The sequence below is a fragment of the Perognathus longimembris genome, chromosome 15, assembly GCF_023159225.1.
Source record: "Perognathus longimembris pacificus isolate PPM17 chromosome 15, ASM2315922v1, whole genome shotgun sequence".
NCBI classification, from domain to species: domain Eukaryota; kingdom Metazoa; phylum Chordata; class Mammalia; order Rodentia; family Heteromyidae; genus Perognathus; species Perognathus longimembris.
The window spans coordinates 30,066,375-30,138,052 of NC_063175.1; the positions used below are offsets into that span (position 1 = coordinate 30,066,375).

Below are 71,678 nucleotides of genomic sequence, written 5' to 3' on the forward strand. Positions count from 1 at the left end.
AACTTGTAACCACTTCTCCTCCCATATTCACAGATCAGAAAATGGCCATTAGGGCTGGGGATATGGCCTAGTGGCGAGAGAGCTTGCCTCATATACATGAGGCCCTGGGTTCGATTCCCCAGCACCACATATACAGAAAACGGCCAGAAGTGGCGCTGTGGCTCAAGTGGCAGAGTGCTAGCCTTGAGCAAAAAGGAAGCCAGGGACAGTGCTCAGGCCCTGAGTCCAAGGCCCAGGACTGGCCAAAAAAAAAAAAATGGCCATTATTTTTTTTGTTTAAGATAGTTGTTATTTCATAAGGACTAAGTTAAAGTACATTCTACAGATGTATGAAAATGTCATGGTGAGACCCATTAAAAATGGCCCAAAAATAATTATTGGGTTATTCATTAAGTTGCTGAGGGTAAAATTACTAACAAGTAAAGATTATTTCCAAGTGTCATTGATTTAAATGTCCTCACTCTGGAAGAGAAAAATAACATCTTTTAAGTTGTCAAAGACAAATAAATGGGAAAATATTTGTAACAAATGAGTTTATAACCGCAACAAAAACCTCACAGAGGGGCTGGGGATATAGCCTAGTGGCAAGAGTGCCTGCCTCGGATACACGAAGCCCTAGGTTCGATTCCCCTAGCACCACATATACAGAAAACGGCCAGAAGCGGCGCTGTGGCTTAAGTGGCAGAGTGCTAGCCTTGAGCGGGAAGAAGCCAGGGACAGTGCTCAGGCCCTGAGTCCAAGGCCCAGGGCTGGCCAAAAAAAAACCTCACAGAAAGAAAAACAAAATACACCTTAATTTTTTTAATGGTGAAAGCTACTTCTCTGAAAAATAATAAGTAGTCAAATCTAAATCTTAAGCTAAGCTAAAATATCAAGTTTCATTTGCGAAAACTGCCTAATGTAGAGAAACCTAAAAGCAGCTAAATTACAGTGGAAAACGGAGAAGCCTGGGATATCAGCGGGAGCCAGGAGCCCGATCGTCCTTGAACTCAGGAACCCGCGGAGGTCCCGTCACGCCTTGAAGGGAGGGTAGTAGGGCGACCTGGCCCAAATCAAGAAGGCGGAGAATAGGAACCAGAGCGTGATTGGGTGTCTGTGGACCGGGGGCGGAGTAAGAGTAGAACTCACGGGTCTGATTGGCTGTCTCAGAATAAGGGGCGGGGAGGAAGGGGTTTCCCTAGGCTCGGGAGAGGAAGACGGCGGGGCTGCGCTTCCGGTCTTTGTGGTTTGCCGCTCGGGGTCGGCAGCCGGCGCCCAGGCACCTCGTGGGCTTCGCGGTGAGGGACGCGGGCCTGGACGAAAAGGGTGGGGACGGCAGGGTGGGTGCCCAACCCGGCGCGGGGCGGAGGAGCACTGTTCCTGGGTCTGCCCATCGGAGGTCGCGGCCCGTTAGGACGGAATCTCGGAGCGTCCTGTCCATCCCAGACTCTCTCCTGTGGGAGCGCGGTCCTCCCCGCCCAGACCCTCCCCAGGCTACTGCGCCCGAACGGGTGTGTGGGAAGCCAGAGCTTCGTGGCCAGAGTATGCTAATGAGAATGCTAATTAGCATGCTAATTAACCCCTAAAGCTCTCGGTGGTGCTCGAAGCCAGTTCTCCTGTTTGTCTTGCTGATTACACTGAAGGGGGTACTTGGTCCTGTGGATAGTCTCCCATCCAGAAATTCAGATCGTGTTTGGACTGTATCACAGAATTGGATACAGATCAAGTGCCATGTTGCGTTTTAAAAATATTTTCTTCCCAGAATACTCTCAAGCTTTTTGAGAACTGAAGTTGACCCTTTTGCATCTTTTGGTTTTACAATATCTAGCCTGGTTTAGAAAACATAGTAGGAGTTTTACAATTATTTCTTGCTTTATGCCTCAAATAGGTTCATTCATGAGCAAAAACCGTTTTTTAACCTAATGCACATCCAGGACAACTAAGTTCCTGTTTGTTGAAGAAATGTTCAGTCAGTAAATGTGAACAAATGGCTTATGTCCCATATTACTTCATATCAACTCATTTAATTTTAGAGGGGGGGGGTAGTAATTTGGACCTGAACTTGGGTTCTTCAGCTCTTGCTTGGCTTTTTCACCCAAGGTTGGCACTCTACCTCTTAAGCCACATCTCACTTCCAGCTTTTTGCTGTTTAAGTGGAGAAAGGAATCTCATGGACTTTTGTTGGCTTCAAACTATGACCCCCCCAAGTTCTAGCATACTGAGCAGCTAGGAGTGAGATGCCAATACCCAGCTAATTTGAGTTTTTAAAAATGTTTTACTACTGCCCTAAATGAAAATCAGTACCTGCTTTCAATAGAAAATAACTAAAATTAAAACTTTTAAAGTTTGATGTTATTGAATTTTAGCTAGATAGCATTATTACCCCTGGAAGCCTGGATCAGAGGCCTCTATTTTAAAGTTCTGCAAGTTTTACATACATGTTAAAGACAAATTTTTCTCCTTGATGTGAACAGAATTAAAAGATAATTCAAGCCGGGTGCCAGTGACTCACACCTGTAATCCTAGCTACTCAGGAGGCTAAGATCTGAGGATCTCGGTGCAAAGCCAGCTCAAGAAAGAAAGTCTTTGAGACTCTTTTATTTCCAATAAGCAACTCAGAAAAAGCCAAAAGTGGAGCTGTGGCTTAAGTGGTAGAGCACTAGCCTGGAACAAAAACTTAGGTTAAGCACTCTGAATTGAAGCCCCAGGACTGGCATCCAAAAAAGAAAAGAAAGATAATTCAGAAAGGTCTAGGTGATTCATGTTCATAATTTCTAACAGTGGTAGGGATTACCTAGTGGGAAACAAATAAGATAAATGTTTTTTAGTTTGTCACTAGATTATTATTTAGTAATAGTCTCAAACTTGCTTCTTGGGGTGTTACTAGACTGGTTTTTTATAGGACTTTTAGAGAGTTTTTTCCTGCCAAAAGTTAACAGAGCATTTATATTCTGTAGGAAAGAAGAGATTACTCAACTCTCCAGCACAGGACCACTTGTACTGAGCTTTTTGTAAAGCTGCTTCAGCTCAGAATGGCTATGGAATCCAGAGCAATTTCAACTCAGGATCATGAGAAACAAGGATTACTACTGGTGAAAAGAGAAGAGGGCTTTTCCTGGAGTCATACATTTAAACAGAATGGAAACACCCAATCTTGCCAAGAATTGTTTCGCCAGCAGTTCAGGCAGTTTTGCTACCAGGAGACACCTGGGCCTCGGGAGGCTCTGGGCCGACTCCAGGAACTTTGCTATCAGTGGCTAATGCCAGAGTTACACACCAAGGAGCAGATCCTAGACCTGCTGGTGCTAGAGCAGCTCCTGAACATTCTGCCCGAGGAGCTGCAGGTGTGGGTACAGCAACATAGTCCAAGAAGCGCTGAGGAAGCTGTGACCCTGTTGGAGGAGTTGGAGAAAGAGTTTGATGATCCAGGGCAACAGGTGGGAACGTGATATGTTAGAGGAAAAGGAATTTATAATCTAGAGTGAGTGCATAGTATTCTAACAGTAGATTGCATAGCAATATGTCTGTAATGAACCATATTCCCAATGTACTGATAGAGATATATCTATTTCTGCTCTTAAAAATTGTTTTCTTGTCCCTATCCTTTATCTGTGAAGATGGCCAAAGCTAATCCTATTCTTTTCTTTTTTCTTTTTTAAAATTATCTTTAAGTAATTGTACAAAGGAGTTTCAATTCAAGATAGCAGTTTATGAAGGATAATGCATCTTAATAATCATCTTTTTCTAATTTCAGGTCCCAACTAGTCCACAAGGACCTATAGTGCCATTCCTCAGTGCATCCAAGGAGTCAGCAAACATCCAGTTCCAGCCTCTGAAGACACAGTTCAAGTCCTGGAAACCTTGCCAATCCTTTAAAAGCGGTGAGGAATAGAAACTCCTGTCACTTAGGCTTCTGGTTTTGAGGATGCAGAATTAATAGCATTTGCAAGCTTGCCACATGTGAGCATCATTTCTATTCATCAGAACCAGAGTTACTTGTTTCAGGAGCTTTGTGTTCAGACCTCTAATGGATTGCAGCATGTTATTCTTGTAACTGTTTCCCTCTCCTTCATTCACTTATTTAATCATCTTTCCCCAATTTATTGAGTACTAAAATGTCTAATGCTGTGGTAAGCAGTGGGACTCCATCTTCAAGCAATTGTCAGTTCTAGGTGAATTAATTAAAGTAGGCACTAATTACTGTGAGGGCACATAGAACAGCACCTAACCCAATCAGAAAGACAAAAGGAGCACTTCCTGGAGGAAGAGACACTTAAGACTTGGACGATGAATAGGAAGAAGCCAGAAAAATGGGTGGAAGGAATGGCCAAGCAAAGAAAGGCCACCAAGTTCTAAAGGTGAGAGAATACACCCATTCTGGAAATTGTAGGAAGTTTGACGAGATAATTCATAGAAAAACGGGTAGTAAGAGAGAAACTATAGTTACAAGAATGCAGTTACTCAGTGCAGAGGGGTGCAGCTAAAGGGTTTTGGACAAGGGAGTGACATGATTGAATTTGTGGTTTAGAACTTGGCTGCAGAGTGAAAAATGGATTTGAGGAAGGCAAGACACTGAGACACTTGTTACTTAGGTGACCACAGTGAATAACTCAGCATGTGTTTTGGGGGAGGGAGTAAGGCCAAAGCTCAATCCCTCCTCAATGGTAAAAGTACATTCCAATATCTAATCATTGTTAAAAAGCAGAGCATGAGGAAGGAGTGATATACTGTTAACATGTTAATTATAGTGGTACTGTTTGTGTAAAAGGGAAAACAAGGAAAAACAAATGCATCAGATGACATGTGAGAATGTTTTAGTTTGGGGTATTTTGGTGCTTGTAAAATATTCACAGTAAAATACCCCATGAGCAGTTGGATATGAGAGGCTGGAGTTTTAATATAATCAGGATAAAATGAAGGCTCTGAGAGGCATGAGCTTAAGTATTGGTCATAATTGAAACCTAGGAGATAGAAAGTTTGTAAAGTGAGGACATATGAGAGCCCAGAACAGAACCAGGGGAACACTGGTGTTCCAGATGTGAGGAGGAACCCAGTCCATGAAGGATCAGCCATAGAAATCAGGAGACCATATGAATATAAAGACAAGTCTGTATTTCGGGCTTATTGCTTCAAAAAGCCACATAAGTAAGATCTGGAAAGTATCCATTTGATTACAGAGTGGTGATGTTACTGTCTTGATGAGATTAGAGCCAGTAGAAGTGGTATGGTTGAGGTAGAGGGTAAGGTAGAAACCAGACTGCAGAATGGGAAGGCACGCAGATAACCCTTTCTGATATACTGTGAGAAAGCATATGTGGGCATGGAACTTTTGTGTTTTTTTGTTTTTTTTAAGTGAGAGAAAATTGAGTTTATTTAAGTGGTAAAAAGCAATAACCTAGAAAGAGGTTGAAAATAGTAGCAGGTACTTGATGAAGTCTTTAAAGAAGGCAATAAGGATGAAATTCAGAGTTTAGATGTAGGCTTATTTAGCATCTATTTTGACCAGTTGAAGAAAGGATAGATACACTGACATCTTTGTAGGTAAATCTCTCTATTTTCTATCATGTTGAAAGTGAATACTGAGCCAATCACAATGGTGTAGACCTGTAATTCCAGTTACTTGGGCAACTGAGGTAGGAGGATCTCTTAAGCCCAGGAGTGCCAAACAAGTCTGGGTAACATACTGAGACCTTGTTTTACGAGGCAAGCACTCCCATATTCCCATCCCTGAGACCTTGTTTTAAAAAGAGGAGTGGGGGGTGAATATTAAAAGAGACTGGAGAAAGAGAAAATCTGATTTTTTTTTTGCTACTTATTTCAGATTGCGAGAACAATGAAACAGCAAATAATAGCATTTCAGAAGAAAAGTCACAGAAACTCTGTCAGGAAGCTTCTTTTGGAGAAGTGGATGGGCAGGAAAGCAATTTAGAGTGGCAGCAAGGAAGGGCTACAAGGGAGAAGTTAAGAAGATCCCCTCCCCATGGGGGCAGCTTCAGTCAAGTTATCTTCACACACAAATCTTTAGGAAAGAAAGACCATGATGATGAGCTTCAAAGATGCTTGATTCTAAGTACCAAGGTTCCTGCAGAAGAAAGGCCTTATAGATGTAATATCTGTGGACACAGCTTCAGGCAGCATTCCTCTCTCACTCAGCATCAGAGAATCCATACTGGAGAAAAGCCCTATAAGTGTAACCAATGTGGAAAGGCCTTTAGTTTGAGGTCCTATCTCATTATTCACCAGCGAATTCATAGTGGTGAGAAAGCATATGAATGCAGTGAATGTGGGAAAGCCTTCAATCAGAGCTCAGCTCTCATTAGACATCGGAAAATTCATACTGGTGAAAAAGCTTGTAAGTGTAATGAGTGTGGCAAAGCATTCAGTCAAAGTTCATATCTCATTATACATCAAAGAATACACACTGGTGAGAAACCCTATGAGTGTAAAGAGTGTGGGAAAACCTTTAGCCAGAGCTCAAAGCTTATTAGACACCAGCGAATTCATACAGGAGAGAGACCCTATGAATGTAATGAATGTGGGAAAGCCTTCAGGCAGAGCTCAGAGCTGATTACCCATCAGAGAATACACAGTGGAGAGAAACCCTACGAATGTAATGAATGTGGGAAAGCCTTCAGTCTGAGCTCAAACCTCATCAGGCATCAAAGAATTCACAGTGGAGAGGAGCCTTACCAGTGTAATGAATGTGGCAAAACCTTCAAAAGGAGCTCAGCCCTAGTTCAGCATCAGAGAATCCATTCTGGGGAGGAAGCTTATATATGTAATGAATGTGGGAAGACTTTCAGGCACAGATCTGTTCTCCTGCGCCATCAGAGAGTCCATACTGTAAATAATTTGTGAATGTGATGTTTGTTTAAATACTTCAATTTTTCTCTGTTAAAGTAGTGACTTTGAAGCAAGAGTTCAAGGTTGTAAACTACTGTCTTGAGTCTAACTTTCTTTGTGCAGCACTTCCTAGTGCTACTGCAAATCATCCCTTGAAGACTTTCCTTGACTTATCAGGATAACATGGAAGGCTCTACTCCCAGCTTTCCTCCTAACTGTTGGAATACTCAGGAAATGGGGAAAAAAAAGGCTTGGAACATCAAAACCTCATTTTCTTTGAGAATGTTAGGAAAGCACATGAGGCTCTAGGTTCTGTTACTGCATCTGATAACCCAGTGTGCCAGGTTTGGGAGATAGTGTGGACAGCAGAAGGGACTTTTTTTTTTTTTTTCCAGTCCTAGTGCTTGAACTCGGGGCCTGAGCACTGTCCCTGGCTTCTTTTTGCTCAAGGCTAGCACTCTACCTCTAGAGCCACAGAGCCACATCTGGCCTTTTCTGTTTATGTGGTGCTGAGGAATTGAACCCAGGGCTTCATGCATGCTAGGCAAGCACTCTACCACTAAGCCACATTCCCAGCCCAGGAGGGACATTTTTTTCAGGAACTCAAAAAAAACGGACAGGCAACAAGAAAGATGGGGAAACAGTTTCATCAAGTTTGTTGAGCACTAGGCAAGCAAGGAATGTGGCACAAGAAGAAAGAATACAAGTTAATTTGTCCAATACTTTTTTTTTTTTCTTGGCCAGTTCTGGGGTTTGAACTAAGCCCCTGGATGCTGCCCCTGAGCTCTTTTACTTAAGGTTAGTGCTCTACCATTTGAGCCACAGGTTCACTTTCAGCCTTTTAGTAGTTAATTGGATTGAGTCTCCTAGACTTTCCTGTCCAGGCTGGCTTTGAACCATGACCCTCACATCTCTCGGCTTTCTGAGTGGCTAGGATTGCAGGCATGAGCCACTGGTGCCCGGCTTCAATGATTCTTTTTATTAATACCTGCTTTGCACCAAAGACTAGGGAAACAAGACATGATTCCACAGTCAAGAAATGAACCTAGGGGCTGGGGATGTGGCCTAGTGGCAAGAGCACTTGCCTCGTATACTTGAAGCCCTGGGTTCAATTCCCCAGCACCACATATACAGAAAATGGCCAGAAGTGGTGCTGTGACTCAAGTGGCAGAGTGCTAGCCTTGAGCAAGAAGAAGCCAGGGACAGTGCTCAGGCCCTGAGTCCAAGGCCCAGGACTTGCAAAAAAAAAAAAGAAATGAACCTAATATTGTCAGTGCTATGTGACTTAGGGCATTCCTTCAGCACTTTCCCTATTTCCTTATCCAATAAGTTAGATAAGGAAATTACTCAAAGGGGATAGGCCAGAAGACAGTGTTTCCACTGAAGGAATAACATAAACCCCAGGAAAAAAGTTCTGGCCTTTCTAGTTGTTTTTAAAATGGAAGTCAGTCTAAAACATGGATATATTTTCCTGAGACAGCCAATTTATGGGTATGTGCTAACCATTAAAAATGGCAGGATATAGCTTGGCACCCATGACTCACACCTGTAATCCTAGCTACTCAGGAGGCTGAGATCTGAGGATCGTCATTCAAAGAAAGTCCTTGAGACTCATCTCCAATTAACCACCAGAAAACTGGAAGCGGCTTAAAGTGGTAGAGTGCTGTCTTTGAGTGAAAAAGTTCAGGGACAGTGTGTAGGCCCTGAGTTCAAGCCCCAAGACTGACCAAAAAACAGAATGGTAGGAAACCTAAATGTGCAGAGTGTAGTGAGAATATGAAAGAAAGAAAGGTATTATTTGGAAAATATGACAAAAGTTAACAAAATATGTCATGGGAGCTACTCATTTTCCTTCTTTCCCACAGAGAAGTACCCAAACTGCAATGAGTAAGGTGTTGAATGTAGGAATTGATATGTTGCAAAAGGAAAATACTATATAGAGAGGTCTTAGATCAGTAAGAAGTACTTGCTAGGGCTAGGAATATGGCCTAGTGGCCAGAGTAAAGCCCTGGGTTCAATTCCTCAGAACCACATATATAGGAAACCGCCAGAAGTGGCACTGTGGCTCAAGTGGCAGAGTCTAGCCTTGAGCAAAAAGAAGCCAGGGACAGTGCTCAGGCCCTGAGTCCAAGACCCAGGACTGGAAAAAGAAAAAAAAGAAGTACTTGCTAAGGGCTTTGTATATATGCATTAGTTACTTCACTACAGTCCATATTTTCTGGATGAGGAAATAAGGTTAATGGTCATAGCTAAAAGGTACTGAGTTCAGAGTTTGAATTCATAACCCTACTCTGGAGCGACTTTATACTGTCTCCCTGTGAATAGCTCCCAATTTTTTAAAAAAATCTTGTATTTGGGCTTGGAATATATTTTTCAATTCTCAGTATTGAAATTTTTATTTTTTTAATTTAATTTATTTATTAATTGAACACAAATTTTTTGGACAGGGTGTTGAAAATTTTATTTTTGACCCAGGAAAAATCTGTGAGTTTTCAAGACCCATATATCTTGGCTAAACAACAGGATCACCTAACCTGAGAAGTGGCATTTCACTGAGACCCAGACGGTTTGGTTTCACTATGAAAGGGTGTACTGCTGCCAAACACTTCTTACTTTGTTTCCTTTGGACCTATGTTGCTAAGTCTCTTGATTCAAAAGTATTGAAAAGTTAAGAGTGTAAAAGAAAACTAAATCATAATCACAGAAGAGCAAGTGCCAATGGACAATACATGTAATATAGATCTTCAACCCCACAAGTTAAAATGTATATTAAAGCAAGAGTTGAGATGGTTTGTGTTTTCTTACAAAACTAATAATCAGGAAAATTGGGACTGTTATACTGCTTGTCAAATGTGGATAAGTGAAATCTCTGGCAATCAATACCAGAAGCCTTAAGCTTTGACTTTGACATTCTACCTTGAAGTATACTTTGAAAACCATTGTGAAAGTACAGTCTCAACGCTGTTAAAACATGTTGATCAATGTTAAATGAAGCATCTATGATGTGTTACTAAATAAATAAAAATGTTACAAGATAAGATGTACATATGATCCCATTTAATGTATGCATTAAAATAATGGAAAAATACAATCTCATGGTGCTACACTGTTTAGGTGAGGCTATAGATAATTTTCTTTTGTGTATTTTCCAAACATTTCTACAAATCTAATACTTTTTGACTATGATCCTCAGATGTCAGTCTCCTGAGTAGCTAGAATTAAAGATGGAGCCTCTGGTGCCTGGGGATGTAGCTCAGTGAATAATGGCATGTGTGAGGATCTTGTTTAATTTCCTGCACTGGAAAATAAAGCCCAGGATAGTTGAGGAAGTAAAAGTACTTGCTTTCCCGAACATCTCTGTCCTTTCTAAGTCTTTATAGCAAACTTAACCCTGAGCCTCAATTTCACCATTGATAAAATGGTTATGGCAGACTTACCCACCTCATGCAGTACTTAATCTTCTATAATTCAAAGTGGTAGAGTGCTAACCTTGAGTAAAAAGTGCTCCCCACAAACAACAACAAATCCACTAAGATGTATTTATAAAATGCTTTGTTGAGTGACAACTCCTTTGTACAGCTAGAGATTATACATTTTGACCTTGAGATATAAAACATTTACTGATAAGTCTTTGCAAGTAATATCTTCTTCAGTTTGCTTTAGAAATTTAGAAAAAATAGCTTTTAGATTATACATTTTTTGTTTGTTTGTTTGTTTTTTTGGCCAGTCCTGGGGCTTGGACTCAGGGTCTGAGCACTGTCCCTGGCTTCTTTTTGCTCAAGGCTAGCACTCTGCCGCTTGAGCCACAGCGCCACTTCTGGCCATTTTCTGTATATGTGGTGCTGGGGAATTGAACCCAGGGCCTCATGTATACGAGGCAAGCGCTCTTGCCACTAGGCCATATCCCCGGCCCTAGATTATACATTTTTAAAAAGGAAAATAAATTCTCTACAAATTGTAAATCCCTGGGCAAATAAGTCATTTGTCTGAAGATTTATGGTTGAGAAAAGCCATCGCCTTTAAGTTGTCAAAACCATAATCTTGAGTTGCTTTTCCATAAATTTAGCCAAAGCAAGGCACCTCACAACTCAGGTTAAAGGCTCTCATTCAGTCATTTCAGAATTGTGCAAGTATGAAATGAAAGCATCAATACAAGGTGGCTATCCAAGGAGTTTTTTTCTCTTTCGCCAAGAAAGGGTTAAAAAAGCAACATGTCAGCCTGATGCTGCTGGCTTACACTTCACTCTTGTAATGTAGCTGCTCAGAAGACTGAGATCTGAGGATTGTGGTTTGAAGCCAGCCGGATAGGAAAGTACATGAGACTCTTTATCTCCACTCAACCAATAGAAAACCAGAAACAAATGGAGCTGTGACTCAAAGTGGTAGTGCTCTAGACTTGAGAGAAAAATCTCAGGGACAGAACAGCACTCAGGCCTGAGTTCAAGCCCCATGACCCACACACAAAAAAAGTGTCCATATGAAATATAGTACTAGAATGTTCATATCGGCTTTATTTGTAATAGTTAAAAAAAAACCTCCACAATCCAAACTAGTGTTATATAAAATGAGAGGAAAGGAGTTAGTACTCCCTTGCCAAGGCTCTGGGCCTGACCACATGCTAGGATTAAGGCAATGCCAACTTTCTTAGCTATCTACAAGTGTGAAAATGGAACAGTGAAGGTTGTTGAGACTGGTCTGGAAAGGGGATGGAGAGATGAAGGCACATGATGGAGGGAGGGAGTCTAATCAAAGTACATTTTATGAATAAATGTATAGACATATTAAAATGAACCCCCCTTTTACAACTAATTGATGCTAGCAAAAAAAAAGTGAAGCAAAAAATAACCCAAATGCCCATCAACTGCTGAATGGATAAACACATTGTGATCAGTACACACAACGGGTTATTATTCAGAAACCAAAAGGAATGAGCTATTGATACAGCAATAATGATAAATCTCAAGATGTCTCAATGAAAGAAGGCTGGACAAAATCTGTTTAATTCCACCTAAATAATTAACAAATACAAATGGTCTGTCCTAACCAAAAGCAGATCACTAGCAGTGGGAAAGGGGAACTGTATAAAGAAAGAGTTGAGAGATGTGCTCACTATTTTGTGGTGATGGTTTCACGACTATGTATGAGAACATCAAATTATAACTTTGAAACATTTGCTGTTATGTCAGGTATACCTTAAATATTTTTAAGTCGGTCCTGGGGCTTGAACTCAGAGCCTGGGCAATGCCCCTGAGCTTTTTGCTCAAGGCTACTGCTCTGCCACTTTGAACCATGGCTCCACTTAGGGTTTCCTGATGATGAATTGGAGATGAGAATCTCACAGGCTTTCTTAACCAGGCTGGCTTCAAAGTGCCATCCTCAGATCTCAGCCTCGTGAGTAGGTGGCTGGCACCCAGCTAACTTTTTTTTAAAACAGTATCTGCATTCCCTGCTTGGAGAGACTGAACCCAAACAAGTTCCCACCTCTTTGTCACCTGACAGGTGTCTCAGAGTCTTAATATATTCACACTTCCCTAATGTACTGCATATGGTAAAATGCACTGGGATCAGAAGCCCTCTTTTCTTCTACCTCAACCCTCACTTGATCCATGCATCATCATTTTCTCAACCTGTGCCTTTCTAGAAAGAGTCCTCTGGCCTCATATGTTAATTGCAAATTGCTTTGGCGTCCCAGCGATTAATTACGGAGCACCACTCCTGGGGGGGGGGAGGGGGAGACGGGAGGGGCTTTCAAAGTGCGGTTCCCGTGCAAGACCTCCTTGACCAAAAATAAAATAAAAAATCTGAAACTTGGGGCTGGGAATATGGCCTAGTGGCAAGAGTGCTTGCCTCCTACACATGAAGCCCTGGGTTCGATTCCCCAGCACACCACATATATAGAAAACGGCTAGAAGTGGCGCTGTGGCTCAAGTGGCAGAGTGCTACTAGCCTTGAGCAAAAAGAAGCCAGGAACAGTGCTCAGGCCCTGAGTCCAAGGCCCATGACTGGCAAATAAAAATCTGGAACTCCTATTTGGTCGGAGTGCCCCGGACCCCAACCTTGACCTCCCCACGGCCAGCGGACGGGAGCGCGACGCGGCAGCCCACAGGCCCTCTCTGGCAGCCGGCAGCAGCTGGGTTAACTATCCCGGCCCACCTGCCAGCCGCCTATCACGAGCCGCCCCCCGCGCATGCGTAGTGAACGCCCCGAGCTGCCCGGCGGCGGCTGGTCGGCCCTTGGCCTGGTGTGCTGATGGCACCCGATCCCCGCTGCCTAGGCCCCGGGTTCCACTGGGTGAGCGCCGGACACGTTTGAGGTACAGGTGGGACCGCCGGACGTGGACGAGTCCGCGCCAGTCGGGCTGCTGACCGTGAACTTGCGTCCCGGATGTGAGAGTGAGCCGCGAAGGAAGGCAGTGCGTGAGGACGCGTCTGCACCGCGGACGGAGCCTCCGGTGTGCTCCCTCCCCGTGCCGTGCCCTTCAGCCGCACCCCTGCTCGCCGTCCCGACCCCCCAACTTCGCTGGAACGACTCTGCTCTAGGAATGGGGAAGTGAGTTCAAGAGGGTGGATGAGGAAGTGTAGTAACTTGGAGAGCACAGCACTTGGAAATGAACAATTTCCATTCCGTTTGGTTTTCCCCCTTGCCTTCCTGTGCAGGTGGAGGCCGTCTCGGCTCTGCACAGGGATTCCCTTCTGAGTCCAGAGGTGGCCAGTTGCCTCCAGGCCCTCGAGTGCACGGAAGAATATTCCAGAGGAAATGGTCATTCTCCAGTGGCGCTCTGACGTGTCCACTTGCAGCCCATGGAGATCCAGTTCGATGATGAGTCTCAGGAACAACACCTTCTTCCAGGTGAGAAGCTGTGTGTTGGGTCCTGCTTCCGGGTCTCAGGGTGAGAATGTCTTTTAATGTTGTGTCTTCAAATGATATCAGTCTTCTTCATTGCTTATCCACTTGCTCTGCTAGGTAACAGCATTTGTGTAGTGCTTCAGACATGGTTGTATGTCTTCATTTTGAATTCTAGCAACCACATTTTTATTCAGTTCCTCCCTTCCCTCCCCCTCCCCCCCCTCCCCGTCTGTCTTTGATGATACTGGGGATTGACCTCAGGACCTCACACTTGCTAGCTGACACTTCCAGCCCTGTTTTATTTGTTTATTCTAGTTATTTTGGAGATGAAGTCAACCCAGGTTGCTTTTGAATCTTGATCCTCTGGACCTCAGCCTGCTGACCAAAGCAAGTCACATGTGGAAGAGAATGACACAAAAGTACTGATATTGAGAGGTTTCATTGAGGTTCATTTCTACTATAAGAAATACTAGAGGCTTGTGCACAAGGGCACATAGGTTCACTTGTACCTAAACTCATACACTTGGAAGGCAGAGATGGGGAGGATTGTGGTTTGAGGAAAACTTTGGCAAAAAGTTTGCAATACCCTGACCCTATCTCAACTAATAAGCCAGGCACAGTGTAATCTCACCTGTGTAGGAGATGTAGATAGGCAGATCCTGATCTGAGGCCAGCTCCAGGCAAAAAGCTTGAGTCTTGGAAAAATCCCTAAGGGCTGGGGTTTGCTCAAAAGGTGCCATGCCAAACCAGCATTCAGATTAATACACTCTCAATACATCAGGAAAATAAACATCCTTTGCTAGTTGATCTAGATCTACTTCATCTTCCACCAAAACCCTAGAATTTAATTACCACAGGTGTACTTCATACTAATTAATTTAATTAATGTGGTCTAATTATAATATAGTATAATTAATGAGGTATAATTACTGCAGTAAAACTATGTTATATGGTATAGTAAGGTATGATAACTTACTGACTATATTAACTATCACCTTTAATTGTGCATTTTAATAAGGTTTTTTTTTTTTTTTGGCCAGTCCTGGGCCTTGGACTCAGGGCCTGAACCCCTTCCCTGGCTTCTTCTTGCTCAAGGCTAGCATTTGGCCACCTGAGCCACAGCGCCCCTTTTGGCCATTTTCCATATATGTGGTGCTGGGGAATCGAACCTAGAGCTTCATGTGTAGGAGGCAAGCACTCTTGCCTCCTTGCCTCAGTAGGCCATATTCCCAGCCCCCATTTTAATAAGTTTTAACATTTAAGTATCATGCTCACCACCCTCGCAATCAACATCCTCCCCTCCCCCATCCATATTTTGTTTTTGTATTTTCTTCTGGCAGTCCTTGATGACTGAACTAAGGGCCTTAACCTTGTTAAGCAAGTACTTTACCACTTGAGGCTCACCCACAGTCTTCATGTTGCTTTATCAGTAATTTCTTTGTTAATTGTTGACTAATATTTCATTGTTTGGATATATAACAACTTGCTTATTGGTTCACCTAGTGATGGACATCCAGATTGTTTTTGTTTGGGGCTGTTTTTGTTTGGTTGGTTTTGTTTTGCATTTTCTATTTGCAGTGTATGGGAGTTCCAGTTACCTCACATTCTTTTTATTTTCTCTTGGTGGTGGAGTTTGAACTCACAGCCTGGGCATTGTCCCTGAGCTTTCTTGCTCAAGGCTAACACTCTACCACTTTGAGCCTGAGCATCACTTCTAGTTTTCTGGTGGTTAATTGGAGATAGGAGTCTCATTGACTTTCCTGCCCAGGCTGGCTGTGAACCATGGTCCTCAGCTCTCAGCCTCTTGAGTAGCTAAGATTACAGGTGTGAGCCACCAGTGCCCAGCTTAGGGCTGTTTTATTAATAGAGATACTCTGAAATTTTGTTTATGTATCTTTTTCTGAACCTAAGTTTTCATTTCTCTTAGATTAAAAACCTAAAAGTCTTGGGTTATATGGCAAGATTATGTGTAACTTTATAAACAACTACCAGAATTTTCTAAAATTACTATTCTGCATTTTCCATCTGCAATGTATGGGAGTTCTAGTTACTCCACATTCTTTTTTTTTTTTTCTTTTCCTCACTTGTGGGGCTTGAACTCAGGGCCTGGGCACTGTCAGAACTCTCTTACTTAAGGCTAGTCCTCTACCACTTTGAGCCATAGCTCCACTTCTGGTTTTCTGGTAGTTAATTGGAGGTAAGAGTCACAAGCCAGCCCGTGGCTCACATCTGTGGCTACTCAGATGGCCCGTGGCTACTCAGGAGTCTGTGATCTGAGGATCACAGTTCAAAGCCTGCCCAGGCAGCAAAGTCAGTGAGACTCTTATCTCCAATGAATCACTAGAAAACCGGAAGTGGCGCTGTGGCTTAAGTGGTAGAGTGCTAGCCTTGAGCTGAATAGCTCAGGGACAGCACCCAGGCTCAGAGTTCAAGCCCCATGACTGACAACAAAAAATAACCGTCTCGGGGCTGGGAATATGGCCTAGTGGCAAGACTACTTGACACGTACACATGAAGCCCTGGGTTCCCCAGCACCACATATATAGAAAACGGCCAAAAGTGGTGCTGTGGCTCAAGTGGCAGAGTGCTAGCCTTGAGCAAAAAGAAGCCAGGGACAGTGCTCAGACCCAGGAATGGCAAAAAAAAATTAAAAAAAATAAAAAACAGTCTCAAGGACTTTCTGCTCAAGCTGGCCTCCTGAGTAGCTAGAACTAGAGACATGAGCCACTGGTGCCTGGCTTCTCCACATCCTTGTTTACATTTAACTATTAGCTATGTTGATTGTATTCCCCATGGGGTTTTTTGTCTTTGTTTTTTTTGAAGGGGTTGCTATTCCTAGGGCTTGAACTCTGGGCCTGGGCATTGTCCCTAAACTCCTGTTGCTCAAGACTAGCATTCTACCACTTGAGCCACAGTGCCACTTCTGGTTTTTGAGTGGTTAATTGGAGATAAGAGTCTCATGGAGACTTTTTGAAAATATCCAGACTGGCTTCAAATCACGATCCCCAGATCTCAGCCTCCTAAGTAGCTAGGATTATAGGCGTGCACTACCAGCACTCACTTAATACTTTTTTATTGAATAAAAGCTGACCTTCCACCATTCAATTATCTTAGGAACTTTGTTGAAGATCAGCTGTACACTTATTTTTATCTATTCCTGCAGACTGTTCTATTTCATTCATGGTTATTTCTGTCCTTATGACATTACCATACTGACTTGATTACTATAACTTTAACTTCTCTAATTTTGTTCTTTTTCAAAAGTATTTAAACTTTTTCCATGACTTAAAAATTTTAAATATATTTATCATTGTTATTATACTTTCATGAGTCAGGTAAAGATATATTTCTTTTTGGACAATGTCACCTCCTCCCTCATCCATAACTTTTGTAATAAATTTAGTTTGTCAATTTCTACCAAAAGGAAAAAAGCCTGATGGACTTTGATTTATGCTGCCCTCAACCAATAGATCAGTTTGTAAAGTATTACTATCTTAAGAATATTAAATTTTGGCCTGGTGTTGGTGGCTCATTCCTAGCTACTCAGAAGGCTGAGATCTAAAGATGAGCGTTCAAAGCCAACTGGGGCAATAAAGACTGTGAGACTCTTAACTCCCACAAATCACCAGAAATCAGAAGTGGCACTGTGGCTCAAAGTGGTAGAGTGGCTAGCCTTGAGCAAAAATGCTCAGGAATGATCAGGGCCTGAGTTCAAGCCTTGTGACCAAAAACAACACAACAAAATCTTGCTATCCACAGATACTGGTATATTTTCCAATTCATTATGTCTTTTTTAGTTTCAGCAGTATCTTATAATTTTCATTTTACAGATATCACATATATCTGTATTGAATTTGAAACATTTCATATCTGGGTACAATTTTAAAATGCTTAAAAATTTTTATTATGACTTCATTATATCTATATAGAAATACAGTTAGCTTTGGTATATTGCTCTAATAAACTTATTCGCAAGTTTCAGCAGCTTTTATAAGATAGATTCTGGATTTTCTGTGTACGTGATTGGTAGTCTCTCAGTAAAGACATTTGTCTTTTGGGGGTTTTTTGTTGGTTTTTTTTTGGTACTGGGGATCGAACCCAGGACATTGCACTTGCTAGGCAAGCTACATCCCAGCCCTCACTAAAGACATTTGAATTTTGTTTTTCCTATTTGCATGTCATAATTACTTTTTGTATCTTATTTCATTGGCTATCAGTGTTGAATGGAAGTGGTACAATGTGATACAATGTTGAACAGAAGTGATGAGAGTGACCATTTTGTCCCTTGTTCCTAAAAAAAAAAAAAAAGTATTTAACCTCAAGCTATTTTACCTGTAGGTTTTTCTTTGCTTTTTACTGGAGTGGACAGTTTACATATAACATAATTGATATGTTTGGATGAGTCTGTACCAGCTTCTTTGTTTATTTTTGTTTTGAAACCATCCTTTAGGCCTTTTTTTTCCTCCTTTTGTATCTAATTCTATATTATCAGGTCTTTGAGGTTTTTTAGTTGTTGTTTTCATTTTTTATCTATTGTATTTTTGTGGTTACCTTTATCAAATATAGTTCTGCAAGTGAATTAAATCCCAATGCCCTAGGCATTTATTATAAAAAGTGTATTAATCTCTTATTCACCTGCTGTGTTATTAACTGTGTACTGTCTGTGGGAGAAATAAGAAAATAATTTCTTAGGTTTTTTTTTTGGTACAGGGATTTTATATGCTAAGCATATGTTATCACTAAACTACAGCCCCATTTCTATTTTCTGTTTTGTTGTCCTTTGGACTTATGGTCAAAGAAGGCTGCCTGGGGCTGGGAACATGGCCTAGTGGCAAGAGTGCTTGACTCGTATACATGAAGCCCTGGGTTCCATTCCCCAGCACCACATATATAGAAAACGGCCAGAAGTGGCTCTGTGGCTCAAGTGGCAGAGTGCTAGCCTTGAGCAAAAAGAAGCCAGGGACAGTGCTCAGGCCCTGAGTCCAAGGCCCAGGACTGGCAAAACAAAAACAAAAGGCTGCCTTACAATTTTACTAGAGCTACAGAATGTATCACTGGTCATATACCTAAGCTGAGCAGATTACCAGGGACCAAAACTAGGTAAATTATTAGAGCTTTGGCTGGTGATAGGAAGTACCTAATGTTTAAGGAAAAATAATAGAAAGAGCTTAACCATCTTGTCATTTGGCCCTTTCTATAGTCTGTCATTTGGCAGATCTAGTTGGCAATGGCAATAAGCTGAAACCACTGGGCAGTGCTCAATAAACCCCATCCAGCTACTTACCTTTCTTCTAGACTGTGGCGCACTGCTTACCTTACATATAGTAATAAATTGCTTGTATGTTGGTGCTGATTTAATCACTTTCATAATCACATAAACAGATTTCAGTATTACCAGTTCTCCGGTGACAGTCATGAAGTGTATCTCATGAGTGATGTCTATCCATGCCTAGTGTGACCTATTGTTGATTCTTCTTGATTTTCCTCTCAAATGGTAATTTTCAGTTTTTTTGAAAACTCCTATATGGGTATGATATTTGTAGGTAAATGCTGATCAGTTTTACCTGAAACAGATGAACGTACAGAGTATGTATTCTCTTTGAATTTTGTTTCTTGTTCCAGATGATGAGACTAAGATCAAGATTAGAGAACCAGCTTCAGAGGAGGAAACTGTAGCAGAAATTGAACCACTGACTGAAGAGTCTGGTAACACCAGAAAAGATCTTCTCCAGGATGATGAAACCAGAGAATTCTATGAACTGGGACTGGGATATAAACTGGATGAAGAAGATGAGAACTTCTTAAAAAGAGGGCAGCTTAATTGTGATGGATGTGATGAAAGCTTTTCTTGCAGTACAGGCCTTCTTAGGCACCAAAGACCCCACTGGGAGAAACCCTATGAATGTGATAAATGTGGAAAGGCCTTTCGTCTGAGCTCTGCCCTGGTTCTGCATCAGAGAATTCATACTGGGGAGAAACCGTATCCTTGTAATTGGTGTGTCAAAAGTTTCAGTCGGAGCTCAGACCTTATTAAACATCACCGAGTCCACACTGGTGAGAAACCTTACAAATGTGATGAATGTGGGAAAGCCTTCAGTCAGAGCTCAGATCTCATCATCCATCAGAGAATCCATACAGGAGAAAAACCTTATCAGTGCAGTTATTGTGGTAAGAGTTTTAGCCAACGCTCTGATGTGGTGAAACATCAGCGAATCCACACTGGAGAGAAGCCTTATACATGCAACCAGTGTAACAAACATTTCAGTCAAAGTTCTGATGTTATAAAACATCTGAGAATCCACACAGGGGAGAAGCCATATAAGTGTGACGTGTGTGGAAAAGCCTTCAGCCAGAGCTCAGATCTTATTCTACACCAGAGAATCCACACTGGGGAGAAGCCATATGCATGCAATCAGTGTAACAAAAGCTTTAGTCAGAACTCGGACCTTATTAAACATAGAAGGATTCACACCGGAGAGAAACCCTATACATGTAATGAATGTGGAAAAGCTTTTAACCAGAGCTCAGTCCTTATTCTGCATCAAAGAATTCACACCGGAGAGAAACCTTATCCATGTAATGGATGTAGCAAAACCTTCAGTAGGCTTTCAGATCTTATGAACCATCAGCGAATTCACACTGGTGAGAAGCCTTTCCCATGTAATCAGTGCGGTAAAATGTTTAGTCGAAGGTCAGATCTTGTTAAGCATCACAGAATTCACACTGGTGAGAAGCCCTATGAATGTGAAGAATGCGGAAAGACCTTCAGTCAGAGCTCCAACCTTATTCTACATCAGAGAATCCACACTGGAGAGAAACCCTATCCGTGTCATGACTGCACCAAAAGTTTTAGTCGCCGCTCAGATCTTGTAAAGCATCAAAGAATCCACACTGGTGAGAAACCTTATGTGTGTAATGTGTGCCAGAGAAGTTTTAGTCAAAGCTCAGACCTCACTAAACATCACAGAGTCCACTCGGGTGAAAAGCCCTACCATTGTACTAATTGTGAGAAAGCCTTTAGTCAGAGTTCCGACCTCATCCTTCATCAGAGGATTCATACCGGAGAAAGGCCGTACCCGTGCACGTGGTGCAACAGGAGTTTCAGTCAGAACTCGGACCTTATCAAACACCAGAGAGTCCACACTGGAGAAAAACCGTACATCTGCAATGAGTGTGGGAAGGCTTTCAGTCAGTGCTCAACACTTATTCTGCATAAGAGAACCCACACGGGAGAGAAACCCTATTTATGTGCTCAATGTGGCAAAAGCTTTAGCCGGCGCTCAGATCTCATTAGCCATCAAAGAATCCACATTAGTGAAACACCATATAAACATGATAGACGTGGGAAAACTGCCAGCCTGGATATAGAGCCAAATGGACAGCAGAGCAGCCACATGGAAGAGAAACTCTTCCAGTGTGTTGAGTGTGATAGAAGTTTTAGCCAACTCTGTGATCTCCTCGATCATGAAAATCTCCATGCTGGAGAAGAAAATCTAACTGAGACGGATGTGGGAAAACATTTAGTCTGTACACCTGCATTATTCAGTACCAGAGACACCATACCAGAACAGAAATCTTATGAATGCTATTAAAGAGCATGAAAATAAGGCCTTACTCAACGTTCAACTTGTGCTACATTTAGAAAAATATGAAGGAGGGCTGGGAATATGGCCTAGTGGCAAGAGTGCTTGCCTCATATACATGAAGCCCTGGGTTCAATTCCCCAGCACCACATATACAGAAGTCAGCCAGAAGTGGCGCTGTGGCTCAAGTGGCAGAGTGCTAGCCTTGAGCAAAAAAGAAGCCAGGGACAGTGCTCAGGCCCTGAGTCCAAGCCCCAGGACTGGCAAGAAAAAAAAAGAAAAAAAATATGAAGGAAAAAAAGCAATTTGATCTTTGTTACAGGATCAGCTTTGATGGTACTGAAAATTAAGGAAAATTCTAGGGCTGGGAATCTGGCTTAGCAGTAGAGTGCCTAGCACAAAGCCATGGGTTCAATTTCTTAGCACCACATAAACAGATAAAGCCGGAAATGGCACTGTGGCTCAAGAGGTAGAGTGCTAGCCTTGAGCAAAAAGAAGCCAGGGATAGTGCCCAGGCCCTGAATCCAAGCCCCAGGACTGGGGTGGGGGGGAAGGAAGAAAAATTCTACAAGTTCTTGGGAGTTGTGGGGAAAAGTTCATTGTGAATAAATCTTTTCATGAGTGTTAATAAGCAACAATAGAAATTCTTGTCTTTGTTATGTAAGAGAAACTAGACTTATTCAGATACAGTGCACAAGAGGGAAGTTCTATCACAGTACGGAATATACAGCAACAATATAGATTTATCAGATTTTTTTTTAAAAAACCGGCTTGGAAAAGAGTGCCAGATTTAGCAGGAAATTTATTCATTTTAGAATTCCAAATCTTTAGTGAGTCCAAATTACCAATTGCATAACAAGTTATTTTAGAAAGTGTGGCTGAGGAATGGTGGCTGTTGCCTGTAATTCCAGTTACTCAGGAAACAGACCAGCATAGGCCAGAATTCCTTTTTTCTTTCTTTCTTTTTGTGTTATTGGCTTGAAGTCTATGTGAAATGTGTATTATATATATATATATATATATATATGTATATATATAGAGAGAGCAATGCTCCGTTTCTGATTCATAGTAGAGATAATTTGTACTTTGCCTTTTTTTTTCTGATCAACCTAACGAATTTTGTCCATTTTATTAAGCTTTTTTTTTACAAGACAGTTTTGAGTTTAAATAGATTTTTACTCTAGGTTTAGTTTATTGTTAGTCTTATCTTTTTTGTTGGTTTTATCAGTCTTGAAGCTTGAACGTGTGGCCTAGATCCTGTCCCTGAGCTTTTTGCCCAAGTGGTAGCATTCTACCTCTTGAGCCACAGCTCCATTTCTAGCTCTATGTCTGTGTGTCTTTCTCTACTTTCCTGCTCGGGAAGGCTTCAAACTGAGATCTCAGTTATCCTCTTGAGTAGCTAGAGATGTTCCATAAGTACCTGGCTATTCTATTTTTTTAAGATAGAACTGGAAGAGATTGAATGGGAATTTTCCCCCAGATACAGAGGTAGTTTAAGTTTGCCTCTTAATTTTAGCTGCATCTCATCAATTATTATTGCTGTTTTAATATACTTTACTTTTAGAGTAGTGTTGAGTTTACAGCAAATGTCAGCTGACGGTACAGAATTTGCCCACATCCTTCATATTCCTAGCCATGCATAGTTATCACCCCAAACCCATAGTCTTAAGGTTTGCCTTTTGTGTTGGTTTGATACAGAATAATTTTACTACTTTAAGAATTCTCTGTGCTTTACCCAAACATCCCCTAGCCTTTGTATCTGAACCTATTTTGGACTATATCATGGGTCTGTTTATTCTTTGTAGTAAGATTTAAAGTCACACAGTGTTAGTCTTCCAGCTTTGTTTTTCCATGTTGTGTCTTGGTCTTTTGCCTCTCCATACAGACTTTAGATACATGTTATCGGTATTCATAAGTAAGTTGTTTTGATTTAGATTGAGATAGACTGAATCTGTAGAACAAGTTGAGAACTGTCATCTCGACAATACTGAGCTTATCCATGAAAATGGAAAGTCTATCAAGGTCTTTTGATTCATCAGTTTTGCAGTATTCTTTATACAGATCTTGTACATGTTTTGTTAGATTTATACCTATTACATTTTCTAGGGGTGTCAATGTAAGTGATAACTGTGTTTGGTTGGGTTTTTTTAAAATTTTATTTATTTATTTATTTGGCCTTGAACTCAGGGCCTGAGCACTGTCCCTGGCTTCCTTTTGCTCAAGGCTAGCACTCTGCCACTTGAGCCACAGTGCCACTTCTGTAATTTTTTGTTTATGTGGTACTGAAGAATCAAACTCAGGGCCTCATGCATGCTAGGCAAGCACTCTACCACTAAGCCACATTCCTAGCCCCAGATAACTGTTTTTAACTTGGCATGCAACTTGTATTTTTGTGTGTGTGCTAGTTGTTGGACTTGAATGTGGGGCTTGGATGCTGTCCCTTACTTTATTGCTCAAGGCTAACACTTTACCACTTGAACCACAGCTCTACTTCTGGCTGTTTAAGTTGTTATTTGGAGCTAAGAGTCTCATGGACTTTCCTGCCCCAGATCTCTGCCTCCCTAGTAGCTAGGGTTACAGGTATGAGCCACCAGGATCCTCATGACTTGTAATGTCTGCTTGTCAGGCATTATAGTGCATTGTTAGGTATTAAGTATTTTAAGATCAGATACATTGAGCATTTTATGGGCTGCATTTACCTCTGAGTTCTTAACGTTTTTTCAGTCAATGTTTAGTCGAAAGTTCATTTTTTCCTACTTAAAAAGCAAGCCTTAGTACTCTGGTACTGCTACTACTACTAGTGGTTAAGTCCTCAACCTTAGCAACATAGTGATTTGGGATGGGCTGATGTTTTGTTTTACCTAGTAGGATGTTTTATCAGCATTTCTTGCCTCTGTTCAGTAGACATTTATAGTGCCTACCTCGTGACCAACATGTTTGGGAGGGGGGTATGATCTTGAGAATCACTGCTCTGATGTCCTATAGATTGTGAAGCTTTTCTGAAGAGTTCTATTGCCCCTCCAGCCTCAAATACGCAAGGAATTGCAGTACTCTCCGTGCCGTTATCTCCTCTCTGGTATTCATCTCTGCAAAAGCTTAGCAATATTGCCCTCTCAGGACTCTCTCTTGCTCCATTTTCTCCACTGAGGGAGACCCTGAACTTCACCTCCATCTAGATGGACTCTCCTGGTGGTAAACTGCCGTGTTACCTTCATGTTTCCTCTCTCTCTCCTTGCCTTTAATGTATTTTGTCCAGTGAGTTTTTTTCGTAGTTTTTTAATTCGGACAGGTTAATTAGTCCCTGTACACACCACCTCAGCCTGAAAACTTTAGTTTTGGAATGATAGTGTGTTTGCTAATTAGGAAAATACAGAAAAGGAGAAAAACGTGATGTGCTAAATAGATGGTTAGAGTAGTGTATTTCTGAGTAGGTATGAGCACTCTGATCCAGCAGTGAGGTTAACAGCAGAAGCTCAGGCAGCTGATATAAAGTGAGGACAAGAAAAGCAACATACCAGCATATTGGGTTGTTTTCTACCTCTTAAATATCTGATTTAACATGTCTATTGAGTGGTGATGTGATTTAGATAGGAGGGCCTAGGAGGGTTCTCTGAGAAAAGTGAATCTGAAATGTGTAAGGAAGCAGGTGTAGACTACGGTGGATGTTCCAAGCATGGGAAGAGCAAGTGCAGAAAACCTGATGTAAAAGTGGTGTTGGATTTGCTTGAGAGAGACAAGACAGCAAGGAGCAGAATGAACATGGGAGCAAAGGTGAGTCCAGAGAGCGGAGGAGGGCAGCAGGCAAAGCCAGATCATACTTTTCGTTTGGGCAAAGAAGTGACATGAGAAGATAACACAGTTGAACAAAACAAGGTCTCAACCCACTTTTTTTTTTTTTTTTTTTCCAGTCCTGGGCCTTGGACTCAGGGCCTGAGCACTGTCCCTGGCTTCTTTTTGCTCAGGGCTAGCACTCTACCACTTGAGCCACAGCACCACCACTGGCCGTTTTCTATATATGTGGTGCTGGGGAATGGAACCCAGGGCTTCATGTATACGAGTCAAGCACTCTTGCCACTAGGCCATATTCCCAGCCCTTTTTTTTTTAATTCTTAAAATATCTCTTTACATATTTCCTTATGAAGGTGGTAATAGGAAAGGTTTGGGGGAGGGGGAAATCATCAAAGCCACCCATAGGTGTACAATTCTAGTAACATCCCATCATCCTGATGTTCTCCATGGACCTTGACTTATACACATAATCAGAGATAGAGCCCAGGCAGCTTCAAGCCATTGGGCTTGGAATAAGATGAGGCTTTCAAAAGAACCATGATGAGATGGAAACCATGGGGAGGACAAACAGGTGATACAGTTAGGTGTGCACAGAAAGAGACTCAGTGTAATACCCAGCCATCACAGGTCCTGGATTAATGACTCTGGAAGGGAGAGGAAACATTTTCAGTGTATGGTGTAGGGAACAGGGCGTGAAGTAACTAATGACAGAGGCTGACATGGAAGGCCATTCTAATTTTATTATAATGCATGAAGTCTAGAGTTTAAAGTTACATTTTCTACAAATCAATAAGAAAATACAAATAACCTATATTAATCAGGACAGAAACCAAATTCAATTACCTTAAACAAGAGACTTTATTGGCTCACAAAATTTAAAGTCCAGAGGTAGGGCAGGCTTTAGGCACAGCTGGATCTAGGGCCTCCAGAAAAATGACATTTGAATTTGGTTCTTTCCATTTCTGTTAGCCTCCAATTTTCTCCTCATTCTTTATCCACGTGGTAACAATTCAAGCTTATATGGTCCTTGGTTCCTGGTGTCCCCATAGAGCCACCTTTCCAGTAGTTCCAGCAGAAGTTCTGTTGAAGGCTCGCCTTAGCCTAGGTTAACTTACTATATGCTATTCTTTCATTGAAGTGGCTAGTGAGCTGCAGAACTGAGGACGCCAGGTTTGGTCGTGTGCTCACGTTAGTCATGTGGAATGAGTTCACAATAAATAAAGGTTCTGTTACCAATGGAGATGGGACAGGAGATGCTGAGTAAGCAAAAAACAGCAACAAATAACCCAACAGAAATGCAGGTAAAGTTTATCAACAACCCGTGATAAAACTATAAGTGATCAACAGACTTGAGACTTCATTATTAACCAGGGAAATGGAAAAATGAAGTGTTCTTACTCTGCCCAAGGGATGAAGACTAAAGTAGAGGTAAAGCTACGCAGGGACATGAGCTTTCCAAATAGCTGGTGGAAATACAGAAGTTATTGAGGCTTCTCAGAATGCTAAAGGGGATGGTCAGGCAGAAAGCCTTTCATCCCAGCAATCCACCTTATAGAACTCCACCTAAAACTTATCCACACACATACACAAAAAGAGACATCTTAGTAAGATGTTCACTTTGACAATGTAATAGCAGGAAAAAAAGATAAATGGCATTTTCACAGTTTTTAATGCCATTAAAGAAACTTAAGCAATTCATACATATTATTTTACTTATATAAAAATGGTGTGTGTAGAGTACTTAGAAGATGTATACCATGAAGCCCTGGAGAAAATGGTTTCTGCTCTTACACTGATATTGCATACTAAGTTCTGTATAATGACAAGCTAGTCATTTATATACCAAAAGAAAAAAAAAAAGCAAGTCACAACATAGTGACAAACATTTGAAAAGATATTCCTGCAAACTAACAAAGGCACAAGAAAACTACAACATAGCTGGGTGCTGGTGGCTCATGCCTGTAATCCTAGCTACCCAGGAGGCTGAGATAGGAAGATTGCCAGACCAGGAAGGAAAGTCTGTGAGATTGTTATCTGCAATAAACTACCAGAAAACTGGTAGTGGAGCTGTGGCTCAAAGTGGTAGAGCACTAGCCTTAGACAAAAGAGGGACAGCACCCAAGCCCTGAGTTCAAGCCCCATGACCAGCGGAGGTGAGGGGGTGGGGGGCTAAGTAGTAAGACACATCCTGCCTATGGGCAAAAACTTGAAGTATTCAGGACTGGCAGTACATATAGGCATTCTTACTATTGATGGAATTGTACATTAGTGTCTATGATGGTACTTCCCAGCAATGTCAAATATGCATTCTCTTGACCCAATAAATACATTTCTAGCTATTTATATTACAGAAATACCCACACAGGTAGCAGAATTTATATGTATAGGGATGGTAACCTGTATCTATAAAACTAATAATCCACCAATATGGGGCTGGTTAGATGAATTCAGAGTATATTCATGCAAGAGAATAGTATGCAGCTATGAAAAAAATGTGTACACCAATATGGGTGAGGGGAGGCATCTCAGTGCAGTACGTGTATGAGGTTACTTACCTACCTCATGTGATTGCTACGGATTAAGAGTTAATCCTAGTAAAGCGCTACAATTGTTTTCTGTACACATCAACCCCAAGTGCCAGCTATTAACAAATTTTTGCCTAAATATACGTCTAGAAGCTGGAACAACAACAAACCAAATTACCACCACTTCTGGATAAGGCTGTTTTTGCATTCTAAAGTATCATTTTTCATTTTACATTTCTGTACTGTAAAAATCTGAAATGAGCTGATAATTTCACATTTGTTCAAACAAAAACAGTATTCATTCATCAAAATTTAACTGTGATCATTCATAATACCATGAAACATCACGTCCTTGGAGTCTACAGCACTAGATTTGAGTTTTAGCTCTAGTTAGACACATGCAAGTCAAGATCTGAATCTTACTTTCCTAATCTATGATTAGTGAGGTAGGTATAGTGTCTAATCCAATGCTCAGCATGCAGATTTAAAAACATAGAATCCTCCCCTTAGCTTACACAAATGTAAAGCCTTGCTAAATGACTAAATGTTGAGTGTGAATATGAACAGCAAAACCTCCAAACCATCAGAACATTTAACAGAAACCAGTAAGTGCTCAGTGGCTACTAGATAAAGGTATCAGCAGTCTTAGTGCCCTGACAACACCGTTCATTTGCCAAACAAATGTCCTGGTTAGACCACTGGTTAGTGCTCTCATCTCACCACTTCACTAGAAGCTGGCATCTCCCCCAACACACTGATTACCTGAGTGGGTATGGATGAGTATCTGGACTAAGTCATAAATCACAGCAAAGTTATTTTAAGTCAGTTTGTCTAGTGGGGACTTAAGCCTAACTGGGGATGGCAAGTACACATCCCAACATTCCTGCCCTTGTATTTCAAAAATCCAGGTTTTCTTATTCGGTTTGGTCCAGTCTCCTTTCCCCAGACCTTTCTTTGCCTTAGCCCAAGAATCCTTTCTAAACAATGTACAGGTATCAGACCTGTAAACAGAACACATCTGCTAATTTGAATGCTACTTTTTTTGTGCTCTCATATTACCAAATATCTTTGGCATGACAAATCTACCCCAGGGAAGCTTCTTCCTTGTATATAGAAAAGATGATCTTAAAAGTGTGAAATTCCAGCATTCCAAATATGCCACCTTAAAACCTACTGGAAAAAAAGGCCAGTTATAAATAAATCAATCAAGATCATTTTATCTTAGAGCAGAGGAGTTTATAGCTTTATTGGAAATTGACTTGTTTCCTCTCAGCACAGAGAAAGATTCAAACAAAAGTCCCTACACTTTCTGGTATAACTTAAAATACATTATATCATTACTACATATTTATACTTCAATAAACCTTAAGTCTATAAAGCACATTTCTTAAAACTGTTATCAGAAAAATCTATAAACAAGCTCCATTCTGCCTCAGTTCTCACCAACTGGCCTTGCATTTATTACTTTTCTCAGACAGATCTCATCATCCATTTTAAAATTTGATCCAAGAACCAGATATAAACCAAAACCCCAGAACTATGCACTATCTATATTTGCCTGGATCACCTCACATACAATGATGACCTTCATTTAAAAAGCCTTTTCTTATATTCAATGTTTTAACTTCCAGAGTTTTCCACCCAACAGTAGAACCACAGTACTCGGAATTCTCAGCCAAGGAGTATATAATCCTACTACTACAATGTATTATTTTAATACATTTTTAAACGTGTTAAGATTTAAAATAAAAAATAGTTTAACCAATTCAGATAGTTAATAAACTAGTTAATAGACTAGCTGTTTATTTTTAAAGTAGAATAGTCCATTCGACTTAACATGTAAGTATGACCTAATGCTTCTAGAAACTGAGTACATGATTTGAAAAAAAATCATTATCCTCCAAACTGTGACACAGAATTATCTTGTACTCACCTCTGAAGAAGACTCCTGGAGAGCTGGCTAGGTCTGAGCCCAGTCCCTCTCTCCTTCCAAATAGAACACCCTACTAAAAGAACTACTGCTCTGGGAATCTCAGAGGTAACTTCCCCTGCGAATGCTGATAGGGAAAGAGGCTAAATACATAAAGGCTTTGTACCAACCCTTCTAGGACTTACAGTGAAAGAAACACCTACCTACTTATGGTAGGATTACAGTACCTAGCACAGTGCCTTCTCAGTAGAAAATGTTTACTAATAAACACATGGCTGTTCTAGCCTGGTGTCAACCCTTTTGTACCAAAGGAATAATAGCAAACCTGATACTTGTTTGTCCACTTGTCAGGCAATTTTTCTGTTCTTAACAAAGGTAAAGGCAAAATAACAATGAATTCCATCTGTGAATCTTTTTCTAAAAGCCAAGACAGATTACCTTATGTTTATATTACCTTCCAACACTGCCATATGCTACAAATTCCTCCTTAGTGTTCTCTTTATACTTTTATAGCTACTTTTTAGACTACTTTCTAATAATACATGGGAAAAAAACATTTATTTTCATAAGATGTGTCCTAATGAATGAATTTTGTTTTTATTAGTTTTCCTGCAGAAGGATGACTGAAGAAAAACTGATACACTTGACTACTTAGGCCGAAGTCTTTGGGTATCTTCCCAATGTGGATGTCCTCCCTTCCCTTATGAAGTGCTACCACTATCACTTCTCTAAGATCTTAAGGCTGTTTTTACTTTGAGGCATTTAGCCATTCTTTATCTTCTATTTTCTCAAATACATATTCAAATGATGTAAAAGGGAATAGGTCAATTTTTTGTAAGATACTTTTAAGTGGTTGATGATGTTTCCCAGACTTTATAATTCCTATTTTGCCTTTTAAAAGTAGAAGGGAAGGTATACTTACACAAAACATTTCAATGATCAAAACAGAAGCAAGGTATCTGTCTAGAAAACTTTTAAGGGACAAAGGATCAGGTAGTTCATTATTTGGAGGGAAAAAATAGAGAATACATCACATGTAAAATTTAGGCATTAACACCTGAATTAAATTTTCAGTATCTTAGGCAGGCATAATACCATTTCTTTCCAGATAAAATATTAATGGTGAGCAAAGATTTCTTTTATAATTCCCAGTGGACTTTTCTGACAGTCAACAGGGAAAAAAACTATTCGTATAACTTCATGTTTTAATTTTGTCTTCATATCTGAAGAAAAAGACCTGAGTGTTGATTTTTTTTTTTTGTAATTTCTTAAACTTTCACAACATTCAGAAGTTTCTCTGCATTGTGTCTTCTCTGATGTCTAAAAAGATTTGAGCTTTGACTATAGGATTTCCCACACTGGACACATTCATAAGGTTTCTCCCCAGTATGAATTCTTTGATGATTAATAAGCCCAGAATTCTGGCTAAAGGCTTTCCCACATTCAAGACATTTGTATGGTTTTTCTCCAGTATGGACTCTCTGGTGTTGCACAAGGATGGAACTTCTGCTGAAGGCTTTCCCACACTCAACACATCCATAGGGCTTCTCCCCACTGTGGATTCTCTGATGAAGAATAAGGGCCGAGCCTTGACTGAAGTGTTTTCCACATTCATCGCAAATATGTTGTTTCTTTCGTGAGGGATTTCTCTTTCTTTCAAATCTGCCCTTGGGGAAGCAGGTTTCTCCATATTTAAAAATTTGAGGAACGCCTATATTAAGAGCACCAGGAACTCCATGAGATTCTCCTGTTGAAGCAATCTCCTGCTTTGAAGCTAGTGCTCCATTTTCAGTCCTGGCATCGTCCTCTGAAACAAACCAAAAAATGCAAATATCACTCAAATCCTATCTGGGGACCAAAGGAAAAACTTTTCTTGAAGAGAAAAAAATTTTAAGTAAATAGCTTGGGCAGATATTAAAGACAGCACTCTAAAAACAACTGTTAAGGTTGCTTACTCCCAAAAAAAAAAAAAAAAAAAAAAAGCACTGGTGTGGTAACAGAATGACACAAATGATTCTAGCTAAACATTCTCAAGGGAATTACAAATGGTAGATTCTAAGATGATCAGGGAGACAGTCAAAGTGACAGGAATAGGCCTGAATGGATTTTGTAAGAAAAAAATGGCCATCAGCAACCACTGTAATGTTCTTTTGGTAAATTAAACAAAGGTGTGAATAATAAGAAACCTATCTGAAAGTAGCTACTTCTGAAATGAGTAAGTCATGGTGAGTTACAACCAAGAACAGACTAAGCTGACAGCATCCTATGTTAGCATTACAGTTAAAAAGTTAAATAAATCAAAGTTTCCTATATATGAAACTTGTCTTAAATTGTCATTTCACGTCGTACTTAAAAAAAAATAAGTTACTTCTAAGCTTCAGTGAAATGTGCCTAGAGAAAAGCCTGGAGTGCTAAAATGAGGATAGGGGGTACCATAACTGACCTGCAAGCAAAAAGAAGAGTCTCATTTAAGAGTTTTCCAGAAATTTCAAAACTTAGAAACAGAATTGATATAGGACAAGCAGCATCAGACAAAAACGTGATCAAGAATTTATTATTAACAAAGGGATAAGTCAAGTAAGAAGGTGGGGGAAAGGGGAGAAAGGCGGGAAAGAGAGAGAAACAAACACAGATTGAAGGGTTAGAGAGGATTCATGAAGCCTAAAGACTTATGAATAGTTATATGGGGAAAAGTTACACTGAAAAAAGTGGAAGCTTCCAAATGTGAAAGAGAATATGCTGTTAAAATAGAAAAAAATTATTCTAAAATTCAAGACAAGGCACTTTCCTACCCAGGAAAATGTCACGGCCAAAGACCAAGCACAGTGGTTCTCAAACGCTACAGCATAGAAGGATGACTGTGAAAGGGACAGTACTACAGACTCAGAAAACTTCTGCCTCACCTCAGAAGTCCTGACTTGCTAGCACCATCTCCTCACATGGGGAGGAAATTTGCTCACACCTCACTCTGTGAGGGACTCTCCAAGTCTCTCAAGCAGTCTTAAGTGATATTTCATAAAGGCTCATATACATATAAAATATACATAAAAAATGAAATCCAGCCGTTTTAGAAATATAGTTGTATACATGTAAGTACATGGCATTAACTGCCAAAATGTTGGGAGAAAATGGTCTGGAAGAATTACTATGATTCTTCAGTTTTTCTGTATTGAAACTATAGTATAGCTAGGGAGCCATTTTTCTTTATTTTCTTATCCATTCTTTTCTTGTGACTATTCTGCAGGGCCTGGAGCTAGGCAAGTGCTCTTACTCTACCATTTGAGCCATACCAAAAGCCTGTCAAGGGCTGGGGATATAGCCTAGTGGCAAGAGTGCCTGCCTTGGATACACGAGGCCCTAGGTTCGATTCCTCAGCACCACATATACAGAAAATGGCCAGAAGCGGCGCTGTGGCTCAGGTGGCGGAGTGCTAGCCTTGAGCGGGAAGAAGCCAGGGACAGTGCTCAGGCCCTGAGTCCAAGGCCCAGGACTGGCCAAAAAAAAAAAAAAAAAAGCCTGTCAAAACCTACTTTTGAAGAAATACAACAAGATTAAAACGGGCACAAGGTAAATTGATTTTATCCACAGAATTAGGCAGGAGACAAAAAGTAAAAGAATGTAAAAAAGATGACAAGCAATACTGTGTACAAAATAGAAAGATCTGGTGGGTGCTCGCTCAGAGTAAGACAAATGTCAGCTTGACTTGAGTATCGAGCAGGTCTTCAGAAAGAGGTTGAAAGAGAAGACAAGGCTGAAGATCTTAATCTCTAATATGTAGGAACAACTACAACAACAAATCTGAGGCCAGCAAACCAACTGTTATCACAAAAGAAGATTTACAATATATCTATGTTGAAAGAATCATTTTAAAAGTGATTCCCCTTCACCTACACCACTATGTAAATAAGCAAAGAACTCTAGGAAAAAGACCCATTAGGAACTTTAGTCCTTACCACAGTGCCTTAGGGAATGGAGTTCCCAGGATGCCCACTTGAGCTGGTTCTCCACAACATCAAGCTCAGAACTGGGTAATCCCTGAGCTTCTTCTTGAGATACTATGTCTTCCACTAGCACTTCCCGTTTCCGACGACGGAGAGAAACCTGAAAACCAAATTTTTCAACTGAGAAAGAATTTTGATACTGAACACACAAACCAGAAACCACACAAATCATAATACCAAGAGCTTGGTGGCAAAGCAGCACAGCCACTGTAGAGTGGCAAGGGAATGGGGAGAAGGCGTAAACATAACTCTCACTTAGTTCAGTGGAATGGATTCAGCAGTTTGCCTACTGCTCTACCAGTGCTTTTGACCCAGGACAATGACATAAGCAGGCTCACCGGCTGTCCAGGGTCATCCAGTTCACTCTCCAAATCCTCTAGCACTGTCACTGCTTCCTCTCCATTCTCTGGATGATGCTCTCGAACCCAAGTCTGCAACTCCTTGGGTAGGATGGCAACAAACTGCTCCAGCACAACCAGCTCCAAAATTTGTTCCTTTGTGTGTGTTTCTGGCCTGAGCCACAGACGGCAAAGTTCTCGGAGCTGGCTCACAGCCTCCCGGGGGCCTGGCGAATCCTGGTATCCAAACTGCCTGAATCGCTGCCGGAAAACCTCTGGGTCAGGCAGATGGTTCCAGGCAATACTGGATCCCTCTTCACCATCAGCATCCTCCTCCAACTTCACTCTCAGAATTTTTTCCTCTTCATCTGGAGTTGGAATGATAAGTATTGAATCTTCTTCCACTGGCTGTGCAGACATCCTGATTTATAAGACTTCAAAAAAAGGCAATGAAGGGAGGATATAAGCCTCAGGAAAATATCTTGTTTTCCTCACTGCTTTCCTGAGGCACAAGAAATAAAAAAATGTATGAATGATCCTTAGAATGTGGATTAATACCGACAAAAAGGCTCCTGTCCTTTTACAGAATTAAAAAATTCTCAGAAACAACCAGTATTGCCAAAGGAGGCAAACTTTAGCTCATACCAAATCTGTCCTGCCACCTATTTTTGTACAATGGTTCAAGAATAATTGAAAAGCATAGGAAAATGTTATTCATAAAAATATTCATGAACTTAAAATATCTGTCTGGCTGGGTGCCAGTGTGGCTTAAACCTGTAATCCTAGCTACTCAGGAAGCTGAGATCTGAGTATCATTATTCAAATCCAGCCCAGGCAGAAAAGTCCCCATGAGGCTCTTATCTCCAATTAATCACTCAAAAACTGGAAGTGGCACTGTGGAACAAAGTGGCAGAGTGCTAGCCTTGAGCAAAAGAGCTTAGGGACAGTGCCCAGGCCCTGAGTTCAAGCTCCATGACCCACCAAAAAAAAATCTGTGTCTAAAAGTCAATTTATTTGTTCATAGTTTATGTTACAATAGCAGAGCTGAATAGTTTCAACTGAGATATAACCAACTTAGTATTTACTATCTGGCCCTTTATTAAAAAAAAAAAAACATTTGCCAGTCTTGGCCCTTTATTAAAAAAAAAAAAGTGTTTGCCAGTCTATGAACTGCAAAGTCAACAAGTCATATTTCAACAATCAAAAGAATTCAAACAAGAACCAGCCTATTTCAGTGTTTTCCAAATGTACATGACCCTGGAACACACTTTTTGTAATTCAAAAGTAACACAGGCACACACAAACAGAAGTCAACTCAAAAGTAACAGCCTGTGTGTGTGTTGGTTGGTGGGTGGGGTGCTAGGGACTAAACCCAGAGCCTTGTGCATGTGCTCTACCACTGAGGTTCATCACCAGCCTGTGCTTTTCAGCCTGCTTAATTTATAATACATTACATGTTATACATATACATATATATACACACACATAAATATACATATATATTCGGTCATGGGACTTGAACTCAAGTCAGGCCTGCATGCTTTCCCTGGGCTTTTTCACTCAAGGCTAGCATTCCACCACTTTGAGCCTCAGTGTCGCTTCCATTTTTCTGGTGGTTAAAGAGTCTCACAGACTTTCCTGCCCAGGCTGGCTTTGAACCTCGATCCTCAGATCTCAGCCTCCTGATTAGCTAGGATTACAGGGGTGAGCCACCAGCACCTGGCAATAATTTTTTTTTTTAATCTTAAGATTTTTAAGAACTCTAAAATACACATGAAAATGTTCACTTGATCAATAAAAGATCATATACTGGAAAAAATACTTTACATAATATGCAGGTGACTACCTACAACACCATAAATGTATTTAAACGGAAAACAGGCATTAATCACTATTATATTTTTAACTGTATATTTTGTCTTTATTTTTGGACTCGGGATCGAACTCAGGACGTTGCACTCATTAGGTAAGCGCTTTGCCACTAAGGTATATCCCAGTTCTATTTTTTAAAGGCACTCTCAGCACAACTTCTGGCAGTAGGCACAGATATCTTCTACTTTTGGGAAGTCACTGTGCTATTTCCATCCAACAGAAAATTCGCACCAGTCTCTTAAATGCTCTGGATTGTGATGGCTTTATAAATATTCTCTCGCTCATACCTTTTCCAGGACACGACCTTACCAATGGTTCCAGAATTGTGTAATACAATTTGTTTTCCTTCTATGCTAAGGGGCAAAGTGCTCGTGGGACGTGGGCCCAGGAGGCAGTGCCTCCTGGGCCCGAGTACTCGGGTAGTTTCCGGTGATCTTCCACCTGACCGGCGGAGGCCCGCTGTGTAACTGGGTCCTGAGGTCCTCGGTTTCCCCTTTCCCGCAGTGGATGGCAGAAGACCCCGGGCCACCCAGCCACACAGAGGCGGAGCCACAGTACCTCCGTCGGTGGCCTGAAGGACTACATGTCCCGGCAACCCCCGCGCAAACCCGCCCACTTCCCCCCAGGAATCCCAGAACCCTCCGCGAGACGCCCGGGCCTCGAAATAGAACAAAACCGGTAGGTGGGGGGAGGGGAGAGGGTGGCGGAGGACACGGTAGATAGGGAAATCTCCGCGGAGGCCCAGAACCGAGGTCTCCTGCCGACCCTTCCCTCCCCTCAGCTGCCGCGCTCGGAATCGCCGGCCCTTTCTCGGCACCTCCCGGGAAGCTGAGCTGGGTCAGCAGACCTCCTCGTCGAACCTTGCTGAAGGGTTCGTAGACCTCAGCCCAGCGTCCCCCTCCTCGTCATCCCTTTCCCCCAACTCCGGCACAAACCTCTGGGTCAGGAACCGCAGCAGTTTCGCTGTCCACCGCAGCCGCAGAAACGCCGCTGCCAAGCCGTTCTCCCAGCAGCCCCCGGCGCGGACTGCTTCCGGTCTGCAGGCCCGTGGAGGCGGAGAGAGGCAAGCCCCCGCGTTGCCATGGAGACGCGCTCCGGGCGGGGGAGGGGCGGCCTGACTACAATGACCGCATTGAGGCCGCGTTTTGCTAGGCTCCTCTTCTGGAATAGCCCTGGCGATCCGTTAGGTTAGTGCTAGCGTGTGTCTGTGTGTGTAAGGGAAGGACCCAGCCGTTGAAATAGTCCTTATAGTTTAACCAGCTATTTTCACGTGCAGGTTCTCCCTTATGGTCTTCTTCACAGCAGTCAACTGAAAAAAGTAAAGGCGAATATTTATGAAAGCCTCCGGGAACTTTTATTATGCCCATTTCACAGCCAAGACAAGGGAAGCACAAATATATAACTTGCCATGGACTCAAGATTTTTAAGAAGAGGCAAGATTTGCTTTACTTCTCACTGCTCATGTTACAAAGCTTCATTATGGCCCATTTATCCGGGATAAAACAAGATGAGACAGGTGCTTAGACGAGGATGCCACGGCGAATTTGCAGAGTGCATGGTCATCTGGCTTCAGGCTGACTCTACCCTTAAAAATCAAAGACGCTCCAGATGTGGTCATTTAAGCAAAAAGGAGACCACTTCATTCCCGTTTATATTGGTATTGCCCTATTCCTCCACTGCATACCAATCTTTAGTGTGACATGAAAGCTCTTTACATTGGCCTGCAAAGTCCCTGTGCTCTGTTGCCTGCCTCCCTTCCTCCTACAAGGTTCCATACTCCTCGCAGCACTATTCTAAGTGATCTCATTTATTTACCCATGTTTTGAATGTAAATCTCATAAAAGCAGGGACCTTGTCAGACTCCTTCACCACAGTAACCCGCCCCAACTGTCTCAGAATGCTGACTAGTACCTTATAGAACTTGTTGAGGGGCCGAGCACTTCCCTAGCATGCATGAAGCCCTGAGTTTGATTCCTTTGCACCACATAAACAGAAAAAGCTGGAAGTGGCACCATGACTCAAGTAGTAGAGTGCTAGCCTTGAGCAAAAATGAAGCCAGAGACAGTGCTCTGACAGAGCTCTGGCTCAGGCCCTGAGTTCAAAACCCAGAATTGGCACCAAAAACAACAACAAAAAAAACACACACCTTGCTGAATAAATGAATTGTGAACAGATTACATTGTTGTCTTTTCTCAGTCACATGTCAGGTTTCAGAAACCAGACAGAAGAACCCTGTTGTTTACAGCCTTGTGGTCACAAGGGTCAGTGCAGTTTTCAAAACATTTTGAGGTCCTCAAGTTGGACTTTTTGTCTCATTTGGGAACGTGCTTTGCAAAGTGCCCTCTGCTGAGTTAATGAATGAGAGAGCAAGTGAACAGCAACTGATGGTACTGCACTATTCTTCACTCCCCCAGAGCTTATCTTCTCATAACCTTGCTGCTAACTCCTGTCTTTCTTCAGTATGCGAGGCTGCAGAGGTCCAATCTTTTCACTTTCCTACTTGACTACTGCCAACAACCAGGTTGGCTGTTCTTTCCAACTGTTTGTTCTCTCTTTTGTGTCTTCTAAAGGTGACCTCAGGGCGTTTCATTTTATTTTACTTGGAGGAGTTTCTACATGTAATTAACTTGAAAAAGAAAAGCAATAAACATCCAACCAAAACACTTGAGGATATGTTGCAAAATGTTATGAAATGCTTTGCCTATTCTATTATTCCCAATTATTTTAAAAATAGTAACAGTGCTACTGTTTTGAAAGAAAGGAACAACATTCCACCACTTTAAAACACCATCATTCTTAGCTCTATTATGGGAACTTTTTCCTGAATGGTGGCCTTTGTTGCCTTATTAAAAATCTGGTCAACATAGAGTGCTCTGTATATCTGGGTGGCCTGAGTGTAGGGAACATACACATACCAATCTTAACAGCCTGATCATCTGTATAGGCCGCAGAGGCAAGACTGGAGCCTCAACCTACAGGAGTCTTGTCAGGACATCCATCAATCCTCTTGAAGCAAGCACTGGTATGGGTTAGGGTTCAGGTTCATTTTTTTCTGCCAATTAAAAATTAAAGGCAAAGGAGGCTTATTGGAAAGTGAAAGAGCAGTGAAATGGACTCCTCGTGTCAAATATATTTCTGCATCAAGTGATATAGCTATATGGGGTTTTATAGATATTATGGATTATCTTGATTGTTTAAATACTGAGCCAACTTTATAGTCCTAGAATAAAACCCACTTATTTGCTTTATAATGTATTCTGTTTAGGCTAGATAATTTCTACTAATCTGTTTCTTCTCTCATCTCCATTATTTCACTGAACACTAATGTTTTCTTTTTGAATTCTAAAATTTCCATCTGGCTCTTCTCTGTATTCTTCTGTTTCTGTTTCTGTCCTAATATCTACCTCTCCACTCTTTCATTCTTCTATTTTTTTTTTGTTAGTCGTGGTGCTTGAACTCAGGGCCTGAGCACTGTTCCTGAGCTCTTTTTGCTCAAGGCTAGTGTTTTTACCACTTGAACCAGAGTGCTGTTTCTGGCTTTTTCTGTTTATGTAGTACTGAGGATTTGAACCCAGGGCTTCATGGATGCTAGGCAAGCACTCTACCACTAAGCCACATTCCCAGGCCTTCACTCTTATTTCTTTTTTTCTTTTTTCTTTGTTTTGGCCAGTCCTGAGGCTTGGGACTCTGGCCTGAGGACTGTACCTGGCTTCTTTTTTTTTCTCTCAAGGCTAGCACTCCACCTCTTGAGCCACAGCACCACTTCCAGCTTTTTCTGTTTATGTGGTATTGAGGAATTGAACCTAGGGCTTCATGCATGCTGGGCACGTACTCTACCACTAAGCCACATTCCCAGCCCCTTCACTCTTATTTCTTAAGCATAGTTATAGAGCCTGTTTAAATGTACTTTTCCTCTAATTCCATCATCTTTATCATCTAAGTATTGGCATAAATTTTCTTTTTCCTCGCAAATTGAGAAATCCTGGGTTCTTCCAATGCCTAGTAGTTTTATTGTGGTGCACATTTGGAATGTTACCATATTTGGTGTATTGTTTACATATTGAGAAGAATGTTTGTCAATTTGTTGTTTTTTACCAGGCAATTCCCTAGCTGGAGTCAGCCCTAAAGTTCTGTTCTTCATTATGAGGCTGTGCTTCTAATGTCAGGTTTTCAAACATTCCCAGTGCAATTCTGGTCTGTACTTTGTATGTGCCACCTAGTGGCCTAGCTTGGGCCTACACAAGACCTTAGGTCCTTAATGTCTGTGGTCTGAAGTTCTGGGTCAGCTCCATGAATGGCAATCTGGAAGTAACTTGAGGAATTCATAAATATAGGGTGTGATTTGGACTCACATTCTATGAATCTTCCTAAATTTTTGTATTTTTCGCAATTATGTCTTTAAAAACATTTTTCAACTTGTTCTTTTTAAAAATTGTTATAGAACATAATAGGCTTTATTGAAACAAGTACATATATACATTTCTGTTTTCTTCTCTCTTTCTTTTTTGGTGATTCTGGGGTTTCAAACTCAAGGCTTCACACTTTCTATGTAGGTACTCTATCACAAGTTATGCTCTCAGCCTCTTCCAACGTGTGCGTGTGCACATGGGTGTGTGCACGTGTGTGTGTGTGTGTGTATACATACCAGTCCTGGGGCTTGAAATTAGGGTCTAGATGCTGTCACTGAGGTTTTTTTGCTCAAGGCTAGTACTCTACCACTTGAGCCACAGCTCCATTTCCAGCTTCGTGATGGTTAGCTGGGGATAAAAGTCACAGATTTTCCTGCCTGAGCTGGCTTTGAACTGCCATCATCAGATCTCAGCTTCCTGAGGAGGTAGAATTACAGGCATGAACCACCAGCACCCAGTTCTTACAACGTTATTAACTGTGGTAAAATGTTACATAAAATTTATCACTTGGGGCTGGGAATGTGGCTTAGCAGTAGAGTGCTTGCCTTGCATGCATAAAGCCCTGGGTTCGATTCCTCAGCACCATATAAACAGAAAAGGCTGGAAGTGGCACTGTGGCTCAAGTGGTAGAGTGCTAGCATTGGGCAAAAAGAAGCCAGGGACAGTGCTCAGGCCCTGAGTTCAAGCCCCAGGACTGGCCAAAAAAAAAACACACCAAAAAAAATCACTTTAATTGCCTTTAAGTATACATTTTAATGGTTGTGCAACCATTACCTACATACAATGGATCTCAAGAACTGCATCACTCTAATTAAAAACTCTATACCCATTAAACAATAACTACCATGCTCCCTTCTCTCCAGCCTTGGGTGGCCACTATTCTACTTTGTTTCTTGAACTCTAGATACCTTGATATAAATGGAATCATGTATTTATCTTTTTTTTTTTTTTTGGCCAGTCCTGGGCCTTGGACTCAGGGCCTGAGCACTGTCCCTGGCTTCTTTTTGCTCAAGACTAGCACTCTGCCACTTGAGCCACAGCACCCCTTCTGGTCGTTTTCTATATATGTGGTGCTGGGGAATTGAACCCAGGGCTTCATGTATAGGAGGCAAGCACTCTTGACACTAGGCCATATCCCCAGCCCTGTATTTATCTTTTCTTGTCTGGCTTGTACTTACCATGTCTTGAGAGTCATCCCATTATAGTATGTTATCAGAATTTCGTTTGTTTTTAAAGCTAAATAATATTTATGTATGCACCACATTTTTAATTCATTTATCTGTAGAAAGGCATTTGGGTTGTTTGACTAATGTGAATAATATTCTTTTCCATCCAGAATCATCCCTAACTAATATAGGAAGGGTAAGGACAGTACTGAATATTTGAATTGGTCTCTGAAGAAAATGGGAGCGGGTAGGGTAAAAACAGGATTATTAGTAATACTGAAGGCCCAAATAAAGTGAGCTACTAAGTACCAATTTTATTTTAGAATATTTACTGTCCTTAGATATCAATCGACTGGAGGTTCAATCTAATCACAATATTTTTTAAAATCAATGTTAGTACAAGTCATAGTAATTCTCCTTTTAGACAAAAGTATCGTGTACTCATCAGGAAACTTACATAAGTGCGAAGTAACTCAAGAACTCAAGTGCCCTTTATAAAGATTCATCATGTACTTAAATCATGTAGTTCTCTCTACTTTTTGGTGGTAAAGTTAACATTATTCATAAAAAAGAAAACAATCTTACAAGGTATATAGTGGTACTTGATTTTGAATCCTCCATCATATTTACATAGGACCTATGAAACTCTGTCTAAAATAAGCAGTGATTTGCAGTAGATATATCTGGGATATTTGTTGTTTAAATACATAGCTTATTCCCCTCATTAATTACAAAGAAATATGCCCAAAATAAATATACTGATAGTATATAAAACCATATCTGAGCCCTGGTGGCTCACACCTGTAATCTTAGCTACTCAGAAGACTGAGGTCTAAGGATTGCAGTTCAAAGTCAGTCCTGGCAGAAAAGTCTGAGACTCTGATTAATCACAGAAAAAGCTAGATGTGGCACTGTGGCTCAAGGGATAAGGCACTAGCCTTGAGCAAAATGAGCTCAGGGAGCACACCTGGGCTCAGAGATCAAGCCTTAGGACCAGAAGAAAAAATTAAACTACAGGGGCTGGGGATATGGCCTAGTGGCAAGAGAGCTTGCCTCGTATACATGAGACCCTGGGTTCGATTCCCCAGCACCACATATACAGAAAATGGCCAGAAATGGCGCTGTGGCTCAAGTGGCAGAGTGCTAGCCTTGAGCAAAAAGGAAGCCAGGGACAGTGCTCTACTGTAGACTCATAAAATTGAAGTTCAGTATTTTCCATCAAAATCTAGGACCTCATTCCATAATGGCTCTTCTAGAAACCTATTTTACTAATCCTGAAAAGTTTGACTTGTGATGTCTCAGTCAGATTTATAGCTTGTTTATGCAACAAAACAGGACACAACTTTGAAGGAGAGTTGTGATTAGGACTTCCTTTTGCACACAACCTCGGTACACTACTCAGTTATACACAACACTTGCCAATGTTTGTACTAATAAATCTTATTCCTCATCTCTTTCTTTTCTTTATGTTGAAATAATCATCAACCTTATGCAAATATCAATAGAACTACCCTGTTTGTTAGAAGATTATTCCTTTTGTTCAAACTATTCCTTAAAGACATATAGAAGCTCATCTTAATATTCACATTGAGCTATTTCTTCATGACATTGTAAAGATGATTTTTTCCAACATAGGAAATTACTTAGTCCTATCAATATTGTTTAGAGCTACAGATTAAGTCCCTTTTTTCACACACCTCCTTACAGTGATGGTACATCACACTGGTACAGTGTGGTACATATTTTTTAGGGCCTCCTCAACTCTATTCTCAGAAGATAAAATAGAGAATTTCCTTTAAGTGGTTTGATCTCTGGTCTTTATAATGCTAGTGCTCAAGTTATGAAATAGGGGAGAATATTTCTATGCTGAATAGTGCACATATTCCTCCTCAACTAGGAAAATGTATTTGTATAAAAGGGAATGTACAATTCATATTTGAGTTAATAGTGGAAATTCACAACATGTCTGACATAGTGTTGCTTAGGGATGGAAAACTGAATTAAGCTTTGGAATCTTTTTAAAAAATTTTATTAATTAAATTTTGTTGACAAGGTGTTGTGCAAAAGGGGTACAGTTACATAATAAGGCAGTAAGTACATTTCTTGTGATATCTTACACCTTCATTTTGCTTTCCCTTCCTTAGATCAGGTAGGCATACATACAATATCCAGTGTACTAAAATCATATACAGTAACCACATAGGGTACGCCAAAGGAAATTCACCTAGAACATTAAATGTAACGACAACAATAGAATCCTCCTGTGTCCTTCTCTTGGAGGTCTTTTGGGTTATCCTCGTCTTATATGATCATGTGTACATAGCTGTTGAGCTATTGTGACCCACTGATAGTCTATTCTAGACCTTTTTATGTTTAGTAGTTGTTTGGTTTTAGATACATAATGTAAGGTCACTGACCCAAACCTGTGGAAATACTATTTGAAAAGAAGTTTGTTGTTTTGCAGACCTGGTCTCTACTGTCACCACCCCACCACCACCACCATAACAGTCATATATCAAGGAGACCATGCCCCTTTGTTCTCTATGTTCTAGGCTTGTCTCGCTTAACATTATTTGTTCAAGTTCTGACCATTTCTCTGCAAATACCAATACTTTATCATTTCTAATCCCTATGTAGTATTCCATTGTGTACTGGTACCACATTTTTTGTATCCATTCATCTGTAGTGGGGCATCTGGGTTGTTTCCATATTTTTGCTATTGTGAATTGTGCAGCAATAAAGATGGATGTGCAGATGTCTTTTTGATATCCTGAGACCTGTTATTCAGGATAGATGCCTAGGAGTAGTATGGCTGGGTCATAGGGTATGCCTATGCTGAGCTTTTTGAGGAACCTCCATACTGTTCTCCAAAGTGGTTGTACTAATTTGCACTCCCACCAACAGTGGAGAAGGGTTCCTCTTTCCCAGCATCCCCTCCAGCATTTGTTGTTGCCTGAGTTCAGAGTATAGGCCATTCTGACTGGAGTGAGGTGGTATCTCGGGGTTGTTTTTATTTGTATTTCCTTTACTGCCAGGGATGTTGAACATTTCCTCATATGTTTCTTTGCCATTTTTATCTCTTCTCCTGTGATGTCTCTCTTTAGCTCCTTTGCCCATTTAATAATTGGTTTACTAGGTTTGGAGGGGGTTAGTTTTTGAGTTCTCTGTAGATGATGGATATTAGGCCTTTGTCTCTTGCTGTGCTGGTGAAGATCCTTTCCCATATGGTTGGCTGTCTTTCTAGTTTGGTGGCTATGTCTTTAGCTATGCAGAAACTTTTTATTTTGTAGTAGTCCCATTTGTCAAGACTCTCCCCATCTGTTGTGCCCCTGGGACTATGTTCAGGAAGTTCTTACCTGTGCCTATAAGTTCTAGTGTCTCTCCTACTCTGTCCTTCAGTAGTTTCAAGGATTCAGGTCTGATGTTGAGGTTCTTAATCCATTTTGAGTTGATCTTGGTGCATGGTGATAGGCTAGAGTCTTACTTTGAGTTTTCTACATGTGGCTGCCCAGTTTTCTCAGCACCAGTAAGCTTTGGAATCTTAAGCACCTGAATTGATTCTACACTAGTAAGCAGAAAAGCAAATATTGGCATGAACTACACTCTAATTCTCTCCCATGGCTTTTATGACCTTTGAAACTGGTAATCATTAAAGCCATTAGTCTATCAACAGTGACTTGTCTTTTCTCATTCTGCAAAAGCTCTGAGTACGTGCTTTGATTTCCTCATGACACAGTGATGGGACTTTTTCTCTCACAGGTCTTTTTCCATGTCTGAAAAGATTAGATCTGACTAAAGGCTTTGCCACACTCATGACATTTAAAGGGCTTCTCCCCAGTGTGAGTTCTTCCATGCTGAATCAGAATGGCGCTTCAGCTGAAAGCTCTTGCACACTGGTCACATGTGTAAGGCTTCTCCCCACTGTGGATCCTCTGATTTAAAGTAAAGGCTGAGCTCTGACTAAAGATTTTGCCACATTAATCATACTTGGGTTGTTTTCTTCCAGAGGGTTTTCCCTGTCTTCTTTCAAACCTGCCATCTTGATCCCACATTCCTCTAGATGTGAACATGGGGAGGCATTCCCAGGAAATGTGCTAGAAGCATCACAATGCAGGACCATGCCTAAGGAAATTTTCTTCTTCAAAGCAGATTTCACATTGATAGTTTTAGTGTCTTCATCTGAAATAATAAATAGAAGAGCACATGTCATCAGTTCTCTGTTCCAAAAGAAGAAATAGAATGATTCAAATGAAATATAGCTAGCTAGCTATCTGTCTGTCTATCTGGAATATTAGCTGGCCTGTTTGTAAAAACAAAACAAAAAACAACAAAAACCAGTTTTACAGTGTGGAGGATGAAGAATGTCAGATGCGGAGATCATAGGCAAAGGAAAAGATTTATATACTGAAGCAACATCAGCTAGAAAGACTCAGAGCTGGACTAGGAGCATGGCCCAACTGGCAGAGCACTAGCACAACAGGCTAGAGAACATGAGTTCAATCAGAGAAAGACAGAGTGTGAGTAAGGGTGAAAGGATAATGCCAGAGACTAGTGAAAGTCTGGAAAGAAAAGAAAGGACCTAAAAAATGAAGAATTATTGAAATAGAGGAGCAAATGGAAGGAGAGGTGTCAAACACGAGCCATGCATTAGCAAAAGAAAAACAATAAAATAAAAACTTACTGATAAGTGAATCGATAATCAAGCAAACAATTGAGCTAAAGAAAGCCAAGAAATCAAAAAAAGAACACAGAAAATGAAAACATGAACTTTAAGCAAAAAAGGGGAAGGTTATAGACTACGATAATTGGCACCTCTGATCAGGGGTACACCGAGTGCTCATCTGTGAGAAATGTCTATTTACATATGTATCAATAGCACTGGTCAGATGGCTAAATTCACTGCACTATTTTTGCCGTACATTTAATGTTATGAAGAACAGGCTATGGCTGCTGATGGGCTTGGGACAGACTGCTTTCCCACTCAGGTACGCCTGCACAGCCACTCATTCCAGGTGAATATGGCAACTAAGTTTGCATCTTAACTGAAGGACTTTAGAAACTCTCATGGTTATATTTTAATGGAAATAGAGCAAAGATCATATTAACCATGTCAGCAAAAGCAAACCACAGAATTTTGGGACATGGCCAGGGACATGAATTTTCTTAGCTTGACCATGACTGTGGGAGGTTTCTTTATCGTAAATAATTTTATACATAGGATTGAAGGAATGTAGAAAGGGAATGACAGCCAGGGATTTTGAGGGTCCCTTCAAGGCCTAGTCAAAAGGATGACATAAAAATAGTGTGAAACTGAATAAAACAATTCTGAGTTAAACAAACCAACATTAAATTCAACTTAGCATGGGTTTAACTATAGCTACTATACAGTGAATTTAAGTTGCTTCTTATATTTAGTTATAAATATAGCATGCTCATTTATTACAGGTTTATTGCTGGTGTCAAAATTATTTTATAAATGCTATAAATAATCTTATATTCTTTTTTTCCAAATTCATTTTTGACAGCTCATATTCCAAAGTGACTGTAACCATCATTATCTAACTTGTGGCAACAGCATTTCATAGCACTGTGCCTAAGGTTATCAGTATAATCCTTGATAAGACATGACTCCATACCACAGAATCTGTGATGTGGGCTTAAGCAATGGTTCTGTTGGCCTGTCATGTGATTTTGCCTCTGTCCTCATTGTACTGCAGAATCCTAGTACTCTGCTTTCTATTTCAAGTTTCTATACATCTTTTTTTCTTTTCTTTTTTTTTTTTTTTGGTGTCAGTGCTGGGGCTTGAACTCAGGGCCTAGATACTACCACTTGAGCCACAGCTTAATTTTGATTTTTTTTTTTTTTTTACCAGTCCTGGCCTTGGACTCAGGGCCTGAGCACTGTCCCTGGCTTCTTTTTGCTCAAGGCCAGCACTCTGCCACTTGAGCCACAGCGCCACTTCTGGCCATTTTTTATATGTGTCGTGCTGGGGAATCGAACCCAGGGTTTCATGCATACAAGTCAAGCACTCTTGCCACTAGGCCGTATTCCCAGCCCCCACAGCTTAGTTTTGACTTTTTATTTTTGGTGCTTAATTGGAGATAGGAGTCTCACATACTTTCCTGCCCATGCTGTCTTCAAACCTGGATCCTCAGATCTCAGCCTCTTGAGTAACAAGGATTACAGTCATGAGTCACCAATGCCTGGGTGTATACATCTTCTAATAAGTGCAGGAATGACCTCTGTGAGGATACTGACAGGTAAAAAGTAGTTCTTGCCAACATCAGAATCCTAGGCCTTGGCTTGCTGATAGTTTCTAGAGTAACCATGTCATACCAATGAGGCTGAGATGGTTTCCCCTCTCCTTTCTTGCTTCTGATGGAATGTAGAAAGATGCTTTTCTCCTGGATAAAGCAGAACAATTTCTAAACTGGAGGGCTTAAGTGTCCAGTACACACCTGATAGGATTAGGCATGGGCTAAGTAAAAGTGAGAACTTTTTTTCTAAACATCTGTCTAAATTTCTTAGGAAAATTCCCTTGGAAAAACTCTAATCTTGCTTAGCTGACTGGATAGCCCTGGAATATAGAAGCGGTGTAGGGGAAATTTCCTGAACTCTGGCTCTCAGTTGACCAGGATGATCATCTAGAAGGAGGGCCTCAGCTTATATGTCATTTCATCAGAGAGGCCTTACCTACCACTCTACAGAAAACACTGTCCCTACTCTACCCATATCCCTTATTCTGCTTTTCCCCCCTCAATGCTCATTCTATCATCTATCTATCTATCTATCTATCTATCTATCTATCTATCTATCTATCTACCATCTATTGATCTATCTACTGAGTTTGAACTTGGTACCTTGTGTTTTCTGGGCTAGTTTCTGTACTGCTTGAGCCGAACCCTTGCCCCCCTTTTACTTTTACTTTCCTTATTTTTTTTTCTGTGCCTAACCATTACACTGTTTTTGTTTTTGTTGTTTTGTTTTGTGTTGGTTTTTTTTTGTCGGTCATGGGGCTTGAACTCTGGACCTGGGCGCTGTCCCTGAGCTCTTCAGCTCAAGGCTAGCACTCTACCACTTTGAGCCACAGCTCCACTTCTGGTTTTCTTGTGGTTAATTGGAGATGAGTGTCTCACAGACTTCCCTGCCTGGACTGGCTTTGATGTGATCCTCAAGATCTCAGCCTCCTGAGTAGCTAGGATTACAGGGATGAGCCACGGATGCCCAGAAACCATTGCACTTTTTTTTTTTTAAGTATCTGCAATGAAAGAAAATATTTTCTTTCTTTTTTAGATGAAAGAGGGCTCAAACTCAGTACCTGATGCTTTCACACACTGGCTAGCACTCTACCAACTAAGCCACATCTCCACCCCCCACAAGAGTCTTACACTAGCTACTTTGGATCACTTCCCTCCCCTACCCCTACCCCACCCCCCCTAGTTCCTGAAGTTCACTGGATCACTTTTACAAGTGATGCAAAAAGCAAGGGAAGCCAGTTTATGATGTAAAGAAGCAATGTATCTAAAACATCATGACATTGTCATCTTAGCACAGGAGGAACAGTTTTGTTCCTCTATCTCCAAGTGAAGGATCAATAATTGCACAAGAAACAAGGAGGCAGTTCAGTGGTCTCTAGACTATGTACCTTGCAGTCCCACAGCAGGACCTCTGAGGCTGCTGACCATGACAAGAGATAGGAATGATGTTGGCCTCATGGGCTGGGACTGCCTTCCTGCTGCTTTAAGCAGAACCACCATGTTTTGATTTGTTTTATACATTGGAACCCCACATAAAATCTCACTTGAGAAAAGGGCCACGCTGCTTTAAAAAGTTTAAAAAATGCAAGGGAGTCTGACATCAGAGATTAAAAATCTGAACATTTAATATGACTGCAAAACAACTGAGAACAAGATACAGATACTTGATTAAGTAGGTCCAGTACAAGTGGAAGGCGCCATAGCAAGGAGACATGAGGGGAGATTTGACACCTTGGAATAAAGCAGCCTGTATGTGTGGTGGGCTGTGCCTGGTTCCCTACCCTTCACCTCCCGCAATGAAGGGGCACTACCCCTCACCATGTTGTCTTAAGGAGTGCTGCTGGCTACTTAGTAACTTCAGAGTGATTTCCTAAGGTACTAGCTCATCCACAATCATGGTCTTTCTTCGTCCAAATAAGACCTGGGAATAGTTAGGTTTAACAGGCTGAAGAAAGGCATTGGGTAGAGTCTCAAGGGTAGAATAACAGAGAAAAAATGCAGAAAATATCCTCCATACAGGAAAAGGGAGGAAAAAGAGGCGCTACATCCATTCCCTGGGAACCCCATGAGTACATTCACCAGCCTACACTTTTGGGGGTGTTGAGTAGGAACATAATTTAGTAGTTTCTCCCTTCCATGACGTGCTAGTGTTCTGGAGCCCGTGTGACTGTTCGCCTGCAGGTGTCTTCTTACCTGCTCAGCTGGCCCCCGGAACCTCTCTCTCTCTCCCCTTCCTCCAGCAGAGTCACACCTCCTCTCCATTCTGCAGACGGGGCTTCCCTACCCAGATCTGCAGCTCCTCAGGCAGGATGGCCAGGAACTGCTCCAGGATCTGCTCTGTGGAGTGCATCTCTGGCCACAGCCAGCGACATCAAAGTTTCCCGGGGCCTGCTCAGGGCCTCCCGCGCCCAGGGGATTTTGATAGCCAAATTGCCTGAACTGCTGGCGGAAAGTCTCTGGGCCATGGCAGCTATTCCACTGGAGGCTAGAGCCCGCCATCACAGACCTGCTGCTCTTCCTCCTACATTTTTACTACAATAACCTCAGCAGGCTCTTCTGGATTTTGTGGAAGGTGGGTTGATCACACTGTCCATTTCGTAGACATTTTGAGTGGCATTGGCTCAGAGCTGTGAGACTTCAATGGTCAAGGAGGGCAGCGATTCTTACAGGCATGCCTTGCGTATCGTTACAAGAACAAGCGGAAATGTGACAAAAGACAAAACATTTCTCAGAACCAAATAACTAAGACCTAGAAACTAAGGACCATATAGAAAGTATCATTGTTAACTTTAACATCAGTCATGCTTTCAAAGTGTATTTCTTTATTAGAATCAAAGAACTAAGACGCCTTAGACTCACATTCATGAGTGATTCCCAACTTACTGAGCCAATTCGTTTATCCAGTCTCCTGCAAAACAATCGCAGAGAAATAGTCTCCTGGCAGAAGTACTTTTGTGTGGATTTTTCAACCTTGTCAATTGTTTTAAATACTATGTTTAATTTTTTTTAAAAAATCACCATGCTGTCTGTAGGTGAGGAGCTATGAGAGCAGAGTTGGGGTCAGAATTCAGCTTCCCACACTTCTTCCTCTACCATGTTGTGGGGTTATGAGGCCCTAGATGGGACTCCTGATGCAGAGGCCGGCGCAGAGGAGGGATAGGTCAGCAAAGGCATCTGGAGATGAACCCTGGTCAGAACAGATCGGGAGGGGTGGGAAGGGTTGGAGTCTTGACTTTGGAGCTTTCAGGAACCGGGGGAGTGGTTGTAAGGCTAAAGCGGACTTCTGGAAGGATCAAGAGAGTCGCACCGCCACTTGGCACCCGGGGGGGGGGGGGGGAATCTGTGTCTCCACCGCTGCTCAGAGTTCAGAACCAGAGGAACCAGTACCCTCACTGCCTGCGATGGTCTAGAAGGAGCCCTCAGCCCAGGTCCCCCAGAGCCCGGGAACCAGGCATCTTTGCGGAATGGAACCCACTTGGAGAAGGCGGGCGCGATGGTCCCCAGCCCACCCACCCTCCAATTCCTCGGGCTCCCGTTGAGGGAGGCAGGCGAGGTCGGGTGGGCAGGCGAGGAGGGAGGGCGCCAGGATCCACGCGACCCTCCCATGGAAGCTGCTGCCCAGAGCCTGGACGGAGGCCCGCATCTCACCTCCCGCGAGGAAGGATGGAGGCACTCCCGGGACGCGCACCCACAGCCCGCAGTCAAGCTGCCAGAAGTCCTCGCGGCGGCCTTGGGGCGGGGCGAGATGCTGGAGCAGTTGCCATGGAGACAAGCAGGCGCGTTCTCCGGTGCTGGATTGGGAGCTTGGGACAAAGGATAGGAGAGGGTGGGAAGGGAGGGTGGGGTTAAAAGGGGGAAGTGGGAAAAGAGAAGGAAGAGGATGGATGCCTCGGGTTGGTGCTTGCAGCACTACAATCTTCAAAGCCAGAATCTCGCAAATATACACCCATTCTGATCAGGGTACAGTGCACCCTTTGGGGTGAACAGGACAATCTGGGATAATAATCTTTCCACCCAAAGATCCCTAATGTTATCACATCTGTAAAGATCCCATTCCCCAAAGAAGGCTACACACGCTTCTGACGCTTGGTAACTTTGAGCACCATTTTAAAATTGAATTTAACTTATCTTTGTTGCGTTCTATTTTTGGCCTGAGTAATGTAAAATATTATGTAGCATATCCTTGTGAAATCCACAAAGCATAACCAGATAAGCAACATGTTTCGATTCCTAGTCCCATGTCAGAGGATTAAATCAAGAACTGCTCTGCTAAAGTTAAATATTTCTTGTAATGCTTGGGCATCACACTTAAAACTTATTACTTTTCCTGTCAGGTTGGGCAATGAGCCATCTACTATTTTATTTCAGTCCCTTAACAACAGTCAATCCTCACACAAGCTCCCCTCTCACAGACTGCTGAGAGTATATGGGTCAGTTAGAGAATGTATTTAATCCCTTCTCTGCTTCTTCCTTCAACACATCTAATGACTTAGACTCATCACTCGTACAACTGAGTATTTCCAGAATTTGTTTGTTGAATCCACAGTTTGCTTACTGTTTATTTTCTTTCATAAAGAGCATCAGAGAAGCTTTGTTTGTTAAGACTTTGAGTGTTTCCTCTCATTTGGGAGCTCTGGGGCAGCCACAGCTGTTAGTTCTTTACTATGTAAAGAACTGCCAAAGGAAAGCTTTGAGAAAGCAGACACAAGGAATTTTAGCCCAAGGTCTGTGGTTACTGTAATTTAAATGTAATTAAAATCCCATAAAGTTAGAAATTAAATTCTTATAGTTGTACTTGTCATATTTCAAGTGCTCAGTAACACTTGTGGGCAGACTGTCATAATGAATAGCACAAATTATAAGACATTTCCATCAGAGCAGAAAGTTCTAACACACACCACTGTACCTCCTGAATATATGTTTCAGGGCTACATTCGTGTATTTCTCTGGGACTAGGGTCTATCTGAAGATACAGCTGCCAACATCACAAAGACTAGTCTATTGATAGGTATTTGAGTCATTCTCAGCATGTGATCGCTGGTTTCATACTGGGTACATTTGTGTTGTGTGTGTTGGTCCTTGGATTTGAACTCAGGGCCTGGGCACTTGGGCACTGTCCCTGAGCTTTTTTGCTCAGGGTTAGCACTTTATCACTTGAGCTGTTCAGTTCCACTTCCAGCTTTTTGATGATTAATTGGAGATAAGAGTCTCATGGACTTTCCTGCCTTGGCTGGCTTTGAACCTTGTTTCTTAGATCTAAGCCTCCTGAGTAGCTAGGTTTACAAGCGTGAGCCACCAGTGCCCAGCTTTGTTTCTTACATTAAAAAAAAACAAACACAGGGCTGGGGATATAGCCTAGTGGCAAGAGTGCCTGCCTCAGATACACGAGGCCCTAGGTTCGATTCCCCAGCACCACATATACAGAAAACGGCCAGAAGCGGCGCTGTGGCTCAAGTGGCAGAGTGCTAGCCTTGAGCGGGAAGAAGCCAGGGACAGTGCTCAGGCCCTGAGTCCAAGGCCCAGGACTGGCCCAAAAAAAAAAACAAAACAAAAAAAAAAAAACAAACACAAACTATTGACTTCTTCTTGGAGAACTGAAAAACCAAGAATTAATTCTACATTCTCTTAGGATAAGTGTTTAAGGCAAAATACAACCTACTTTCTCCAAAGTATGCTTTCTGTGGTCAAGTTCCTGTTTGTGTCTTTCTTTCCATTTTCTCTATCTCTTCCTTGTTTCAAGAGCACTATGCTATGACTTACCAGTAGGAGGCGCTAAAGGACCATGGTGGGAGGAAGGGCTTCTCTTCCTGGCCTGCTAAGCAGTCAGCATCTCAAGACATTAAGGGTGCTTTCCCTGGCTGCAGTTTGTTTGTTCTTGGCAGTTTTGCAGTGGAGTGCCTCCCTTGCGCTGCCTCTCAATGACTGATTTTTTTCTTACACCCTAGAGACAGTTCTGACAAGTTCCAGAGGGTAGATTTCCAACAAGTTCTGCCACCATGGCACATCTTTTGCTCTACACACTGAGCCATGCCACACCAAGGAGTAATAATCATAAGAGATTAATTTCAGGTAGACAAGATGATATGTTTTATGAATAGTGCTGGTTCTATAGGCATATGCTACTGTATTTGAAAATCAGTCATAGGAATAATTTGGGATTAGAATGAAGATACCTTTTTTTTTTTTTTGGCCAGTCCTGGGCCTTGGACTCAGGGCCTGAGCACCGTCCCTGGCTTCTTCCCGCTCAAGGCTAGCACTCTGCCACTTGAGCCACAGCGCCACTTCTGGCCGTTTTCTGTATATGTGGTGCTGGGGAATCGAACCTAGGGCCTCGTGTATCCGAGGCAGGCACTCTTGCCACTAGGCTATATCCCCAGCCTGAAGATACCTTTTTATAGGGGATATTTTCTTTTGCTAGTTAGCAGACACCAGGTCATACTATCTATCCAGAACCACTTTAAACCACATGCAAGCCTTGAAACTTTTTGAACAATCTAGCTGATTTAAAATTGGTCTATAGTTTTGTACAAAGGATGTTACACCCCTGCCCAAAGGAGAATTTTCTCTGACTCTAAACCATTTGTAATGTCCAGCCCTAACCATTTGTAACATCTACCCCCCTCCCCCCGCCCCTTTGAGTCTTTAAAATGAGTTGAAATGTTTCCTAAAACAAGATCCTCTAGAAAGTGAATCTTAACCTTTAACTCATGCAATATGCAAAATTATTTGGGGCCTGCATATAAAAACTGATACAAAAACTCTTGGAAGAAAATACAGGGGAAAAAAAGAAGCTTTTGTAACCCTTGAGTTAGGAAAAGATTTCTTAGGCAAGAATATTCTTGCACCACTATGCCAGAAGATATCCTTTTGAAAATGGATGTTTAGATCCCAGTCCCAAACCTCAGGAGTCCCATGTTAGCATTTTAAGCTATGTAAGGTAACTCAGTTGTGAGAAACAGAGAAGCCACATTTTGAGAGGTCAAATCGTGAGTCTTTATTGGAAAGCCAGTGACTGCAGGTAGACTCTTGTCACAAAGACTTAACACTGTCAGAAAACTGAGCCATGAGAGCAGGAAAGGAAACAAAAAAAAAGAGCAGAAAAACAATACCAACAAACTAGATCAACCCTAATGGAGAGCTAAAGTGAGACACCATGGTGACCAGAGAGCCAGGTGACAGGAAACAGGAACACAAGGCATGATGTAATGGTGCCTGAGCTGGTTTAGGCCTAAACAGTGTCAGGGGCCAAGGTCATAGGAAAGTTGAGAGTCTACTAAGTTCAAGGCATAGGATTGACAGGTCCAGTAACCTATCCTCCAAGTCCCCTCCTCATTCCTGCCTGTAGGAATTCAGGCACACCTATCACCTGGGAGGAGGACTTCACCTTTCTCCACCATGAAGAAAAGATGGCACCAGTTAAACCCAATTCCCTATCCACCACATGGCCAACATGGCGTTGGCTAGACGCAGCATCCCCACTTCATTAAGTCTGGCCAGCCAACCCCATATGTCAAGTAAAGAGACCTGGTGAGGGACAGAGAAAGGAGATTTATTTCCTAACCACAGGAAGAAAGCACTTCAGTATGTCTTCAGCCATCTCAAAGGGTGTAAATGTCTTAGCCTAAATAGGGAGAATTGGAGGACAGAGGATGAAAGATATGCAAAGGATGCATAGTTGGGTATCTGTGGCTCCCACCTGTAATGCTAAACTATTCAGGAGGCTGAGATTTGAGGATCTTCATTCAGAGGCAGCCCAGAGAAGGAATGTTTGTGAGATTCTGATCTCCAGTTAACCACCAAAAAGACAGAAGTAGACTATAGCTGATGTTGTAGAGTGCCAGCCTTGAGTGTAGGCTAAGGGGAAGCTAGAAGCTGAGACAGCATCCAGACCTTGAGTTCAAGCCCCAGTACCAGCACAAAAAAATAAAGTTATGCATAGTTGTCCCATCTCAGGTCATAAATTGAGCTGGCAGAAGGTCTGGAGCATTTGGCTATTCTCTTCAAGATGGTGAGAAGAAGCCATGGCAGGTCTGTGGGGCAGTTGCCTCTTGTCACAAGATGCTTACCAGTGAATTAAGTCTTTCCTACAGCCCTAGGTAGTTAGTTGCAAAGTGATCACCACAGGGAATGGCTCAGATCATTTCCATCTATGATCTTTAGATGGGAGTGTATGCCTAAGTTTTGGTGAATTCACAGGCTCAGTAAAAGAAGCTTTGAAGTAGCCTCTTATACTTCCTTATACATTGTTTTATTTCAGCCATAGTCATCAGGGGTTTTGGTGGCAGATCAGATCTGTACAATAGCCAGGTAAAGCCAGGTTGAAATGGGGCAAGCCCTAGAAAAGAACAAGACCAAGCTTTGTTTCAGCCCAAGGTTCATTTAAGCTGAAATGACTGGTTCAGGATAACTCAGCTTGGGAGTGAGTAGACTCAAGCCTCAGTTGCCGGGGGGGGGGGGGGGGTTATAAGGACAAGAACCACAAACAGGGGGGCTGGGAATATAGCCTAGTGGTAGACAACTTGCCTCGCATACACAAAGGACTGGGTTCGATTCCTCAGCACCACATATATAGAAAAAAACAGAAGTGGTGCTTTGGTTCAAATGGTAGAGTGCTGGCCATGAGCAAAAAGAAATCAGGGACAGTGCTCAGGCCCTGAGTTCAAGCCCCAGAACTGGAAAAAAAAAATCACCAACAGGTGCAAGCAAGCTAATTTACAGAAGCAGAACTTAGCCGTTATTTTTCAAGCAAGCAAGTGTACAGAAGCCAATGGTTGTGATTAACTTTATCTTGACATAGAACAGGTGTAGTCATAATCTGTTTTTCTCCTTTTGTTATGTAGCCGAAATCTATCAACCATTTTGGGGACGGATTCAAGGCAGGCCATTTGGTGATAGATCAGGAGGGCATATGAGGTCCTACCTGGAATCCGCAGGAGTTGCGAAATTTCCCAAAACTGAGACATGGGTAGGGTAGGTACTGGACATTCTGGGAACTGTGCAAATTTGGAGGCAACTGTGACCTAAACACCGGGAAACTCCACCCATCCTTGCCCTAAAGCAAATTAGGGTCCCAAGCTTACACTTCATTTCAGGGTAACAGACTTTCCTGGAATTTTTCACAAAGATCTTTGGCCCATGGCAATGACCTCTCACCACACCTCATTTCAGCCCTCAGCTATAGTCTTCTTCTTCCTTTGGTTTATGTTTATTTCTCTTTCATCTGTAGCCTGGAGAATCTGTACAATACCTTTTCTCATTCCTGAGACATCCTGAGGAAGACACATTATGGCTGTGAAGAGAAACAGAAGAGAGAAATGAGGGAGGAGGTAACAAGTTATACAAGAAATGTACCCACTGCCTTACATATGAAACTGTAACCCCTCTGTACATCATTTTGACAATAAAAAAAAGAAACAGAAGAATAGTTATGAGAATTGCTATGAGTTCCCCACCCCCTTCAAAATCATTCAGAAGCAGCAAATAACAAACCTTTTTGGGACATTGATGCCTCCTCATAAAAATAGCCTTTGATATATTTAAAGCAATGGAAACATAATTAAGTTTCCTAAATAATTCACAAGGTAGCTGTAATACATTCACGCACACGGTCACGTTTATTTTAGCAAAATGTTTTCTTTTATACAGCAGTAAATGGAGCTGAGGGTAAGGGGGATGGTCTTCTAATAGGAACATTATATGTGGCTCTAATTGCAGCTAATTCAGGACCTTATTGCGGCTTGGGAGGGCTCATGATCTGGAGACAGAATCGCTTTTTTTGGAGTTTAATATAGTGATGTAGAATGAGAGAGACCATTTTCCTCTGGGATCATGAAGCCTAGAGTAGAATACAAGTTAATCTAAATTTTCCAAACTTTCTTTTCCATAGAAGAGAGCCAAGGAGTACAACTATTAGATTTCCTTGTGGCTATCTGGGAATCCATTCACAAATGCTAGCAATGAAATAAGCTATTCATGAGAATTTAACCTTACTTCAACAAGGGCTGTAGCTGATCCCCCCAAGGAATCCCCTCTGCAGACAGGAAGTACCCGCAACCCATTGGGTAAGGGCTGGCTTCGTCCCCAGGCCCAGCCCTTCTATGCTCCACAGCACCTTGGAGGTTCCAGTTACTCTGCCAGAGTGATTTCAGGAACCAAGGCAGCTCAGGCCAGCTCAGGGACTGCTCAGGTACTGCTCAGGGATTTCTCTCTGGGCCTCTTGCCTAGAACCTTTTAGAGTGAAACTCCTCATGGAATCTGACAGATCTGTGTTTCCCTTTTCCAGATTTGTCTCCAGAACAGCTTTGCACCTCCTAATTGCAGTGAGTTGGGGACTCAACTCAGAGCAGGGGTGGCATCAAGTATAGACTGTTGTCATTTTTTTTTTCATTTCAGCTAAGTTTTTTTTTTTAATTTTTATTATCAAACTGATGTACAGAGAGGTTACAGTTTGATACGTTAGGCATTGGATACATTTCTTGTACTGTTTATTACCTCGTCCCTCATTCCCCCTCCCCCCCTTTCCCTTTCCCCACCATGAATTGTTCAGTTCATTTACACCAAACAGTTTTGCAAGTCTTGCTTTTGTAGTTGTTTGTCTTTTTTTACCCTGTGTCTCTCGATTTTGGTATTCCCTTTCAATTTCCTAGTTCTAATACCAGTATACACGGATTCCAATGTACTCAGATAAGATTACAGAGATAGTATAGGTACACAGAAAGGGGATATAAGAAGATCATCAATAATAGAAGCTACAGTTACACATAGCACGTTGAAAGTAGTTACAACTGTGATATAACAATCGTTTCCATAACATGGAGTTCATTTCACTTAGCATTATCTTATGTGTTCATAAGGTATAGCTATTGGGCTCTTGTGATCCTCTGCTGTGACTTGCCTAAACCTGTGCTAATTATTCCCTATAAGAGAGACCATAGAGTCCATGTTTCTTTGGGTCTGGCTCACTTCACTTAGTATAACTTTTTTCAAGTCCTTCCATTTCCTTACAAATGGGGCGATGTCATTCTTTCTGATAGAGGCATAAAATGCCATTGTGTATATGTACCACATTTTCCTGATCCATTTGTCTACTGAGGGGCATCTGGGTTGGTTCCAGATTCTAGCTATGATAAATTGTGCTGCGATGAACATTGTTGTGCTGGTGGCTTTATTGTGATTTTGTTTGTGGTCTTCTGGATAGATACCCAAAAGTGGGGCCGCTGGGTCATAGGGGAGCTCTATGTTTAGCCTTAGAGCGTTCTGTTTGTTTGTTTGTTTTTAGTTTTTTTTTGCCAGTCCTGGGCCTTGGACTCAGGGCCTGAGCACTGTCCCTGGCTTCTTTTTGCTCAAGGCTAGCACTCTGCCACTTGAGCCACAGCGCCACTTCTGGCTGTTTTCTATATATGTGGTGCTGGGGAATCGAACCCAGGGCTTCGTGTATATGAGGCAAGCACTCTTGCCACTAGGCCATATTCCCAGCCCCTTTCATTGTTTTTAATTTTCTGTTAGCATTTATTGGGTCCACAGAGGGGGTTTTCAGTGTCATTTCCAGACACACAAGATACACTGATAAAGCTCATACCTGCATCTCTCTCCTCAACCTGTCCCCCTCCTTAAAACAATCTCAACAAGTTTCCTTGTTCTATTTCCATATAGGTGTATAAAGTACTTTTACTCTCTCATGGCTCATACTGCTACTTACTCTCTTTATAGCCTATTTCTCTTTCTGTGATTCATTTTCTTTCAGCATAGATTATTTGTACATGGGTATTTTGCCCTGGTAATTCATACATGCAAATACTATAATTTAATTAAATTAACCTAATTTTTTCTGTCCCTCTCTTTCTCCCAGTATCTGTTACCCTCCATTGTTTAATAACTTCCACTGAGTTTTCTTTCACTGTCTTTATACATAGACATCATGGATTTCCATAACTGCTTGTCCTCTGAACTCTCACTTTTCCCTTCCTCTGCAAATGAGTAAAAATACATGATATATGCCTTTTTGAGTTTGGCTTACCTTACTCAACAGTATGATCTCCAGCTCTATCAATTGACCTAAATGACATAATTTCATCCAAATAACATAATTCCATCAATTTTTATGGCTATGGTCTATGGTACTGTATTAGTTTTATCTATACATTCATTGTTGGACATCTCATCTTATTCCATTGTGGAGCTATTGTGAACAAAGCTGCAGTAAATATGGTTATGCAAGTGTCTCTTTTGTATATTGATTTATACTCCTTCAGGTATATGCCCCAAAGTGGTATGGTGGGGTAATAAGGTAGATCTTAGTGCAGTTTTGATTTACATTTCCTTTATATCGCTAAAAATGTTAACCATTTCTTTATGTATCAGCTGTTTGCATTTCTTCTTCCAAGGACTTCCTATTCAATTTGTTTGCCCACTTATTGTTTGGATTATTTGTTCTTTTACTGTTTGTTTGTTGTTGTTTGAGTTCTTTGTATATCCTAAGTATCAATCTTTTATCCACTGAGTAACTGATGAAGATTGTTAAATGAGTTGCCTATGACCCTCTGGAATGTGACATCAGATCTAGATGCTGTAAAATCAGAAGGCTTCTCAGTATCTCTGCATTCTGGAAGAGAATACTAAAGTTAATTAAAAATCAGAGAATCTATCCAAAGAGTCTTCCAAGAATTTTTAATGATGAGAATACAAATAAAGAATTTCAACTTTAAAGCTCTGTGCCATTTGTATCTTCATGCTCTGCGTTGTTTACTTTATTTCACAATTACAAATATTTTATGGAACAACGTAGTCAAAGGGCTTGCATACACATTTCTCTAATGAAGAGGCTCACCCAACAGATGTATGAAATGACATCTAACATCGTAATGATTTGGGAAATGAAAATCAAAACCTGTGGTTTGCGTCTGAGGCAGAGCGGCAGCCTCATCTTTTGAGGTAGTGAACAGTGTTGTTTGCCGTCTTCTCCACAAGAGGGTGCACGCTGAATGAGATTTTTCAGCTGGATTGTTTCAGAGATCGTTCTTAGCTATCACCAACAGATTGCCTCCTACTTTTCTGCTTTGGTAAAGTTGATAAGTTGTTATTGTTAACATCTTGAACGTTGGAGCTCAGTCAATGCTAGCTCAAATTTCTATATGATCCAGCTATACCATTCCTGGCTATATGAGGAAAACAAAGTCAGCATACTCATTTTTATCAGTGTGGTTCCATGTTATGGAATCAACGTAAACACCAATCGATGAAGAAATAAGGAAATGTAGAGTACATGCACAAATAAATAGATAGAGAGATAGAACTAGTAGACAAATAGCTTGCTTTTACCCCTTAGCTATTGCAGATACAATTGTAGTCAACTCAGGAGTACAAATAGCTCCTGTAGATGCTGTGGGGGTTTTTTGTTTTGTTTTGTTTTTTTCACTTTTTCTGGCTATGCCCCCAGAAGTAGGGTTGCTGAATCAATGGTGACATTCTGTATGTGGTGCTGGCATGCCACTCATATCCTTGCTATATCCCTTCAATCTAGGGTCTTAGAAGTTGGGTTATGTCAACACAAGTAGCCTGTAACTACTAAATTTGCCTTCAGAAATGATGTCCCTTGTCCCCATCTTCTTGACTTCTGACAGTATTTGAGAAAGCCTACTGCTCTGTTCACTCTGACTGCAGGAAGTATTGACCTATTAATGCCTTTAGTACCTAGCTGAGCTCCATAGATGAGCACCTTGATGAGGATATTGTCCTCTGTATTGAGAGTCTTTTGAACAGCTACTGTTATCTCTTATTATCTTCTTCTTATTATTTTTTTGTCTGTAATGGGGCTTGAACTCAGAGCCTGGGCACTGTCCCTGAGCTCTTTCACTCATGGCTAGTACTTTACCACTTTGAGCCACAGCACCACTTCCTGTTTTCTGGTGGTTAATTGGAGAGAAGAGTTTCACAGACTTTCCTGCCCCATCTGGCTTTGAACCTCGATCCTCAGATCTCAGCCTCCTGAGTAGCACAGATTACAGGTGTGAGCCACCTGGCTTCTGTACTTTTATAATAAAAACAAAGAAGGCAGTGCTGTGCTAAGTCGTGGCACTTTGGTACTGGGAGTACTTTGAACAAAAGGAGAGAGGCAGTCTTAGAAACAAAATCTTTCTAGTCATCTCTCTTCGTCTCCTATGCCTTCATTCTCTTTCTAAGCAAGTCAGGGAAACCAGAATTCCTTTTCCCAGAGCAGATCTTAGAAATGAAAAGCCCGTGTGTTCTCCATGATCTTCTCCCTTCGAGAGGCTTTTTCCAGAAGAGCCCTGCCACTGATCTAGGAGGAAGGAATCTGCAGAGAAGCCAAGAAAAATCTAAACAAATGGGCCCTGATGTTTCCTCTTTCACTCTGTTATTTAGATCGCACTGCTGTCTAACCACATTCCATACGGCTGTCCAGTCTTCACTACCCTAAGTATGAAACCAGAATTTTAGAGCCCAGACATGGGAGTCCACATGTTAGATTCAGCCATTTCCAAAGAAGGAAACATGAGAAAGAGTAGAGGTACAAGATTTATTACATGCCAGTGGTATACCATGGGAAGGTAATCTTCTGGGGTATAGGTATGAGTTTTAGATTTAAACAGACAGATAACTAGGGATGAAAGGTGCATGGGATGTAAAGTTAAACAGTCTCAGTCTCAGGTGTGGCCCAGCCAACCATTCCCTCACTCCTTGCCCCTGAATGGGCTCTGGAGAAGTTGTTCATGCTTCATCACTGGGGAGAAGCAAACAAGTCCCTGTTGCCTGGTGGGTGGGCTGTGCTGAGCTGCTGCTCTCCCACTTTGGGGAGTTCCATCTTTTACCACAAGATGAGAAGATACCTAAGGAGCAGTTTGTCTTTCACCCCAAGATGTTAAGTGGTAAATCCTGTGCCACCTGGAGCCCAAGGTGATTACAAAGTGACTACAGGAGAGAATCACTCAGATCAAAGGACACCTGTAAAAACACTTGTAAAGGGAAAACTGGATACCTAACTAATTCTACACTTAGTTAATTCATGGGTCCAAGTAAGAAATAAAAGTGTGTGTGTGTGACAGTTCTGGGGCTTGAACTCAGGGTCTGGACACTGTCCTTGCGCTTTTGTGATCAAGGCTAGCCCTCTACCATTTGAGCCACAGCTCCACTTTCAGCTTTTTGATGGTTTATTGAACCTGAGAGTCTCATGGACTTTCTTTCTTTCTTTTTTTTTTTGGCCAGTCCTGGGCCTTGGACTCAGGGCCTGAGCACTGTCCCTGGCTTCTTCCCGCTCAAGGCTAGCACTCCGCCACTTGAGCCACAGCGCCGCTTCTGGCCGTTTTCTGTATATGTGGTGCTGGGGAATCGAACCTAGGGCCTCGTGTATCCGAGGCAGGCACTCTTGCCACTAGGCTATATCCCCAGCCCTGGACTTTCTTTCTTGATCTGGCTTTGAATTGCCATCATCAGATCTTACCCTCATGAGTAGCTAGGATTACAGGCACAAGTTATCAGCACCCAGCTTCAAAATCAGCTTTTAAGCACCTGTTACAAGCATAAAAACAGTACCCTTTGTGTCACATAAAATTGGGATAAATCTATTATGCTTTCTTCTCGTTAGCTCTTCTTTTGTTAGTGGAGTCACCCTTTTTATGGCTTATGAAAGTGGGTTACTCCTTTCTATTTCTACATATGCATCTGAGTTTGAGGTCCAAGCACCATACCAGGGAAACCCAAATGAATACAATTCAATTCCAAGCACTCTAGTCAGATCATTGGAGCTCAAGATGCTGGATTCCCAGCTTGGAGGGGGAGGACAAGTCTGCAAAGCAACGGGGTGGGGGTGGGGGGTGGGAGGGAAGGTCCTGCAGAAGCTAGAGGGGAAGGGGGAGCCAAAGAGGCATGTGCTCCTGACAGCAATGACAATGACATATCTGGATGAGCTCGTGGGGATGGGAGAGGCTGCACACAGGACAGGCAATTGTGAAGGGCCCAGGTGGGGACAGAGGAAGGAGCTCCTTAGGAACTGAGCAGAATCTGAGCTCCATCTGTCCTCCTCTTTGCCTGGTCCTTGATCATCCATTTTCAATCCATGAAACATGTGCTGATTTGCTCCTCTGCTCTGTGGCCTGAAGTCCTGTGACCTATACAAACATACCTCCCACCCAGCTCCTCCCTGACTTTACCTTCTTCTCACTGAGGTAAATTTCCTTGTCCTGAATTATTTCCTCCTAGAGACTGGTGTTTTCTTTCAGGCCTCTTCCCATGACTCCCCATGGTTCTCAAATATCAAGTCCCCCCCCCATCCCCACTCCCAGCTCCTCTAATTAGCCTCTCCTGGTCTTAGCTGTTGCTTCCTGAGAGCTGCCCTGCTCTCTAGGCCTCCTTGTGCCTCCTGCCTCAGAATTGCTGTCCTTTCTTCCCCACAGTCTCACATTTATTACCGAGTCCCCTTGCCTGTCTCAGGACCTGGAAGTGGGCAGACCCCAAAGACCGCCCAGAGCTTGTAGACACAGCAAACACTGTATTCAACAAGCCTCCATCGTTCCTTTGGGGCCTGGATGTCCTATTCTGCCCTTGCATTTTATTAATAGCTTTTGCTAAACTTGGAATGTGAAAAAGTGGTCTGTTCCTTCTCGCCCCCCCACCCCCCACTTTCAGATGCCCAATCTGCTTAGGACCAAGTTCCCACCAAGCTGTATGCATAGTGGTGGCATGGTGGAATGGAAATCACATCTGGGCAGGGCCTGGGCCTCTCCTCTGGGGTTTTCTTTACTGGCCTTGACACTTGAGGTAAGTGAATTGGCCCTATGGAGTCTCAGTTTCCTCATCTGGGCAATGTGAAGGTGATCACCTTTCCAGGCTGTTGGGAGACATTAATGAGGTGTTCCCTGAGTGTCTAGGAATGTGTCACCTGCACAAAACACCTGTTGCTATTATTATCATGACCATTACTTCCTATGAAACAGGCGGTGCCAGAAAGCCCAGTGACCTCCCAACCAGAGAGTCCTTCAAGCTTTTTGCTCTGAGTTTGTTGATTTTTTCCTTGTTTTCCCTTTCCCACGCTCTCTTTCTCTCTCTTTCTTTCTTTCCTTTCCTTCTTTCTTGTACATACTTTGAACCCAAGGCTTTACTTAGCTAGGCAGATATTTTATCACTTGAGATACACCCTAATTCTTTTTTTTTTTGCTTTAGTTCTTTTTTAGATAATGTGCCATTTTTTTTGCCTTTCACCAGCCTTAGACAAAGATACCCTGCTTATTCATTGAGATGGGATCTTGCTCACTTTTCCTTTCTTTTCTTTCTTTCTTTTTTTTTTTTTTTTGGTGCTGGCTGGCCTCAGACCACAATGCCCTCCCCCATCTCTGCCTCCCAAGTGGCTGGGATTACAGGTGTGCCATTATGTCTGGCCTAAGTTTGTTGATTTTTCAAATCCCAGCTTCCTCAAAGAAGAAAAGAAAGTCTTCAGAGGAAAAGGGATACACAGTCCCAGGATCTGTGCCAGTGACTTTTCTGTTGGCTGAGACTGCAGCGCTTGCCTGCCAGGCCTTCCTTGTACTGTGAGCTCGAAGTGTGTGGCCAGCACTGCCCACACTGGCTGGTTTGGTGCTGATGGCACAGCCCCCTCTGCAGCTCCTGTCCCTGATACCTTGGGAGCACAAAGCCACTAAGGGCTCAAGGGCTTCAGCCTCAGAGTGACAGTAGTTTCTCATATCTAGGTCACCCCCAACGTCTCTTTCTTCTCTGGCACTCCCCAGATTTTGAATGCTTGAACAAACAGTTCTCTGCCCTTAATGCCTCTGGGTTGAAAGAGGAGGGTTTTTGTTCCCAGTCTGTGCAGGGGGCCCCACCACCTGGGGAGTTCGCCCTGGGCAAGTGGGGTGAGCAGCCAAACCACAGGTGCCATTGGCCACTCTCACATTCTGGTGTCTAGCTATTGCCGGGGGCAGGTATTGGTTGCTATGACAAGCCACCTGGTGTACACCAACATGTTTATCCCACATTGTGCAAAACCTCAGTTAGCCTGCAGTGGGGCATGTTTCACAGTCCGCAGAGGAAGGCTGACCCTTCCCTGATGCATTTTACTGATCATTTCCCTTCCCCTTTAGGGTATTTTTGTCTCTTGCTATTTTGCTATATTCCTTCTTCACATCAACAGCATGCATAAAGCAGTAAACCAAGGTTTTGAAAGAGGATGACAGTCAGCTCCATTTGGGCCGACATGCATTCCGCTGCAATCCTAATAATCAAGTCTAACTTATGCTGGGTGTGGTGGTACATGCCTATAATTACAGCACTCAGGAGGCTCAGAAAGGGGAAATCAATGGTTTAAGGCCAACTTATGCTCCATAGTGAGACCCTGTCCCAAAAAGAAAAGAGGAGAAGGAAGAAAGGGTGGGAAGAAAAACAGGAGGCTCTTCCTTGCAAAGAGGTTTCCCCAAACTAGTATTGTGATCCTAACTGACTCCCTCCCTTTAATCTGTAAGGAGGTGTGTGTGTGTGTGTGCGTGTGTGTGTGTGTGTGTGTGTGTGTGTGTGTGTGTGTGTGTGTGTAGGTCCTGGGGCTTGAAGTTAGTATGTGGGTGCTGTCCCTGAGCTTCTTTGCCCAAGTCTTGCACTCTACTACTTGAGTCACAGCTCTACTTTATGGCTTTTTGGTGGTTAATTGGACATGAGAGTCTCATAGACTTTACTGTCAAGCTGACTTTGAACCATGATCCTCAAAACTCAGCCTCCCGAGTAGCTAGGATTATAAGCAAAGAGTCACTGGCACTGGACTTGAAGAATTTTAGGACTAACAAGGAAGTTTAGAGAGAGCTATTGGTGGGCTGTCCACTTGTGCTGTGGAGGGAGGAGCCAGAGAAGGCCGTATGGGCAGGGCCCGGTGGCAGTTAATAGGAGCAAAAAGAATATGGGAGTGTTTCCCATGGACTGGGCTAGGGTCACTCTTGTACATCACCCCTGAGAAAGTTCTGAGGCTTCATCAGACCTCCGCAGCTGAAGAATGTGTCTTGAGGGACCAATTGGAGCCTCAAAGAAGAGATCTCTGAACACCCCACAAAAAGTAGCTAGGGAGGAATGAAGCCAGATCATCACTTAATTCCCGGTTGTGGAGCCTCACCTGGCCCTCACTCACTGATCCACCCTGGGTGTGGTCCAGACTGACAGCCAAGGGTGGAGCTGGAGTACTGACAGGGTGAGAGGAAAAAGAAGGTGATTGTCCTGGAGCCTTTCCCACTGCAGGTGGAGGGTCTATGGTGGGCATGGCACAAGGGCAGAGGGGAGGAAACTCAACCCGGGCAGCACAGTTAGAGTTAATTACTGTTATTCTAGATGAAACACTTACATATTGGACTTTCAGTGATTTAGAGGATTGTTGTTACCCCCAAATAACCAGAAACGTCTTAGAAGCTGCTTGAGCCTTCTCCAGGGGACCAGGAAGAACTAGCCCCACAAGGGAAAAGAAATGATTCCTTCAGATTGCACTTCATGAATCTTGTCTGCTGCCTATGAAGCCTAAGCCAGGAACCAGCGAACCAGTGGCAGTGTTGAGTTGGCCATGCTGGGTAGCAGCCACTGCAGATCTAGCGCCAATGACAGACTAGCAGGTTTTGGGAGGGGGTACATTAGCTTCTGAAAATAAGATGTAGGGTTAGAAGGTGAGGATCAGGAGCTAGGTGGCTTCATCTATGCTACTAGAGTGACAAGAGTAGGGTGGAGAGACCTACATCAGGCAGGTATAAACATTGCCGTGGAACAAAGAGGGTGCATGGCAGGTGAGTGGAGCTGGCCTCAAGAAGGGGTGCAGCTGGGGAAGTCTTTGGAAGATCAGTTGGGAGGGAGGAGAAACAGGTTAGAAAGGTAATCAGGGCTGGTGGCTCACGGCTGTGATCCTGGCTACTCAGGAGGCTGTGATCTGGAGCTCACACATGGTTTGAAGATAGCCTGGGCAGGAAAGTTGTGAGAAGCTTATCTGCAATTAGCCACTAAAAAATGTATAGCTGTGGCTCAAGTGGTAGAGTGTTAGAGCTGAGCACAAAATCCCAAGGACAGTGCCCAAGCCCTGAGGTGAAGTCCCAGAACTGTCACAGAAGGAGAAAAAAAAATGAATGACATAGTCATTTCAGTGCTGCAGGACACTCTGTAATTGTTCAGCCTTAGATTTTCTCTTTCTTGTCCTATTTTCCTCATTTTCTCTTTCTGTCTTTGACACACACACACACACACACACACACACACACACACACACACACACACTCTGAGACTGTGGGCCTGAACCTTTACTTGGCCAGGACAATGTCCCCTCTAAGGAACAGGGAAGGCCCGAGGGGTTCTCCCCCCAGCATTCCTTTACTTGGTCTGAGGAATTGCTTGCCTGGTAGTGGATTCTGGTAAGATGCCACATCAGAGCTCTCCAGGGGCACTCGATAGCTAATAGGAATGGCTGAAATTGGCCATAATCCCTCCCAAATGCATCCTAGCATTCAAGAATCCCCACCATCCTGCAGAAATTTTAAAACAAACTTCAATCACACATCCTCACAGTTGCTCACAGTGAGTGAAGTGCTTCGCTAGATGCCTTCAGGGACCAGGTCTGCCTTCAAGAACCATGTAGGCTTCTCCACGAATCACCCAAGTCATGGAAGAACTCACACACTGGGGCAAGTAAGGGATGGTGGAAGACCTCTTGGGAAAGGACACTTCAAGCTCATCTAAGAAGTGGGGCGGGGGGGGGGCGGGTTGGAGTCTAAGCAGAGAAGGAGAATTCCAGGCTGAGTTGGCAATTGGGAAAAAACTGTGGTCCCGCATTTAGGCTAGCCTCCTTAGAATGGTAATAATTTCTTTCTTTCTTTCTTTCTTTCTTTCTTTCTTTCTTTCTTTCTTTCTTTTTTTGCCAGTCCTGGGGCTTGAACTCAGGGCCTGAGCACTATCCCTGGCTTATTTTTGTTCAAGGCTAACACTCTACCACTTGAGCCATAGTGCCACTTCTGGCTTTTACCATATATGTGGTGCTGAGGAATTGAACCCAGAGCTTCATGTATATGAGGCAAGCACTTTACCACTAGGCCATATTCCCAGCCCCAAATTTCTGATAAAATGCTTGCCCTATAGCTACACACATGTATATAAAGCAATAGGAGCAGACCCTTCTGACTGGTTCTCTCCCACTGGGGGGAAATTTCAACATGCTATAGTCATATTTCACTTAGAGCTTTGAGACAATGAAATGTTAATTTGGCATCCTAGTTTAACACACTGTTCTGTGTTTGCATGAAAAATCAGATGTGGCAATTATTCTGTGGGAACTTCTTGCCATGCATAGCTTACATTTTCCATTTTCTGAACTACCAACTTGCTATTGAGTCATGAGCATTTCGATGCCACACCTGGAAGCAGCAGGCTTGCCTTACAGTCCCATTCTCTTCCAGCTGACTCTTCTCCAGCAAGACTCTCAGGGTCTAAAGCAAGGCCTGGCACCCTCCCCTAATGCCAAAGTCTTCTCCTTCTTCATCCCCATCTCTCTACCAGACGAGGAGTCAGCAAAGCTATGGTTTCTCCTGGAAAAAATGAGAGTGGGACCTGAGCCCTCAGGACTATCAACCAATTAGGACAGGACCAGAAAGAGAGTGGGAAGAGGAGCCGAAAATGAGGGGAGGAGAGAGGGTGGGTCTGCAGCGTCAGTTGCTGCCAGCACAAGCAGGATGAAACCTGAAGGGCTGTTGCAGGGCTGGTGAAAGACGCTCTGAGAAGCTAAGGGTGGAGTATTAAAGCCAGATTGCCATTGGGCCAGGTGTTAAGAGATGGAGGGAGCAAGTGCAGACAGCTCTTTGAGGCAATCTTGCTGAGAAAGAGCAAGAAGAGATGGGGCAATAACTTCAGGGAGGGTGTTCTTATGATGGGTAGGGTTTGAGAAAGATAGCCCACACACACAACTTTTTTTCTTAAATGCTCCTTACATGTACCATATTAAAACCTGCCTGACATCTAGTTATCCTGTAGGGAGTGACTCCCACAAGTGTCTGCACCTGACTAGACAACGGATGGCACTGATGCCATGCACACCACGATGCCATGGGTTCCAAAGCAAAGTATACACTCTAGGAGTGTCTGGGATGGGCAGCTAGAAGCATCTGGAGCATGTGAAGTCACACCGACTGGTAGATCAAAATAGGGAGAGAGGAAAAAATAACTCAGAAATATAACCATGTAAATGGAGATTGTTTTTAGAAATCTGCAAACACCTAAAATCTAACTAGCCTAGCCTGTAAAACAAATACCACAAATGTCCAAGGCTCTAATAGGTTTGCACAGAGCCCAAATGTTCTGTGGACACCAAAGTGGCAGTGGATGTGATGCTCTCGGAGAGAGGCCAGTTTTATAACCGCAGGACATCTGCTGACTAAAGACACCCTCAGCATGTTCTGTTCTTACCAGCTTCCAGGAAAAAGGGAGTCTGGAGGCTGAAATTGCTGATTATAGGCAAAGGATGTTAACTTGGGAAAATTGGTCATATTTTGTACGATATAAGTTATAAAGAGAAGGATTCCAGAATGGCCAATGGCTTAGTTAAAATGTGATCAAACACCCCTTTTGCTGAAGAAAAAAAAAAAAGCTAGAATGAGAATTGAATTAAAGCATACATAGAATGAATATAATACAATTGAATGAATATAATAGCTAAATAAAGCAAATATATCATTATCATGTTTTGTATAAAAATAAATTATGTTATTAAAGAGAAGTAACATATTATATTTATTTTCCCAACTTAAATAACCAAAAAAGGAAACACTGGATAGAATTCAGAAAATTGATTTTACTGTTTGTTTTGCTCTGTGTGTGTGTGTGCTGTCCTTGAGCTTGTTTTGCTCAAGGCTAGCACTCTGCCACCTGAGTATTAGCTCCACTTTTTGCTTTTTAGCAGTTTATTGGAGATAAAATCTCATAGACTTTCCTGCCTGAGCTGGCTTCGAACTGTTATCCTAAGGTCTCAGCCTTCTAAGTAGTTAGGATAGAAATGTGAACCACCAGCACATGGCATCAGTTTTTTTTAAGTCAATATTCTTTTAGGATCTTCTTACATTTAATGAAATACCTGGACCTGGTCTAGTAAATAATACGAATAGAATAAATGAGCATCTTCATACAGTAGGGCATTGCACATCTCCACATGGTTCTCTGTTCTGAGGTAAGGTTTCCTTACTCCATGATTTGGGTCATTTTCACATAGAACCTTCTATGTGCTCAGTGGAATTAAATCCCAATTTCCAGCTCACACAGGTATCCCATCTAAGTGTCAATCATATACTCACTTGCTTCATCTCTATGCAAAATTCTTTCTTAAACCTGCTTTGTTTAGTTCTGTAAGTTCTACCTCCCTTCTTACCCACCATATTTGGAAGAAATTAACAGAAATTACACCATTTCTGGTATCTGTTTGGCACTATATTCAATTCCAATCTGGTTGCTCATATTTTCAGTGAAAGTTCAGTCCAGTCAGAATGTTCCTTTTCATCAGAACTGGTCTAGCCTAATGAAACTGTTTTTTTTTTTTTTCAATCTTGGATATCAGTCAACAAAGGACATTGATCATGAATAAAGAAGATAAGTTACTGTAGCCAGCTTATTGCCTTGTTTTATTTTTTTAATTGTAAAGGTGATGTACAGAGGGGTGACAGTTACATAAGTCAGGTAATGAGTACATTTCTTTTTGAACAGTGTCACTTCTTCCCTTATTTTCTCCCAGTTTTCCCTTTGAACATTTTTAGGCAACAATACAGGGAGGGGATCTAATCAAACCAAGACCCAACTATGTGCTGTCGACAAGAAGCCCATTTTACATATAAAGACAAATAATGCAAACTAGTACTTGCCTAGGTCTGTAGTATAAATAGGAAAGGACTAATTAATGAATATAGGATTGTTTTGTGATGATGAAAGCATTTTGAAATAAAGTAGCGATTGTACATTATTGTGAATGTACTAAATCTCACTGAATCAAGTACTTTAAAATGGTTTTTATGTTATATAGGTTTCATTTCCAGAAGAAAAACTAAACAGACACATAGAGAGAGAAGCAACATAAATAAGAACCAGAAAAACTCAGCAGAGCTACAGAAGGTCTAAAAAATAATTTTGACATATAACTTAAAGTAATTGT

The 71,678-nt window shown here is 42.1% G+C and overlaps 2 protein-coding genes and 1 long non-coding RNA gene across 3 annotated transcripts; 1 reads left to right on the forward strand and 2 right to left on the reverse strand.

Moving 5' to 3' along the window:
* The first annotated feature begins 1,206 nt into the window (after positions 1–1,206).
* On the forward strand, positions 1,207–21,324 carry Znf397 (zinc finger protein 397). Its single transcript, XM_048363269.1, has 7 exons — positions 1,207–1,277; positions 2,937–3,416; positions 3,734–3,860; positions 5,801–6,834; positions 13,142–13,371; positions 13,607–13,671; positions 19,291–21,324. Exons 2-7 carry the CDS (start codon positions 3,012–3,014, stop codon positions 21,258–21,260), a joined length of 3,831 nt encoding a protein of 1,276 aa, XP_048219226.1. The 5' UTR covers positions 1,207–1,277; positions 2,937–3,011; the 3' UTR covers positions 21,261–21,324.
* Positions 7,804–8,454, reverse strand: LOC125364010. Its single transcript, XR_007213397.1, has 2 exons — positions 8,084–8,454; positions 7,804–7,867 (listed from the first exon to the last, which is right to left on the reverse strand). It is a non-coding gene; the product is annotated as an uncharacterized LOC125364010 (long non-coding RNA).
* A 4,436-nt stretch (positions 21,325–25,760) lies between the features above and the next one.
* Znf24 (zinc finger protein 24) lies at positions 25,761–36,737 on the reverse strand. The gene is made up of 4 exons (XM_048363214.1): positions 36,642–36,737; positions 33,835–34,336; positions 33,449–33,596; positions 25,761–31,302 (listed from the first exon to the last, which is right to left on the reverse strand). Exons 2-4 carry the CDS (start codon positions 34,252–34,254, stop codon positions 30,764–30,766), a joined length of 1,107 nt encoding a protein of 368 aa, XP_048219171.1. The 5' UTR covers positions 34,255–34,336; positions 36,642–36,737; the 3' UTR covers positions 25,761–30,763.
* Positions 36,738–71,678: the final 34,941 nt, after the last annotated feature.

Bases quoted from the DNA above. Each gene is read 5' to 3' on its own strand.
- Znf397 (XM_048363269.1), top strand. From the start codon at position 3,012: ATGGCTATGGAATCCAGAGCAATTTCAACTCAGGATCATGAGAAACAA. The intron at 6,835-13,141 runs TGAATGTGATGT...TTTGAGGTACAG, and splicing joins TCCATACTGTAAATAATTTG to GTGGGACCGCCGGACGTGGA. The intron at 13,672-19,290 runs GTGAGAAGCTGT...TTCTTGTTCCAG, and splicing joins GGAACAACACCTTCTTCCAG to ATGATGAGACTAAGATCAAG.
- Znf24 (XM_048363214.1), bottom strand. From the start codon at position 34,254: ATGTCTGCACAGCCAGTGGAAGAAGATTCAATACTTATCATTCCAACT. The intron at 33,597-33,834 runs GTGAGCCTGCTT...TTTGGTTTTCAG, and splicing joins TGGATGACCCTGGACAGCCG to GTTTCTCTCCGTCGTCGGAA. The intron at 31,303-33,448 runs GTAAGGACTAAA...GGTTTGTTTCAG, and splicing joins CCATTCCCTAAGGCACTGTG to AGGACGATGCCAGGACTGAA.